Source organism: Eublepharis macularius, chromosome 1 (genome assembly GCF_028583425.1).
Source record: "Eublepharis macularius isolate TG4126 chromosome 1, MPM_Emac_v1.0, whole genome shotgun sequence".
Classification (NCBI taxonomy): Eukaryota; Metazoa; Chordata; class Lepidosauria; order Squamata; family Eublepharidae; genus Eublepharis; species Eublepharis macularius.
The window spans coordinates 132,534,100-132,606,188 of NC_072790.1; the positions used below are offsets into that span (position 1 = coordinate 132,534,100).

At 40.7% G+C, this 72,089-nt stretch overlaps 1 protein-coding gene and 1 non-coding gene across 2 annotated transcripts; one reads left to right on the plus strand and one right to left on the minus strand.

Annotated features, from left to right (window-relative positions):
* Window positions 1-14,682: 14,682 nt before the first annotated feature.
* Window positions 14,683-55,456, minus strand: NOX3 (NADPH oxidase 3). The gene is made up of 13 exons (XM_054989472.1): window positions 55,412-55,456; window positions 54,954-55,049; window positions 52,653-52,763; window positions 50,769-50,853; window positions 42,974-43,119; window positions 41,355-41,536; window positions 40,667-40,796; window positions 37,031-37,123; window positions 33,424-33,677; window positions 30,699-30,861; window positions 23,549-23,695; window positions 18,889-19,013; window positions 14,683-14,809 (listed from the first exon to the last, which is right to left on the minus strand). Exons 1-13 carry the CDS (start codon window positions 55,454-55,456, stop codon window positions 14,683-14,685), a joined length of 1,704 nt encoding a protein of 567 aa, XP_054845447.1.
* Window positions 51,621-51,690, plus strand: TRNAV-GAC (transfer RNA valine (anticodon GAC)). Its single transcript has one exon. It is a non-coding gene; the product is annotated as a tRNA-Val (tRNA).
* Window positions 55,457-72,089: the final 16,633 nt, after the last annotated feature.

Sequence of the window (72,089 nt, forward strand, 5' to 3'; positions counted from 1 at the left end):
ATATGCACCTTCTTTGAACATTTTCGAGCAATGATTGTCAGAGGGGCCCTGCTGGCAAGGGAAGTGATTTTGGCAGGCCATTTGCGCAAGTGTTCAACACAGCAGAGAAAAATGTTCCTCTCTCGGTGGTACTGTATAACTAATGATGGGTTTCAAGGATTTCCTTATGATTTTGCCTGGCTTGATTTTCTTCCTTGCTGTTCACTGTGAGTATAAATGAATGGCAAGACACTGTTTTGTGGTAGCAGAATATATAATAAAAACACATGGATATAGTCTGGAGGATCAAACGAGTATCAGGTAAAGACAGAAATCTAAGCTTCATTGAAACAGTTTCAGCAAGTGATCTCATATTCCATACATTCACAAGTGTGAAATATTGAATGCAGCAACGTTTATTACTTGGATCATTGATAGCAAATTCTCGCTAATAAAACAAGTCAGTGCTACTAATATGTGTGTAAAACTGATAACTAAAGGCTTCAAAAGACTTCAAAAGACTTGAGAACTACAACCATAATGATTAAGGGCTTATAAACATTACAAGGTTCTCTGAAGCACTATATTATTTAATTTCTACCTTGGAAAGAAAACCTAGAATTAAGAAAAGTGAAGAAAAGTACCTTTTAGTTTTCTTAACATAGATAGATTCAGACCCCTTCACTGTGTGCAAAGGGTGAACTTACTGTAATCTTACTATATAATTGAGTACGCATATTTCAGACAACTCACTTTATACCCTGGTGCACCACCAGAGGGCACTGCCCCGAAGGGAAACCTAGGCACCATGTCTCTCCAGAAAATGTGCCATGATGGGAAGCCCAGGCTGGGAGCAGAATGGGAGCAGGTGGCAATGCCCGCCTCCCGCCTTCACCTGGCTGGAATTAGGCAAGTGGCAATGCCCACCACCCAACTTAACCCAGCTGACATTAGGAGTGAGCAGGTGGCAATGCCCATCCCCTGCCTTTACCCTGCTGTTATTAGGAGTGGAGCAGGTGGCAATGCCCACCCCACCTTAACACAGCTGGTATTAGGAGCGGAGCAGGTGGTAATGCCCACCCCCTGCCTTAACCCAGTTGGTATTGGGAGTGGAGCAGGTGGCAATGCTCTCTCCCCGCCTTAACACAGCTGGTATTGGTGAAAGGGAGGTGTCTTGTGTATGCATATAGTGCATTTTATTATGCCACTGAGTGTACGTGTATGTATATATAGGTATTTTAAATGTTAGGATGTTTATATATAATTTTAAACTCTGTAATTGTTAGATGTATTTTAAATGTATGTAAATTGTAATCCGCCTTGAGCCTGCTGGTGTGGGAAAGGTGGAATATAATTCTAATAAATTAAATTAAATTAAATTAAATTATTAGGAGCGGAGCAGGTGGCAATGCCTAACCCCTGCCTTAACCCTGCTGGTATCAGCAGTGGAGCAGGTGGCAATGCCCAGCCCCCTTTGAACCAGTTGAGATCAGGAGTGGAACAGGTGGCAATGCCCTCCCCTGCCTTAACACAGCTGGTATTAGTGGCGGAGCAGGTGGCAATGCCCACCCCCCACCATCACCCATTTGGGATCAGGAGTGGAGCAAGTGGCAATGCCCACCTTGCACCTTCACCTGGCTGGGATCAGGAGCAGAGCAGGAGGCAATGCCCTTCTTCCCTTCACCCAGCCGGGATAAGGAGCAGAGCAGGTGGCAATGCTTGCCCTCTTCAACCTACTGGAATAAGCCACTGAGCAGGCAGCAATGCCTACCCTGTCTTCACCCTGCTGCAGTCAGGAGCCAAGCATGCAGCAATGCCTGCCCCCCCTCAACCTGCCAGAATCATGAACAGAGCAGGTGGCAATGTCTGTAACCCCTTCACCCAGCTGGGATCAGGAGCAGAGCAGGTAGTAAAGCCCGCCACCCACCTTTACCTGTCAGGATCAGGCACGGAGCTGGAGGCAATGCCTGTTCCTCCTTTCACCCAGTGGGAAGTAGGGGGCAATGCCTACCCTCTTTCACCCAGCTGGAATCAGGCTTGGAGAAGGCAGCAATGCCTACCCCCCTTCACCCAGCCATAGTCAGGCGCAGAACAGGAGGTAATGCCCCCCCCCCTTTACCCAACATGTATCAGGCATGGAGTAGGTAGCAAAGCCTACCACCCCTTCACGTGGCCAAGATCAGGCACATCAGGTGTGGAGCAGATGACAATGCCAACCCCCCTCCTCCACCAGCTGGAATCAGTGACAGAGGAGGAACGAATGCCTGCCTGCCTGCCCTCTCCTTTCTAGAGCCTGTTGTATTCCCCCCCCCACACACACAATGGGCTTTGTTGCTAGTTGTGGCATATTGTTACTGTCCTTAAATGCTCCTTACTGTGTTTTGTATTGTTGGTATTGTGATTGTGGGGTGCCTGGAGCTGTTGATGGAACAAGGTACATAAGATTTATACTATATAATGTTACATTATCATAATAATAATAACATTTACAAATAAATGTCCTGAACGTTTAAAGGTGCTAATGCAGATAATTTGTTTCTTGTCCTTTGAGGAAGTTACCCCAACTTGGAAACCTACTATGCCAACTGATGCTGTTCCTATAATGAATAAGTTTCCACTGAAATGTGGATGCTGCTATAGCATTTTCAACGTATTAATAGACATGTATTGTTTTGAACATAAGGTAACATTTATTTCATATTTATTTCAGGTTTCACAGTCTTGGGGAGTTAATATTCTGCAACTTAAACTATTTCAAGAATGAAAACTGATCATATAAACTGCATTCAGAAATGACAATCAAACCACATTTTATCTGTGACATGAATGAGCCTGACATTCTTGGGATTTCATGTTCCCTCATTGTTTACCCTCATGTGCCATCCTGAGGAGGAAATCTTCCAGAATTAAAGAAGTCTTTGCCATAATCTCAGCAGCCATGGTTTTAGAGGTTCTGGTGCCACGAGCAAATGTCCATGATAGGCCCCCCAAATCACTCAACCCACAGGATCCCCTTGCCACCCTGGGCCCAGGTAAGTGGCAACCATTGAGCCAGCTGCCAAGGAGACAGGTGTGCATGTGCTGCTGCCACCAAGCTGGCTGTTGAGGAAACAGGTGTATGCTGCAACTATTAAACAAGCTGCCAAGGGGATGGGCTTCAGCAGTCACTACTGAACCATCTGCTGAGGGGAAGGGTATGTACTGCTGCCACCAAGACAGCTGCCCAAGGCCCAGAGGAGGCAGGCATTCATGATGGGAGGAATTTGCTCTCCTATTCTTTCCCCCTTTGTTGGGGGTGGTTGAGGTGGCATGAGCAATTGAGACCCTGCCTAGCCTGGGTCAGCTGCCCTGGAAGTCCTGTAGCTAAGACCACTCCTCAACTACAGTTTGTTCTGACATTCACATTGGGGCACTTTCAATAACTGAAATTTGCTTCTTGTACACAAACTGAGATTCTAAACAATTCTAAACATGTTCAATGTGCAATTTTCCCACGGTGTGCTCAATTTGGATGAAATTATATGTCTGGAATTTTAAAAACAATTTTAAAATCGATGTATTGTCGAAGGCTTTCACGGCCGGAGAACGATGGTTGTTGGGGGTTTTCCGGGCTGTATTGCCGTGGTCTTGGCATTGTAGTTCCTGACGTTTCGCCAGCAGCTGTGGCTGGCATCTTCAGAGGTGTAGCACCAAAAGACAGAGATCTCTCAGTGTCACAGTGTGGAAAAGATGTAGGTCATTTGTATCTACTCAGGAGGGGTGGGGTTGAGCTGAGTCATTCTGTAAGAGTTTCCCAGGGTGTGGAATGCTAATGGCAGGAGGCTTCACTGTATCCTGAGGAGGTTCTTTTGCATATGGATTGGTGCTTGATGTGCTAATCTTCTCTGCAGGGCTATTGTCGGGTGTGGAGTGTTTTGTTGGCCTGGTGTTTTTCAGAACTGGAGCCCATGCTCTGTTCATTCTTAAGGTTTCTTCTTTCCTGTTGAAGTTTTGCTTATGCTTGTGAATTTCAATGGCTTCCCTGTGCAGTCTGACAAAGTAGTTGGAAGTGTTGTCCAGTATTTTGGTGTCCTGGAATAAGATACTGTGCCCTGTTTGGGTTAGGCTATGTTCAGCCACTGCTGATTTTTCAGGCTGTCCAAGTCTGCAGTGTCTTTCATGTTCTTTTATTCTTGTCTGGATGCTACGCTTTGTGGTCCCGATGTAAACTTGTCCACAGCTGCAGGGTATACGGTATACTCCTGCAGAGGTGAGGGGGTCTCTGCTGTCTTTTGCTGATCGTAGCATCTGTTGTATTTTTCGGGTGGGTCTGAATACTGCTTGAAGGTTATGCTTTTTCATAAGCTTTCCCATCTGATCAGTAATTCCTTTGATATATGGCAAAAACACTTTTCCTGTAGGTGACTGTTTTTCCTTGGTTGTTTGATTCATCCTGGGTTTGCTTGCTCTTCGGATTTCATTTCTGGAGTAGCCATTTGCCTGAAGTGCGTGGTTTAGATGATTAATTTCCTCATTGAGAAAGTGCGGCTCACATATCCGTCTTGCACGATCCACTAATGTTTTCATTATGCCTCTTTTCTGTCGGGGGTGGTGATTGGAGTTTTTGTGTAAGTACCGATCAGTGTGAGTGGGTTTCCTGTAGACCTTGTGACCTAACTGAAAGTTTGCTTTGCGGATGACCAAGGTATCCAGGAATGAGAGTTTTCCCTCACTTTCTTTCTCCATTGTGAATTGTATGTTCAGGTGGATGTTGTTGAGATGATTCAAAAACTCCATCAATTCTTCCTCCCCATGGCTCCAAATGATGAATGTATCATCCACAAACCGGAACCATACACTGGGTTTGTGGGGTGCTGATTCTAGAGCTGTTTTTTCAAAATGTTCCATGTAGAAGTTTGCTATAACTGGGCTGAGTGGGCTCCCCATGGCCACCCCATCCATCTGTTCATAGAATTCGTTGTCCCATTGGAAGTAACTGGTTGTCAGACAATGATGGAATAAGGCTGTTACATCCTCTGGGAAAATCTGATTAATCAGTGCAATAGTGTCTTTTACTGGAACCTTGGTAAACAGGGATACAACATCAAAACTGACAAGTATGTCTTGTGGATTGAGTTTCAGAGAACTGATTTTGTTGATGAAATCTGCTGAATCTTTGATGTAAGACGAGGTTTTCCCGATGTGGTCCTGCAGGAGATCTGCCAGATGTCTAGCTAATTCATATGTCGGTGAACCAATGGCACTCACAATGGGTCGGAGTGGGACTGAATCTTTATGTATTTTGGGGAGTCCATATAGTCTAGGTGGCTGTGCTTCTACATGGAACATTTTGAAAAAACAGCTCTAGAATCAGCACCCCACAAACCCAGTGTATGGTTCCGGTTTGTGGATGATACATTCATCATTTGGAGCCATGGGGAGGAAGAATTGATGGAGTTTTTGAATCATCTCAACAACATCCACCTGAACATACAATTCACAATGGAGAAAGAAAGTGAGGGAAAACTCTCATTCCTGGATACCTTGGTCATCCACAAAGCAAACTTTCAGTTAGGTCACAAGGTCTACAGGAAACCCACTCACACTGATCGGTACTTACACAAAAACTCCAATCACCACCCCCGACAGAAAAGAGGCATAATGAAAACATTAGTGGATCGTGCAAGACGGATATGTGAGCCGCGCTTTCTCAATGAGGAAATTAATCATCTAAACCACGCACTTCAGGCAAATGGCTACTCCAGAAATGAAATCCGAAGAGCAATCAAACCCAGGATGAATCAAACAACCAAGGAAAAACAGTCACCTACAGGAAAAGTGTTTTTGCCATATATCAAAGGAATTACTGATCAGATGGGAAAGCTTATGAAAAAGCATAACCTTCAAGCAGTATTCAGACCCACCCGAAAAATACAACAGATGCTACGATCAGCAAAAGACAGCAGAGACCCCCTCACCTCTGCAGGAGTATACCGTATACCCTGCAGCTGTGGACAAGTTTACATCGGGACCACAAAGCGTAGCATCCAGACAAGAATAAAAGAACATGAAAGACACTGCAGACTTGGACAGCCTGAAAAATCAGCAGTGGCTGAACATAGCCTAACCCAAACAGGGCACAGTATCTTATTCCAGGACACCAAAATACTGGACAACACTTCCAACTACTTTGTCAGACTGCACAGGGAAGCCATTGAAATTCACAAGCATAAGCAAAACTTCAACAGGAAAGAAGAAACCTTAAGAATGAACAGAGCATGGGCTCCAGTTCTGAAAAACACCAGGCCAACAAAACACTCCACACCCGACAATAGCCCTGCAGAGAAGATTAGCACATCAAGCACCAATCCATATGCAAAAGAACCTCCTCAGGATACAGTGAAGCCTCCCGCCATTAGCATTCCACACCCTGGGAAACTCTTACAGAATGACTCAGCTCAACCCCACCCCTCCTGAGTAGATACAAATGACCTACATCTTTTCCACACTGTGACACTGAGAGATCTCTGTCTTTTGGTGCTACACCTCTGAAGATGCCAGCCACAGCTGCTGGCGAAACGTCAGGAACTACAATGCCAAGACCACGGCAATACAGCCCGGAAAACCCCCAACAACCAATTTTAAAATCAATTTTTCCATTTTAATTTTGACTTTTAACACAAATCATTTTTTAAAATTAAAATTATACCTGGGAAGCTATAATAGCCTTGTCCATCATTTATAGTGAGCATATGCACAACCAGTGTACAGCATATGTTAGAGTATTCTTTATATATTTGTAAGTAATTCTCATACTACATATAACACATGTACAGCTGAACATACGTCTGAAACTGGTATGTCTGCCAACCAAAGAGCTCCTGTTCTCTATGTGAGTGTTTCTTATATAAGGCACAGTTCTGTGCCTCCTGCTTTCAGTTCCAGTAGACAGAGGGAGAGGGAGGAGCTGTTGCTGGGATTTGGAGTGAGAGAGAGTAGATTTGGGAGCTTTGGGCTGGATTTGCTGCTTCTTCAAAAGAGACCGAAAAGCCTCTTATTTTCTGCTCTTCTTCTTGCTGGGAAGATTGTTGGGTGAGGATGCCTTTTTTCCTCCATCCCACCCTAACCCAGTTTCAGGGCATTGCCTGGCTCTGGGGCCTAGCTTGACAGAGGCCACCCCCCCAAGCCCGTAGCACCCGGGGGGAAAGAAGGGAGGTGGTCTCTCAGTCAACATATTGCAATCTTCACCAAACTTGGAGGGTGGCTGGAGGAGAGCCTGCTGAAGTCTCCCTGCGAGTTTGACATCTCTAGGTATGAAGGGGGTCATTGTAGGGCCCCGGGATCTGACGAATCATGAACCTAACAAATCATTTCATGAAATGGGACAATTTCATGGAAGTTGAGGTTCGTGGAACGCAATGAACCACGAAACTGAGGGTTCGTTTTTTTTCATGTTTCATGCCCATCTCTAATCCACACTATTGTCTAATCTGACTGGCAGTGGTTTGTGTGGAAGTCTTTCACATCACCTACTATCTGATGCTTTTAACTTTGGCATGTTGTCTATCACTGAGTAATTAAAACATATTAAAGACTACATTTGCAATGTCTGAAAAGTAAATCCATGTTCCTTTATCAAATACCCATGATCTAGCAAGGGAAATTTGTATGCAGTGAGAATACAGTGAGAATGTAGACACACACACACTAGCATCTGCATTGCAGTACTAATCTGAGCTCCATTGAAATGGCTGGTTCTACCTGTTGATGCAGATGAGAATGCACTTTCCCATCCTTGGCTTCTATCGCTATGTGTGACGAGCTGCATTGGAGCTATTGTTATAGAATGCTTTTCTATACAAGAACAAGCAATATAAAAATGGCACACACTTGCCTTATTAAAACACATCGGGACAGTGTGGTGGGAGGACATTTGCCCAGCTCTGTGGCCATTGTCCCTACCCATCCCATGACTGTTTTTTAAGGGGGAGGGGGCTAATAACAAACCTTCAGTATAACACGTAATGTAAAATTTCTGATTTAAATCACTTTGATTTAAGTGACTAGTCTTCCTAAGTGGGTTTGATTGGTTGTGAATAGAGTGGCTGTAGCTCGAAAAGACAAACATCAAAGGGAATGAGATGCTTAGAAGAAAGGCGGGCATATAAATATTTTAACTAAATAAATAAAAGGAGAAGAAATTAGCAGGAATGGTGGGCGGGGGAAACTGAGGAAGAAAGTAGGAAGGGCAATAAGAGAAAGAATAAGCAGCAAAAGAAACAGCAGTGAAACAATCTGAAGTTCTGAGGTAGCAAAAGATTCATGGTCAACTTTAGAAAGGAGGAGGAATGAAGGATAGTTTGTAAAGGAGGACTTTAACAAAACTGTTTAGAACCCTTATTTAAATGTCTTATTTTCTGCATAAGTGGAGTACAATGAAGGGAAAGCTTCTACACTTAAGGAAAGGCATATGAAGATACAGAAATAAAAACAGATTTTTTAAAAAAACATTCAAAATAACCACTAGGTGCCACTCTTGTTCCACACAGTTCAAACTTTTTTTAAAAAAAACCTGTTTAAGTAACTAAAGCACTAGATGGAGAGGCTACCCAAGTATAAATACCTTGTCTAGAAATTGTACTTGAAGGTCAACAAAATAAACCCAGAATAAAGGGAAGTAATAAGGTAATAAAATAAAGGAAATCACATTTAGTGAAATCAGATGCCAGCATGATTAGTAAGAATAGCTTCACACAACCTTCATTGGCAGTAGAAAATGATTACTTGATGAAGCTATGCTTGCAAATGTCTTGAATGGTGTCATCTGCCAAAATATCAGCCTCTTGTAAAGTCTTCACAATGAATATTTTCAGGAGCATTGTCAACTGGCAGCTGAGTTCAAGTTAACTATGTTGAGAAGGTATGGTCCTACGTAAATTAGAAAAGATCATCTGATAGAGAAAAAAGAGTCACACATGGCATAGTTCCTTGTGTATATTAAAAATATAAACATCCCTGAAAGAACATGGGTTTATTATTTTTCAGAGAGTCATTCTTATTTTAAGAGTTCTTCGGTACAATATGAATGATATGAAAAAACAAAACAGCAATAAAAATGCTCCGAGTTTATTTGTTTGAAACTTTTCTGTTCTATTATGACATTCTGCCAACATAGAATCCAAAGTGGCTTACAAACCATTAATAAACCAATGCACTGAAACAAGACATTAAAAATTACCAAAATTAAAACACAAGTAAAGCTTAATATCAGACCAAGAGCAGCACAACAGCCAAATTGCCCTGGAATAAGCAAAAGCAGGAAAGAAAGGGAAAACGTGAACATGAGTCCACAACCTTACATTACAAAATTCTAGGAAAAGATAAACTTTGCTCAACATCTGAAAATCACAAGGGAGGAACCAGGCAAACGTCCCTTAGGAGGGAGCTTCCTAAATGGAGCAGAAACACAGAAAAAGGCTGTTTCTCTTCTTGATAGTGGAAAGTGCTAGCAAGTCATAGCTGAGTTATGGCAACTCCTACTGAGTTTTTTAAGACAAGAGACTAACAGGTGGTTTGTCATTGCATGACTTCTGTTTTGGAGGCCTCCCATTCAATTACTAATCAAGGCCAACCCTGTTTTGCTTCCAAGATCTGGCAAGATTGGATTTTCCTGGGCTATCCAGGTCAGGACATTTTGCTGGTTGGTCTCTGCCTAATCTCAGAAGGGCAGTGACTGTGAAGTTGATCTCAGCAGATCATTAATGCACCCAGGTCCTTTTATTTATAGTTATTTCACATTCTATTGTAATGTATGAAAATGATTAAGGAATTGTTTTCTTGTTAAATCTTTCACCAGATCCTGAGTAGCTAAAATTAGTATGTGTTCCTTGCCACCAAACTCATAAAAACTGTACCAGATGACTGGCCACTGGCTTTGCTTTTAAAATTTATTTAGTAGTTGTTGAGCTTATCTGTTTCTTGCCTTCCAACCTGTTCAAGCATTGAGTAATATGCAACTCCCTCTGATATGACCATTCATGCAGCTGACAAGCCATTTGGAATGGGTTCATGTTTTCAAAACTGGTTTCATCAATTGACTATAGCTGTATTAGATTTTAGCTCAGTACTTTGATAAGAGCAAAGAACTTGAACATTTTTAAAGGAGAAAATGCAGGGAGAGCTGTTTGTAATTACCTTGTAACAAGGCAGTTGTTGATTTCTTAAGAAATATTTCAATTTCCTGCAGTTCTAAATTTAGGGACAAAGTCTATACCAAAGTGCAAGCAAAGGTCCAGAACCCAAATAATCATTATTACAGATCCTTCACCCTTCTCAATGAAATTGTGACAGGGAGCTAAAATGATTATTTTCTTTGTGACAATCCTCCAATTACTTGGCAGATATTATCTTGTCCTGTGTTTTAACACAGAGAAAATAAAAAAAACAAGAACAATTAACCCACTCACAGGCTTGAGCAGCAAACCATCACAATGACAGGAAGATACTCCACATTATTAACGTGTTCTTCTTTTATAACTATACTGTTAGTCAGAACTTGATCTAGTTATTCTACAACTGGTTAATCACATGCTCAATTTTTCCTACATGGATGATTGTTAAATAAAATGATTTAGTACTTCTAAGAGGATACCTTATAAATGTCTTTCACATGCATCTTTCTACCTTGTTAATTTTTTAGTTAATCTATTGGGGAGTACTCAGGAAAAAGTGTTTTTCTCCACACCGAAGCCGTGAAACAGCCACAATGAAGCCTCTGCCTTCTTAAAGCCATTTACTCCAGGCAGCCTCATTGGGTTTAATAGCACTACTTTGCAGGCAATGGATTGTGGCATGCAGCATGAATGAAGCTGAAGTAAAACTATCTTAATTTCAAAAAAATTATTAAAGGCAATTTGGATTGCAGGTGTTCAATATTTCTTTTTAGCAAGCTCCGACATAATTTTTTAAAAATGGGATGTCTTTTCTGAACTGAAGCATCGACTATCTTAAATTCCAGTTTTTTGTGACATCCAAATGTAGGCTGCTCCCCAAATAGTTTGATGGTGGGTTTTCATTTTATACTTGGTATGTTAACTGCAATTAATACTAAATGTGTTTTTTGTTACGTCCTCAGCTTTTCCTTGAAACCTCCTTTTATATCCCAGGAGAGAGAACATGACAAAAAGGTAAGAGAGAAAGGGTGCTGAGGGCTGTACGGCATCTGTTTTCTTTAAGAGTAAAAGGAGTTTAGGGAATAACAACAACAACAACAACATTCAATTTATATACCTCCCTTCAGGACAACTTAATGCCCACTCAGAGTGGTTTACAAAGTATGCCATCATTATCCCCACAACAAACACCCTGTGAGGTGGGTGGGGCTGAGAGAGCTCCAGAGAGCCGTGACTAGCTCAAGGTCACCCAGCTGGCTTCAAGTGGAGGAGTGGGGAATCAAACCCGGCTCTCCAGATTAGAGTCCCACGCTCTTAACCACTACAACAAACTGGGATGCAGTGAAGTGGTTAAGAGAGGGTAATGGGGAGGGTGCTACTGACTTCGCTGAAAGTAACGCAAAGATCTCCAAGACGGTTTGGCTTGCTCTTGACTTTCTTATCTTTTCCCTGCTTATTTATTGCAGTCAACCAATAGCAAGTGGGTTGCATACATAGCAAGGCTTTGCCAACAGCCAAGCCACTTAATGGAACTCAAGAGAACATCTGTGAATTTTGTTTGGTGACAGGGACAAGAGGCAACCATAGTAAACAAGCCAGGGTTGATGTTTGAATAGAACTATTCTGTCCATATGCAATGTTTGCTCATAGGTCTGCTAATGAATGTTTATAATGCTCTGGCATGACCCTCCTAGGGGTTTACTATAGACTGGTGGAATTTTAACTGTCAGAAAGAAACAAGAAAATTGATGGATATTCAAATATTTTGTTAGCTTCCAGAAAGCCTAGCAATGTTCTTTTTAAGTCTCTTCTGAGATATCTTTGCCATATAATTAAAAATCAGATACCAAAGGCAGACCCAAAATGCTTCTTCTGTAGCATATTACAGTGATTTGCAAAAATAGGAATAAATCTAGACAGTCAAGAGAAGCCAACTCAAGAGAGAAGTTAAACATTGCACCTTGTTGCAGGACACTAGCTTCGTATCAATCCCGAGAGTTTCCTCCCCTCCCTTTCCTGGCAGTACAGTACTTTACTGCTTGTTACTTCTCATATAGGCCCCTTAAAACAATCAATCTGGATTTGCCAGACATTAATACCTCTTTCTTTCATAGGGAGGCAGCAGATGTTTGCCCATGTCTGAACAGTTTCATGAACAACCAGTTCAATGTAACATTTGAACATTTGTGTGTATACTCTCTCTCTCTCTCTCTCTCTCTCTCTCTCTCTCAAATCAGCTTTCTCCAAGATTTAGTACATACACTGAGGAAAGGGGATACCTCTAGGCATAGTGGCACAGGCTCATTTATCACTTACTCTATGACTCCACTCTATACCTGACATTAATCATTTCACTGGAGGAAAAACCTCCCTTAAAACTAAGATGCACAACTTTAAATGCAATAATACTATAACTGTATTCTTTATAGAGAAACCCTCCATACAAATTAACTCTCCAAACAGAAGATTATAAACTATACCTGTAGTATGCAGTAACAATTTTTATCCTTATGTGAGTTTGTCTTCCCCTGTATACTGTTATCTTTCCTAGTGTTTTTTCCCTTGTGCATGTGTGTATGTATAATGTTGTCATTTGTCTTGTTCATCTGGTGACACACATGGGATGTTTTGTACAACAGATTTTATTGCGTGGATCAGTAAACACATTATTTGATCCCCTTGATCTGTATTTTACACCTTAGTACAAATATAATATCTCTGTTTTGTTTACTGCTGAACAAATCTACTTGCATGTATTAATTCTTTGATGTTCTCATAGTTTCTTATTCTTTTTAGAAAGAAAAATGTTATCATGGAAGCACATGAGTGTTATGTTCCCTAAACGTATTAGAAATGGTTTATCATTGACCAAAATGAAGAAAAATAGTTGTGCTGTAAAAGGAGGGGGAAATATGGCAAAGTACAGAAAAAGATGGAAATCAGTGCTTTCTGCTGGAAGCTGGACTAAGTTGGAGTGAATGAGTACAGTTTTGAATCCTCCTAAGCAGCATGGAGTTGTGGTGCAGGAAGGCAACTTCCTTACCTCCCCCCCGCCCCATAGCCATCTGTGACTAAAATTGCACTCCTATGAATCAGTGGTATCTCAAGAATATAATGGCAGCAAAGTGGGAGTGTTCAAGCACAATGAAAGAGGAGTAACCCTTAAGAAAAGCAGAAAATGAGGAAGAGTAAAAAATGTGGGTGCATACTCACACTGGAGCTGCAGTTTTTGTCAAGTGAGCTGAAGAACTGTCTTGATGAAAAGAAATGAAGTTATATGACTACTGGGCAAATTAGAAACTAATTGTCAGGGTTCTACTCCCTAGGGTTGGTATCCAGAACTCCTGTGCCCCCAAAGAGTCCTTTCTATCCAGGCCTTTGGGTGCCACAGTTATTAGAAAGGAGGGGAATTCAATATCACCTAAAGCCCTCTCCTCCCTGGCTTCTCTTCCCTAGCAGTGCAGGAGAAGTTTAGCTCTTCCTTTGCTCACCCTTGGCTCACCTTTTAACAGAAGAGCCGGGGGAGGTCAGCCCTGGGTTCTCCCAGAGCCCCTCAGGAGTGGGTGTGGCCTTGATCCACCGGATTGATCCATTAGTGCCCGAAGAAGCCATATCCCTGGCCAGTGCAGGCCGCAAGGGGCTAGGGAAGCAGCCCTTTGTGTTTCTGGGCAGCCTGGCAGGTGTATCTTATTAGCCGTGCCACACCCCCTCACCAACCTGGGTGACTGACATTGACACACGGATTGTCAAACACAGTAAGGTTAACATTTATTTATTTGTTTATAGTCCACCTTTCTCACTGATGTGATTATAAATCAACTTTCCTGTCTGTACATCAATCACTTCTGAAATGTGATACAAATGCATTTAAAAATGGCTTCCTGTCTTTTCACATGTGCACATGTTCACTTAGCATTGCCTTTTCCCACACTTATACAGAAATAGTGGGAGATATGTTGAAAAGCATTTTAAAGTGGCACATATAAATTTGATCTATGTTTTGTACGAGCTCATGGACTGTTGGAACAATTGGAAACTTTCCTTCTGGACATTTTAAAGCATCATTTAATAATAACTGTGCTTATATACCGCTCTTCTAGACAGATCAGTGCCCCACCCAGAGTGGTGAACAAGTTAGTGTTATTATTATCCCCACAATACAGCTGGGGAGCTGCTGGAGCTGAGAGGAATGGTTTACCCAAGGCCACCTACTGAGCTCATGGCAATAGTGGGATTCAAACCAGCTGAGTGCTGATTCGCAACCGAACCACTCACCCACTGTTACAGTAGCTCACTCCAAGCAATGAAACAAATTACAGTATAACTCATACCAAACATCTGATGAAGAGAGCTGTGGTTCTCGAAAGTTTATGCGACAATAAAGTTGGTTAGTCTTAAAGGTGTTACTGGACTCTTTACTATTTTGCACCTATAGACTAATACTGCTAACTCCTCTGAATCTTTATTTAAAATGAAGCACCAAATGCTTTGATGGCATAATGCCAAAATATAGAAGAAAATAACCTAAACTCATAGATTTCAAAAATAAGGACTAGAAACTTTCTTTGTTGTAGTAAAATTGAACGCTTCTTGGATCTGCAGAGGAATACCAGTTGCACTTCTTTTGAAGGATTTTAGAGAGAGTTTTAGGCCCACAAAAGAAAACGCCAATGCTGTCACTGCCAAAAAAATAAAAAAAGTACAGATTTATTCTAAAACCCTTTCCCTTAAAAATACATTGAACATTTTGATTTTACCAAACATTTATCCTTCTAGGAAAATCAGGGGAATTTTATCAGAGATGTTAGAGACGGAGTTTGTTGAAGATATCTGTCAGAGAGATGGGGAATATCCTGCATTAGGAGAGTGGGCTGGTTTAGATTAGGAGTGGCTTACAGTGTTCACTGACTCTCAGCATATCCTACAAAATTAGAAACACAATATGGTATATCTATTGTCCAGGTCCATGTCCAATGAGGAAAAAAAATCTTTGAAGGGAAGGATGTGAGAAAGAGATTGAGAAAGTGATTCCACAGATTGAGATCTATCATTTGGGGCTTATATGTAATGTCTTAGCTGTGCTCACACTCATGGGATCTTTTTCTGTGAAGGCCTCACTAGTATGTAGTGTTGCCACCCTCCATACGGGGCTTGGAGATCTTCTGGAATTACAACTGATCTCCAGATGACAGACACCAGTTCCCCTGGAGGAAATGGCAACTTAGGGAGGCGGACCCTAACAACAACAACATTCGATTTATATACCACCCTTCAGGACAACTTAATGCCCACAGAGCGGTTTACAAAGTGTGTCATTATTATCCCCACAGCAAAACACCCTGTGAGGTGGGTGGGGCTGAGAGAGCTCCAGAGAACTGTGACTAGCCCAAGGTCACCCAGCTGGCTTCAAGTGGAGGAGTAGAGAATTTATTTATTTATTTATTTATTTATTTATTTATTTATTTATTTATTTATTTATTTATTTATTTCAAATTTGTATTCCGCCCTCCCTGTGAGCAGGCTCAGGGCGGATAACAACATATTAAAAATACAATTAAAATACAATTAAAAATTCATGTTCATTAAAAACAACATTTAAAACAGGATGGTAGACAGCCTTCACAGGAAGGGTTTTATACACCCCTTTTTCCCCGGCCGGCAAAGGCCCAGCCTCAGCCATATGCCTGGCAGAACAACTCTGTCTTGCAGGCCCGGCGAAAAGATAGCAGGTCCACCAGGTGGGAGCCAGGACCGAAAAGGCCCTGGCTCTAGTTGAAGCTAGGCAGGCCTCCTTGGGGCCAGGGCCCACCAACAGCTGTTTGTCCCCTGATCGGAGTGTCCTCTGGGGAATATATGGGGAGAGACAGTCCCGTAGATATGCTGGTCCCAGTCCGCACAGGGCCTTATAGGTCAATACCAGAACCTTGAATCTGATCCGGTATTCCACTGGCAACCAATGCAACTTGCATAAGAATGGTGTTATATGTGCCCTATTTGGCACTCTCGTAGTAACATGCGCCACTGAATTTTGTACCAGCTGTAATCTCTGGGTCAGGCTCAAGGGCAGCCCCGCATAGAGCGAGTTACAGTAATCTAGCCTAGAGATGACTGTTGTTTGGATCACTGTAGTTAAGTCACGGGTTGACAGGTAAGGGACAAGTTGCCTGGTTTGCCACAGATGGAAAAAAGAGGACCTGAAAACCGCTGTGACCTGTGCCTCCATTTTCAGAGAGGCATCCAAGATCACCCGCAGGCTCTTAACCCTCGGAACTGGCACTAACGGTGCCCCATCGAGGGCCGGGAGCTGAAGTCCCAAACCTAATCCCCCGTGGCTCAAGTACAGGACCTCCGTCTTTGTCGGGTTCAGTTTCAGCCAACTCTGTTTCAACCAACCAGTCACGGCTGCAAAAGCATGTTCCAGGACATCTGGGGCTGAGCTGGGCTGGCCATCCATCATCAGATACAACTGGGTGTCGTCTGCATATTGATGACACCCAAGTCTGAAACTTTGCACCCACTGGGCAAGGGGGCGCATATAGATGTTAAACAATAAAGGGGAGAGTATTGCTCCCTGTGGGACCCCACACACCAAAGGGTGGCGGGATGACAATTTCTCCCCAAGTGCCACACTCTGTTCCCGACCATGGAGAAAAGAGACAAGTCACTGGAAGGCAGTCCCTCGTATCCCCACATCGGCGAAGCAGTGAGTCAGAAGATAGTAATCAACTGTATCGAACGCTGCCAACAGATCCAATAATATCAGCAGCGCCAAGCCACCTCGATCCAGATGTCTACGAAGATCGTCTGTCTACGAAGATCGTCAGCAATATCTCCGTCCCATGTCCTGGACGGAACCCGGAGTGGGAGGGGTCTAGGGCTGACACATTGTTCAGGAAGCCCTGCAGCTGTTCCACCACCGCCTGCTCAATCACCTTTCCCAGAAACGGGAGGTTTGAAACTGGGCGGTAATTGACCAGGTCAGTGGGGTCCAGCGATGGTTTCTTTAAAAGAGGCCTCACCACAGCTTCCTTTAATGGACAAGGAAAAACCCCGGAGCCTAAGGATAGGTTAACAATGGCCTCCAGTGAGGATCGCAGCCCCTCGGCACTGGCCTTTGCCAGCCATGAAGGGCATGGGTCCAAGGGACATGTGGTGGGCCTAACTGATCACAGGGTCCTGTCAATTTCCTCCCCAGAGAGTGGGCTGAAATGATCAAATATCAGCCCTGAAGACGGCCAAGGGGTCTCTAGCTCATTCACTGAATCAACTGTGGCTGACAATTCATGGTGGAGAGACAAGATTTTATCAGCAAAAAAGCTGCCCAAAGCCTCACAGCTAATATCTGAATTCAAAATTTGATGGCCTCCCTCTGGCAAGGAGACCAGTGACCGAACCACATTAAACAATTTTGCCAGGCGTGAGCTAGCTAACGCGATGGAGGCTGCATAAAACTCTTTCTTCACAGCCTTCGCTGCCACCTCATAGGCTTTCATAAACGTCCTATAAGATGATCTTGCCTCTTTGTCCCGAGATCGTCGCCACATTCGCTCAAGCTGTCTTAGCTCCCACTTCTTCTATCGGAGCTCTTCTGTATACCAGGGAGCCCGTCTTGCATGGGGGCAAAGAGGGCAGCTCTCCAGATTAGAGTCCCGCGCTCTTAACCGCTACACCAAACTGGCTTTCCAGTTATAAGCATTATAAACATTATACCCTTATGAGACCTCTTCTCTCCCCAAACTTTGCCCTCCTCAAGGTCCACCCCCAAATCTCCAGGAATTTCCCAACCTAAGAGTTAGCAACCCTAATAGTATGTAGTATTAATCTGTAGGAGCTGTGTTTTGTAGCAAAACCCCATTTACTTTCTGGACCATTAGTTTTGAGATACTATCAGAATATCAAGCAAGTTTGCAATGAGCTGACTTTTGAAATATTCTGTTTTTCATAGAAAAAGGCAATAGAATTGACAACGTGTCAAGTTCATGAAGAATAACAGTATTTTTAAACAAAAACACTGATGACTTAAAAATACTTTATATAAGGACATTTTGTGTTTATAGTTGATATCCAGTGACGAGAACTGGCTGCCCCTGGATTACACATTCCATTACATAACTTCGTGCTTTAAAATAATATTTAAATATTTTTTCTTGGCATTCATTTTTGTTCAGCAAGTAGGTAAACTACTAAGAAATCACAAAGATTTTTAGTTTTTCTCTTTTATGAATACAAAATAAATTGTGATGATTGCTTCAAAGTCTTTTGGGAACAAGGAAGCTTTTCTTAACAAACTCTCGAGTTCGGCTTAGGCCTTTCTAGCTGAGACGAACTAATAACATAAGAGCATTGCCTTTAGATCCACAGCCAATTATGTCAGGGAACAAACACATCCTTGACATTGTAAGAAAAAAGCCTCACTGTTTATCTCTTTAATAACCATTTTCAAGGGAAATTAATGTTACTTTGTCCTTTGTGCTGAACAATAATTGGATTGTGTCTTTCAATTATAGCTGGACAAATGCCAAGATATTGAAATACTTGGAAATATTAGATTTTCTTGTCCAAAAATTAGATTTTATTGGCATTAGTCTATCCAAAATTTCTTCATTTAAGGCTTTATTATGTGGAAAGTTGCTTTCAGCATAAGAACCTAACAAATTATTTTAAAGGGTAATTTTTAAAAGGGGGTACAAACATCTCTTCCTGTCTTTTACCCTGGGAAAGACTCAGTCTAATGGTGTAATTTGGTTGCTTGCCTTACCTAGGATGATTTTCTGCGATTTGCTTAAATTCAGTATCCCAGTTTGGTCTTCCATAGAAGGTTTTTTGTTTCAACCCAGTAATTACATCCACCTTTTCATCCTTATGTAAGGCAATGTGAGTAGCCTAAATAGGAATGAATAAAAAAAAAACACCCTTGTTTTAAAAGCAACAAGTTGTAATAGTGCATTTGAATCAACAAGGAGAAGTTATACTACTACCATATGAATGGAAATGAATATTAATGCAAAAATGCAATTATCAGGGAACACCCTTTTTAGGGGTGGGGGACTACTGCTCCAAGCCTCACAAATTGAGTGGTGGGTCCCATCAAAATAAATTTATTTTCATTAAGACATTTTTTATTCTTCCTAATAATAAAATCATATAAAAACAATAAAACAGTATCTGTAAAAAACAGAGCAAAGTAAACAAGAACCAGCTAGTCTGTAGCAAAAATTCAACAACAGCAAATACACTCTGGAACAACCATGTTTTTATGGTAAGCAAAGAAGGGAAAAAAAACTGTGCAAGCCATCCCTGACAAGGCATCTCAGAGGCTATGAATATCAAGAGAAAAAGCCCTCTTCTGAGTTCCCATTCACTGTAACTCAGAGGATCAGGTAATGAAGCTGATTCTAATCCAAGCTAATTGTAGTTTCTGAGCATTCTTCAGTCTGATGTAGAGCCCAATCTGGATGTTAATAAGTAGTGCTTAAGAATGGCCAGGTCAGGTTGCAATGGCCATGCAGAAATGGCTAACCAGGATGACAAACAGTACTATGGCTTAATATTTGACATTAACAAATTCTTTTCCTTACGTTGCCTCTACAGAAGACTTGCTGGGGGCAGTTTACAGATTAAACATAATACAAATCCAATAAAGTTGTTGACAATTAAAAGCCCGACATTAGAAGTATAAAAACAGTATAAAACATTAAGCAGCTTAAAATTAGTCTCCAAAAATAGTTTGCAGGCTAAAAGTACGTTATAAAAACGTTTAAAAGATTGAGATAATATGATGGATCTAGCATAACATTTCTGCTTGTGTTAGAACTCTTGCACAAGTAGAAACACAAGAAAAATACCTCAATGGCCACTTGATCTAAGTCAAGCTTGTGGATCACTATTTGCATTTCCACTTGCACATAATCTTGTGCAATCCATTCCTGGGTAGTATAATAAATAGGGTTGGAGCTAGACTAAATTTTCTCCAGACAGAAGACACTTCCATCGAAGAAACGGAACTTTCCTACCTCCCTTCTCCTGTTGCAACTTGCAACCCACTGATCCTCCCAAATTGCTTCTCCAGGGAGGCAGGGAACCCTTAAGAATAGCATGAAGTTTGAGTCCAGCTGGTACCTTAGAGACCAACAAGATTTTCAGCGTATGAGCTTTCTAGAGCCAGAGCTCCCTTCTTCAGTTACTAGATATCAAGAACTCATACCCTGAAAATCTTGTTGGTCTCTAAGGTGCTGGCTGGACTCAAATCCTGTTATTCTACTGCAGACCAACATGGCTACCCATGTTGGTCAGCAGGAGGGTTAAAGTGGAGGTGTTTAACAAGAAAGGGGAACTTGCAGAAATTACACCTGCCCTTCTGTGAGGGGAAAATTTAGTCTGGATGCAACCTATAAAGAGGAAAGGACTACGTGTTGCACTCTTGTGCAAGTGGAACTGCTCTAAGTCCATTTATGTTCCTGTTTGCGTATCACTGGATCCCAGCTAATAAATGGAACCTTAAAATGAGCAGTAACTTCAGTTCTTTGGGTTTGACTTCAGTGTGATTTGGTTTTATTTGACCTGCACATTTAATCATCGTTTAGTTCATGAACTTCATTCTTTTTCTCTCCCAGACAGACCAACAATATTGCTGCAGTAGCCTGGCTGGAGATTGGGTCTACATAAATTACCATCCTAGTCAAGAGCAGCAAGCAGTATTTTCTACCCCAGCTCAAGTTCCTGAAAGGTAGTATGGCTATTTTTTTTTCAGAATTCTACAAACTTGAAGCCCCAAAACCACTCAACAATGATGGAAAGAATCACCAAAAGCACACCACTATTTGATGGTAATTGCATTTTGCCCTGAAAAACATATATCTGAAACTCAGATTGTAGTTTATGGTTGGTGCATCACATCTAGAATTTTGTGTTTTGGAATAGGTTCTAAAACTTCCATGTCTTAGCAACAAAAATATAATCGCTCCTCTCTCTCTCTCTTGTTGCCTTTGTTAGGAGGAGTTGAGCGGCACAGAGTCTGAGAGACAAATGCATGATTAACACTGATATTAGTTGTTTCTGATGGATTCAGTTCCTCCTTGGGTTTTTATTGGCCAGAGTTTAGCCTCTGCACAAGCACTGTTTTCTCAGCCCAGAAATTCCACTGAAAATAGACAAGCCTACTGGCCAATGACAGAAAAAACAGCTTGCTTCTGATGCAACAAAACAGGAATTTTCTCCTCTGAACAGGCTTAAAAACCATTCAAAGTAGTAGGGAAGCCAAATTGGATGTACTGCCAAGGAAAGAGTGGCTCAATGCAACTATTGTCCACTCTTCAATCTGCAGTCAGCAGATGGGGTTGGAAACATAAAGCAATAATTGAAGTGGAACAAGGGTTGCCAGGTCCCCTTACCCTCTTGGTGAGAGGGTAGGAGACCTGGCACTTACCTTTGTAAACCCCTTGGGCACACGTGCAAAGGGTGCTCTTACAGCACGCTTGGTGGTGGGCATGCCCCTGCCCTTCACAGAGGCGAATTTCTTGCCTTCTGGACCCATTCCCCAGGGCCTTTTTCTCCTGTTGGCCAGTGGTGGCAGGGGGTAGAGGCAGGGAGTAGGAGATCCCTCACACCCACCAGGGGATTGGCAGTCCTAGGTGGGACTGGTTGAATAGTGTGGCAGAGCTATTTTTGCACTGGATTGTCTTCTTTTGTGGGTGCCACCTTTGCTCATATTGTAGATGGCAAAGTATTGGTTGTATCCAGACTAAATTTTCTATTGATGGAAAGAGATGTACAATTTCTGCAAATTCCTCTTTCCTGTAGCAGACGCCAAATTTGCCCCCATGCCCTTGCTGAGTTTCCCCTGTCTTCCAGGAGCAGCATTTCAGGGAGATCATTGGGCTGCAGCAGGAAGAGGAGTCAGGCAGGCCTCTCATTTACCCATCCAGGACAGGGAATTATCCACCCCAGTCCCAGTTTCTCACCTCTGAGGAAGTGAGGATCTGGAGAAAAATGGCCTCCACATAAGGACACTAAGAATTTCTCCCTGGTTTCTATGATGAAAACTACAGATAGTAGGGAAGGAAGCCAAGACTATCACCTGGAAGTGACATCATATCTTCCCCAGCACCCCCCCCCCCAAATCTCTGGCATTTGACAAGGATGTGAAAAATAATTAGGAAACACTGAGGGTGCAGTGATAAGGAACAGAAAAGGAAAGGACCTCCAATGACCATTTAGGCCTGGGGCCTCTCAGAGTCTCAAGAAGGCCTGCAAACAATCTTAGGGCACCTTCATACATCATAAGGTGGCTTTGTTCAAGCCCCCCCCCAGCATCCCAGTAAGAATAATACTGACATACTTTATAGACCTGTTGTAAATATTATTAAGATAATTTATATAAATCACTTTGAACATTTTAACTTGCCATATAAATGCTAAGTATTGTTATAACTAGGTATCTCTTACAAGTTTATTCTGTCTTTCTTCCAAAGAGCTCAAAAAGTTTTACATAGGTACCCCCCACCCCTTCCTGCTAGGTTGAGAGAGAAAGAGAGAGAAACCCAAGGAGTCCTGGGGGATTTAAATCCAGGTCTCCCCTTGCTCACTGCTCACTGCTATACCACATTGGCTACTTTTGTTCATATGGCTGCTACATTCTGTCAAATATGAGGAATAGGAATTTTCTAAATTGTTTTATGCAAAACAGTGTGTAAGTGAGGGGAGCTAAACCTTGCCCCTCACCTACCTTAACTCACTGCACTCTTGTTTGAAACATTTTCCCCAGCCTAGCCCTAATATGAGAAGAGAGCTGTCCTATATTTTCAATCAATAAAGCATGGAGGTGGGGGCAGGTTTTGTTCCCCTCTGTTTTATGTAAAAATAGGGGGGGGGGACCCCTGTATTCACACGCTTGCCATTTTATATATGACTGAGGTAGATATCTGAACATGCACAAGGACTTCTTTGTCACATTTCATTTGGCTAATACTTTTCTGAACCTACAAAAATGGCCAGCAGAAGTAGACATAAAGCTGGTGCCAGAAGCAGTGAGGTGACTTAAAGAGAACTTGAAAGGTTCAAACAAGGACAGTGAGCTTGGTTGGTGGCATAAGTTAGCCACATGGAGAACAGGAGATGGAATGAGTAGGAAAAGAGTGTGAGAGAAGGGCTTCGAGGGTGCCCAAGCAATAGATGTTGCAGACCGGGATACTGAGCTGCTGCTGCTGCTGCTGCAGAAGACAGAGGCCTCAGGTGGAGTGTCTGGGCCTCCTTCAGTGTTATACTTTAAAAGGGTACTTTCAAAAGACAAATGTAACTTCTATTCACTTTTAGGAAGTCATGCTTCTTGTGATTAAGCATTCATTTGATTACTGTTCCTTAGGCTGTAGCCCTGGGAAAGTAAGATTCAGTAACTCAGTCCCATCAAATTTCGTTTATACCTGACTTTCATCCCAGCTGGTAAGAAATATGTGATAGCTTAGAAAATGGGCTTTCCCTTTCTCAGCCATTTGTGCTTCCAGCAAGCACAGGAGATCAGCAAACCACTCAAAGGCAGACGGATCTCGGCAAATCCAATAGAAATAAACCTGTCAAGGGAAAGTAAAACAATTCAACAAAGTGCAAGCTTTCATCGGGCATCTATATGGCTCCTAAATTATTTATTTTGAGATAAGTGGCAAATCTTATAGCAGACTACTGTGCTTAGGTGTAAATTTATACTTGATTTTCTATCCAGCATTGGCCGTTCAGAGTTCCCTGACTATTGTTTTTTAAAATTCTCCCGTATTCATTCATTTACCATTTAAACAGATTTAATAAAAAACAAGTATTGTCTCCAAGAGCCAAATCTAGAAGCTTAAACTACTTCCAGTAATAAAACAGCATGAGGGACTTAAGAAGGTGTCCAAATATGTGCTGAATCATAAACTCTCGAGGCGGCCTTAGACAAAGTAATAATAATAGGCATTTCTATCAATCTTCTCAGCATTCAAAAAAGTTGACATCATTTCTCAGTTATCCTTTCAACAATTTTGTCAGGTTATCCTTACAACAATTTTGTTATCCCCACCCCCACCCTCAGTTATCCTTACAACAATTTTGTCAGGGCCTGCAGAGGGATGGAGGTAGATCAATATTATTGTTTCTATTTTGCAGATAAGGAACTATGTTGCAGAAAATTAGGACTGCAGTACAGGTTAGGGGTTCTGCAATCACTTTTATATACTTCTTTTGTATAGAATATAGCCACTGGGATTGGGGGCTTTAAAGCCCAAGATCACACAGGATAATCCACAGGTGGATTGGCAATTTTCAACAGGGAAACGAGGTGAAAGAAAGGGTGAACGTTTAGACATCAGTTTCATAGCATCCCTACTAGAGTTAATGATGCAGGGCCCCCTATTTCCCCCCCTCTTCCCTAATAGTCTGCAATGGCAGATTGGTGAGAGACAAAACTGTATGCCTTCCCTAGGGTTTCAGGAAAAGGGAATTGACCTGGATATAATAACAGAGACATAGTTAGAAGAAAATAATGTGATTCAGTCCCAACTAGAGGTGGGCATGAATCCAATTATGACCCAAAAAAATGCACGAACCAGGCCAGTTCATGTTTCGCGAACCACGGATCGTGGAAGCACCTTTCTATGAACTTCCACGAACTGGTTACTGGTCCGAGTTCGTTTGGGTCATATTGGGAAAGGGACAGTTTAACTTTTTAATTTAAACTTTTCCTGCAGCTTGCAAGTGGCAGGTCCCTTTAAACTATCAGCTGGCAGGCAGTAGGGAGGGATCCCCCCCATTGCCACCTGCCAGCTGATAGTTTAAAGGGACCTGCCACTTGCAAGTGGCAGGGGCCTTTAAATGGCCCACAAACCCCAGTCCCAGCTCCCACCGTCAGGTCCCTTTAAACTATCAGCTGGCAGGTGGCGAGGGGGAGAATTCCCCCGCCACCTGCCAGCTGATAGTTTAAAGGGACCTGATGCTTGCAAGGCAGGAAAGAGCCCTTTAAACTGTTAAATGCCCCTTTCCCTGCTGCTGCTAAGCGGCTGGAAAGGGGTATTTAAACCCCACAAACTGGTTCATAACTGGCCCCAGTTCCATGCCAGTTCGTGGTTTTTGGTTCGTCAAAATCCAAATCCAGACTATGGCCTCCACACTCTTCATAAAAGGAGGACCCATTAAAATGGCCTGCCCTTGGATCCTTCTGGATTCTAAAATGTTCTGTGGGATTTTAGGATTCCAAACACACAGAGGATTCCAGCCTCTATTGAGGCTGCAGTGGAAGCTTGGGACGTGAAGCTCTTTGAAGCCACTGACAAAATTGCTCCTTGTTGACCACGGCCATTTCCAGATGGCTTACCTGAAGCCGCTCCATGCCGCAATGTTGTGGATCGTGCCGGGGAAAACGCGAAATATCGCGTTTTCTCGTGTGAGTTTTGTGCGACGTCACGCAAAACTCGCGCGAGAAAACGCGATATTTCGCATTTTCCCCAGCACGATCCACAACATTGCGGCATGGAGTGGCTTCAGGTAAGCCATCTGGAAACGGCCCACTTCTGCCCATGGGATAGAATCCAGCCCTGTGGTTTATCATGGACCTGGGTGACCTAAAGAGGGCTGGAAGGTATCTAGAAAAGATGCTGGTGGAAAACTCACACTGAATCTGATAGATAGAATCTATAGAGCCCATTGGAAGGCCTATGAAGTAGTGGTGGTAGTGACAAATATGATTTCTCTACCACAATTGTACCAGCTGATTCATGACCATCCCAATTGTTTAAGGTATCTCGACATCTTCTGATTCCTACATTTGAAACTTTACTTGATCAGAAACAGACAATTAGCTGTGACATCTTTGCAAAGATTTTTGCTGATAAACTAGCACAAATACACTCTGACCTGGATGCTGCTGTTACTCAATGGGGAGGTTTCCTTGTGAGTTGGGGGAATTAGCATTCAAGGAGAGGCAATGAGAGGGGGTAACTTCAGGATCTCCACCTGTGTATACTGTCCTGGCTAGAGAACTCTTTCAATGACCAGACAGATGTTTCACTCAAAAGGGGTTTTTAACTGAAATAATAAAGATCAACAGCACTCAGAAACATACACAACACCAACACGGAGCTAACTAGAAAGCAGTGGTGAAAAATGGATAGAGTTTGAGGGATTGGCTGATAGTTACCATCCAGAAGAGGGCAGCAGGGAGAGACAGTGCTGAGCAAACAGCATCCTCCAGAAGTGACAAAGCGATGTGCAGGACAGTGAAGTGAGAAAGGCAGAAGAAGCAGGTTAAAGGGGCTTAGTGGACCTGCCTCAGGAACAATGCAGAAAAACTCAGATGGAGGTCCGAGGCTGGATGCTGTATCCAAAAACATGTGCACAACTATTACAGAGGAGCAGTCCAATTATACTGTGGAACTTCTGCCTCAAAACAGTGATTTAATGGTTGTTCCCGGGGTGGGACAAAGGATTGGGAAGCTGTCTCCGGGACAGGATAATGAACTGAGGAGGTCTGATAAGGTCTTCTTGGGTGGAACTAAAGTTGTCAGTGATGATTGATGACTCATGATGAACTATTGGTGGGTAAGGCTATCAGAGCTCTGAGTCACCTGAGAATAGGAGAATGGATTAGGGAAGATTGGTAGGGTGTGTTGCAATGATTTATTCAGGAATTCTCGGGGGACCCTATCTATTAGGATCCATGCAAAATTCCAAAGTATGGGGATTGAGAGCTGGCCTCGCCTGTCATCTCACATGCTAACAGCGTTCCATCTGCTGGCTGGGATCTGGCTTCCATTTTTCTGCCTGCTTCGGCAGTATTTGTATTTGAAACACATTTAGAGAAGGGGCTTATGGCATAGCTGTATTCGTAAGCCTTCTCAATATTGTGAGGGCAAGTCTGACCACCTGTAATATAGGCAAGACAAAAGAAATGCTTAATATACCTTCTGGTCTGCTCATGGACCATTTTTACTGATAATGACAGGATCCTGTCATCTGTGAATGCCACTACTTGTGCCTTCACAAGTAGTGCACTGAATCCTTGTTCATCTTGACTGCTAAAAACATCTGAGAACACCTAAATTAGTCCTTGATGCCTATCACAAATTAGGTGCTTTTTTCTGACCACTCAAAGAGGTGGCTATCCACTCACTACTTAAAAAAACTCTAGACAAAAATGATGTAGACCCAGGGCCAAGCTACACATGATGAATGACACTTGAATGGCAAGTGTATTTCTCCCTGTTCACTTGCCCTCCACTCAATCCACTTGCCGTTCAAGTGTCATTCGTCATGTGTAGCTTGGCCCCCAGTCTCTAATCAGCCTTTTCTAACAGCAGACAAATACCATGGCTGTTTCCATACTCTCTATAAATAGCGTGAGACTCACGGAAGGCTGCTGGCTTCCTTGCGTGATTTTTAACACCAGCCGTTTCCACATGCTGTTAAAGAGACGGTCTACTTACTGAACGCTAACTTTTTCCCCACAGATTCCAGATGCCTCTGATTTCAAAGCGGAAGCAGGCAGTTTGTCTTGCGTCTGATCAGCGTCTTTTCTGAGACCGGTATTTCCCGCTCTTTCCTGTGCCGGGTCAAGGACGCTGATCAGACGAAAGACAAACTGCCTGCTTCCACTTTGAAATCGGAGGCAATTGGAATCTATGAAAAAAAACCCGCCAGCGTTCAGTAAGTAGCCAGTCTCTTTAACAGCATGTGGAAACAGCTACCATCCGACTACAAAACGCCATAAATCACCGTTTGTGGCGTTTTGTAAACAGATGGCGTCAAAAATTGTGCAAGGAAGCCAGCAGCCTTCAGTGAGTCTTGTGCTACTTATAGACAGTGTGGAAACGGCCCAGGTCTTCTTGGATAAACTGAACTTTTTTCAGGCTCTGAACTTTTTTCAGGCTCGTTTGAGGATGGGCTATGGGACAGAGATGGCTCTGGTGGCTTTAGTTGATGACCTCCCTCTGAATGTAGACAAAGGCCATGCTTCTTTGTTGCTCCTCCTGGATCTATCTGCAGCATTTGGTACAGTGGATCATGCCATCCTGTTAAAATGTTTGGAGGCAGAAATATGTATTGGGATATTCCTTGGGCTGATTTAAACCATTTCTCATGGAACAAACTCGAAGGGTTGCTGTGGGAAGTTTCTGCAATCCTTATCTAATTGTATTGTTTATTAAATGTCCCAGCCATTGATCATGTTGACCTATACTGTGTAACCTTCCTTGAGTCTCAGTAAGAATGCTGGACTATAAATAATGTTAATAAACAAACAAACAGGACCTTTAATAAAATTCCTCCCTGATTTGTTAAGAGATTCAAACATCTTTCCTCAGTTTTGTGGTTGTTATTGAGAAGACGCTGCATTTTCCAAGCATGAAAGCTTAATATGCCATTCTTTCCTGAGCTATTGCCTTTATGTGTGCTTTAGAGAATATGGTAGAACAGATGTTATGTGCCCCCCATGGGCAACAGTTGTAACAATAATGCCATTTGATGAACAACACAATTCCTCAGTGCCCTGTATAGCTATTTTGTTTATTTCATCAATTTTTTAATGCTGCTCTTCCTCTAGGGAACTCAAGGCAGTATACATGGTTCTCTCCTTTTTTATTTTATCCTCACAACAACCCCGTGAGATAGGCCTGAATACATGAATTCATGAAGCTGCCTGCAGGATTTGAGTCCAGTTGGTACCTTAGAAATCAACAAGGTTTTCAGAGCTTTTGAGAGTCAACTTCTGACGTGTCTGAAAAAGGGAGCTCTGACTCTTGAAAGCTAACACTCTGAAAATTTTGTTGGTCTCTAAGGTGCCACTGGACTCAAATACTGCTGTTCTACTGCAGGCCAACACAGCTACCCACTTAAATTATCCTCATGAAGCTGCCTTACACTGACTCAGACCACTGGTCCATCAAGGTCAGACTGGCAACAACTCTCCAAGGTCTTAGGCAAAGGCCTTTCAGATCACCTACTACGTGATCCTTTTAACTGGTGATGCCACATAATAATCTTGGGACCTTCTGCATGCCAAACAGATGCTCTAATATCATGCTTCTCCAAAGGAGAAAGAGAGTAAAGGGTTCAAGGTCATCTCATGAACTCAGGGAACTTTTCCTAGTACATGCCATCATATTAATTGCCATATTGCACTGTTCTGCCTGCTCCCCAGTTTTTGTGGGAAGTAAATAGCTTAATGTTCCAGTCTTATCAGCTACTGCACCACTCAGAGCGGAACTACAAGTGACAAAAGGCACAGGTTGGACACTGGTCAGCTTCCCTCAAGTTTTGATGGGAAATGTAGGCATCCTAGTCTTGCAGCTTGGCTCTCTGACTGCTGTCCAATGGACTTTTCAACTGTCACTTGTCCAGCATTCCGCCAAGCTGCCTACATTGCCCATCAAAACTTGAAGGAAGCTGACAAGTGTCTAACCTGTGCCTTTTGTCATTTGTAGTTCTGCTCTCATACATATGGATTAAGATTTAGCTCAAATCCTTACACTGGCAGAGTATAAAACTTCAGCACTGTTGCTGATAACAATGATCCAGTGATCACCTACAATGGTCCTCAAATAACAGAGAGGTGGCAGGCTGTTTTAGAAATAGACATTTTTTAAAATCAGGATTTGGAGACAGAGACTATTTCACCACTTACCTTCTACAAGTAAGTACTCTACTCTGTTCTGATTAGAACTCACTTGGAGTACTGTGTTCAGTTTTAGGCACCACAGTTTAAGAAGGATGTTGACAAGCTGGAACATGTCCAGAGGAGGGCAAAAAAGTTGGTGAGGGGACTGGAGATCAAGTCATATGAGGAAAGGTTGAAGGAGCTGGGTGTGTGTAGCCTGGAGAAGAGATGACTAAGAGGTGATATGATTACCATCTTCAAGTATGAGAATGGCTGTCTCCTAAAGGATGGAGCGGAATTGTTTTCTGTTGTCCCAGAGGGACAGACCAGAACCAACAGGTTATATTAAATCAAAAGAATTTTTGGAGTTAGGAAGAATTCCTGACAGAGTAGTTCCTCAGTGGAACAGGCTTCCTTGGGAGCTAATGGGCTCTTTTTCTTTGGAGGTTTTTAAGAAGAGGCTAGATGGCCATCTGACAGCAATGTTGATTCTGTGATTCAGTATGAATTTAGCCAGATCAGGAGCGAATGAAGAGATTAGCCAGAGCTAGGCTCTCATACCCTTTCTTATATGCCCAGGATAATGCCGATCGCCACTTTGTGGTCAGGAAGGAATTATCCTCCAAGATAGATTAGCCATGGATCCTGGAGGGGTTTTTATCTTCCTCTGGGCATAGAGCAGTTGTCCGTGGGGGAGTGAGGGGGGAGATAGCTGTGAATGTCCTGCATTGTGAAGGGGTTGGACTAGATAACCCTTGGGATTCCTTCCACTCTTTGTTTCTATGAAGTGCTGGTAGGAGTGCTTGCCTTGTAGATCTATCTCTTGTTGTATACCGGATGTCACAGAATCAGTATATTAGCTCACTATTATAAAGATGGTCAATACTTATTAAGAATCTTGCAGAAAGTATAAAGGTATTTTTACAAATGAAATTAATAACTAAGGTATTACCTACCTTTTCTAGACTCAGTTCTGTATTTAGAGTATAACACTTATACCAGATGGATTTCAGGATGGAAGCAAAGGGAGTAACTCCAATTCCTGCTGCAATGCATACGCTGATTTGATATTGAAAGACATCTGTTGCTGCAGCTCCAAAAGGTCCGTCCACAGCTAGTCTGCAATAACATTTAGACTAATCTTACACGTCTGTAACATCTGCATTTGATTGTGTTAAAATACAAAATAAATAGGCATGTATTTTCTAAAACATTAACTCAGTCTCCTTTGCTACAAGGAAAAGGACCCAGTTTTATTTATTTATATTTATTTATTACTTTTATCTATAGCATTTTTTTTGCTGAGACTCAAGGTGGTTCACACACTGTAAAACAATGTAATCAGACAACATAAGACATTCAATCAACAATGCAATAGGGCTAGGATTACAAAAGCTGTGCAAATGAAAAAAGAAGATATCAGACATAATATAGCATTTCATTTCATATTGTTCATTTGTATCATATAATTTCAGTCAGTGGCATTTTGATTCAAAGAAACTATTTACTATAGTGAGAGGGAAGGTGGCATGGTGCAGTCAGATCTCAGAAGCTAAGTAGGGTTGGTACTTAGGTGGGAAACTACCAAGGAAAAGACTAAAAAGCAAGGTAATAGCAAACCACATTTGCTTCTCACTTGACTTAAAAGCTCCTTGCTGGGGTCACCATAAGTTGGTTACAACTTGACAGCACTTTACACATACATTATCTCAGTACAAGAGAACAGGAAGACCATGTGGGTTAGGGACCTGGCCATTTATCTAAGCATGCCATTGCAATTTTAAGGATTTTAGAAATCTGATTACTCATTTAATTGCATGTCCACATTTAGTGGAGGTATTTGCATATTTAATTATGACTTACTGAAAAGCATCCTGGTTATAAAGTCTTATTTTCTATACTGTGCAAATTACAGCACAGAGGAACTGATTTAATTTGGAAATGTTTCTAATCAGTATGAGGATATCTTGCTACATAGGGAAGGAATAAAAATGAGAGGAAAGGGGTTGGAATGATATATTAGCATTTAATCTATAAATGTATTGAAATGTCTTGAGTAAAAATAAAATTTCAGAGCTGAGCAAATGTGCCCCAGTCCAGAAAAGGAGACTTACTTATCCAAGCAGATGGATGTGAATACAGATCTCCACCTCGTTATAAATAAGAATAATAAATAAAAGTAATAAACAAACAAAATTGTCCATTGTCTTAGCTGGATGCATCTGTTGTTGGAGACAAGAATTCCCATCCTCATCGGTGATTGCTAGTTGTTGCACTTGATTAATTGTCTGTAGCTAGCACAAGGTTGTAGCTTCTTAAAAGCCCTTTTCAAATAATGACATCTATTTTTTAACACAATATTTTGACAACCTAATCCCTGATTCACTGGATTGAAAGTGATTAACAGTGAAATCCTAAGTAGAGTTACTCCAGTCTATGCCCAATGAAGTCAGTTGGAGAAACTCTGCTTAGTATTGCAGAAACATAAAATTCACATGGCTATTAAAATGCAGAATTTTAATTTAATACATTTTATTCCTATTTGGGCAGCCAAAAAAAAAAAGTATACATGTATACTTAGCCTGCTTATTGCAGTAGGCCCTTTGCCTTGTATTATAGCTTAGTTCAATACTGTTAATAGATTGGCGGGTATCTGAAAAGTGGTCACTGCTGTTGTGTCAAGCTGCAATATGTGAAAGCAAATGTACAAAAACACACATTTGATTGCTCATGTGATAGTCTTCCTCAAAACTTAGGGCCAAACTAGACGTGATGGTGCCCACCCCTTCCCTTCCCCCACTAGGGGAGGAACAAGAATGCCTCGGTCCACCATGCTGTGGCATTTTTAAACCCCTTTAAAATGGTGGAGGCATCCACAGATCATACCTGTGGATGCTGTCATGTCTAGTTTGGCCCTCATTGTCAGCATCCAGCACCTCCAGACAAGGGTTGGTTCTGCTGTTATCTGATTGGCACCATTTTATAACTTCTGGGAAAGATAAAATTTTTTCATAGCCCAGTCACTAAAAGAAATACATATATACAAATTAGCAAAGGAGAGGTTGCCACAGCACTGAGCAAAAGTTCTGCATTTCACATTGGCAATTTTATTTGTATTTTTTAACCTGACTTATTTAATGACATACTTGTATAAAAATACATTTCTGATTTTTAACTAAAACTTTCCTTAACCAACGCAACACCAAATTAAGCATGTTTGCTCAGACAAATTAGTTTATTAGAAGTAAAGTTTATAATAATATTATTATAAAAATAATATAATATTATTATTAATATTATATTAATAATAATTAAGTAATAATATATTAATAATTAATATTATTTCTGTGACCCTTATAATAAATTTATTCTCTAGTAAGAGTTAGCTTAATGTTCCTGTTGGAAAAAATGGGATTTAAAAGAGCTTATCTTTGACGGTATTGTGTCCATAGGAAAAAAGTTATTATTGTTTTATATGTGACATAATTTAAGTAGCTTTCCTGAAGTAAAACATTAAAGAGGATGTTTGATTTTTTTGCCAGCAAGATTCTGATAAAACTCTATTTTGCTACATCTATAATTATAATGTATGTTACATTTTGATATGTAAAAGAGTTTCACAAATCTTCAGCTAATGAACAAAAGAACGACAATTTGCAATACTATAATTAGTTATCAAACCTTGGCAGTTTCCAGGTCTCCTGAAAGACTTTTTCCTCTGCTCCAAAGGCATTGAAAAGGGCTTTGGTCCAATCCCCAACTGATCTTATATGTACACTGAAAAATTCCTCTCCAGGGGCTGAAGTGAGTGTGAAAGGGTGCCACTCCAGCTGTGAGATAGAAGGGCACTGAAGAAAGATATACTGACCGGCTGCCATCTTAAAACCACGTTTCTTCATATGAAGCTCCAGAACTCCAGAGGAATGAGACACTACCTAAGCCAGATTTAAAATATACTCAACACAATATATTAGTCCTGCTCATCAAAAGGTAATACAAAGTTAATATAGGAAAAATTACACTAATCTGAAAGTGTTATTTTGGTGCAAGAAACAGTAAAAACAACAACAACATGTACCCATCTATAAGGGAATAGAAAGGATTCTGTGAGTTTTTTCTGTGAATGTCTCAGCCTTGGGAAACTATACACTGTCCACCCACTTCTTAGAATAGAGGCCTGATGCAGGATCTTTTTCACCTGAGCTGAATCAAATTGGGCTCAGGAAAGGGAGTTCAGCATTGCACCACATCCGCAGGCTCATCCTGCTAGTAAATAGACATCAAACTAGAATACTTGCTACTTGATCTCGAGTTTCATAGATCTTTTGCTCTAATAAGAAATGGCTTTGGGATGCAAGATTTATTATCGCTCACATCTGATGTTAAAGTTAATTTGTTTGACCCTTGGTTTAGGGTTACCCTCAGGTTCTTCCGTTTGCAGCAAATATCTCTATTTTTCTTACTGTTACTTCTTACAACTTTATTATTCTTTGGCTAGATTCATTTGCTTTGCTAATTGCAGAACCATTTGGAAGATTTTCCTATGCCCCGTGTGATCAAAGGTTTTATCCTTGTGACTCTCAGCCTTCTTAACCCATACTACCTTTTTCATCTCTTGTATGCTGTATGAGCTGAGAGCATCTTTGCTCTTTTAATATCCTTCTCCAGTCATTGTAGAGACTACCATCTATTTCATCTTCTAATGACAGAGATGTCACCCTCATAGTTACCAGAAACCTTTCTGTGACCCTAAGGCTTTAAGATAGTTATTTGAACCAGACCAATTATTACTCTGGATTGGAACCCGAGCCTTCTATTTCACTTGAAAATAGTGAGCCTTCTATTTCACTTGAAAATAGTGAGCCTTCTATTTCACTTGAAAATTTCAGCTTCATTGCTATAAAACAACAGCAGCATCAGCAACTAACCCCCAGGGCCAAGGGGTCCCAGTTTAAGGGCTGTTCTCTTGTGAAGATCTACCACTGCTTCCCCTCCTTCTTATTGCTCTGAATCTTTAGGTTCTCCACTGAAAAGAAACAATGCAATTTCAAATACAAAAGTCTTACAGGGCATTTATGAGGTTAGCTTCAGAATGAGCTGTTGAACTGTACACTTCGGCCACACACTTTTCAGAGATGGTTAAAGATAGATCCTTCACAAGGTGAGAGAATGAAAGTGTAATTTTAAGTTTAGCAGTATAAGTTATTTCATGAATCTTATCAGTTGAGGACAATTGGGGATTGGGTGGTGTTTTGTCTAAACAGAAGCTAGGAGTGAATTTAATCTGATTCTAATAAATTTGTTGCCTTTATGAGACCTTCTATAGCATAGTGGTTAAATGATTGAGCTTTGAATCAGCGCTCAGCTGGTTTGAACCCCAGCAGCAGGTGACCTTGGGTAAGCCACTCCTCTCAGCCCCAGCTCCCCAGCTGTATTGTGGGGATCATAACAACACTGTTCACTGCTCTGAATGGGGCACTAATCTGTCTAGGAGAGTGGTATATAAATGCATGTGAATTTGTTAAAATATTAGTCTTTCAGTGCTATGATGCTTCATGTCTCCTTGTTTTTTTGTATGTCTATCTATCTAGTGGAGAGCTGGTGCCAGCATACAAAACACAGTTCTATCTCATAAGCAGAATTTTCTGGAGATAAAGAGGATTTGCTGAGGCCTTCTGCATGGGAATGGTATTTTTTCTTTGTTGATCCCCCCCCCCGCCCTTGGTATAGGTCGAATCCACATTTACCCATTACCCGCATGTTTATCGGATATCTTCCGTTTGCCTCCAATCCGCAATTTTTTCCTCTTCGTTCACATTCCTGCTTCCAATCCGTCTTTCTCGCGCGTCCCTCCAGTCACACGGCCGCTCAAAAACTGCTTTTTTGGGCAGGACCTTTTCCCCCCACCCATTTATTTTTTATTTTTTTGAGCGCACTTTTCCGTTATTTCGATCTTGCCTTATAAAGAAACATCATTGAAGATAATGATGCCTCTCTTTCCCCCACTGACAGCACTGATGGCTCTCTCCCATTTCTTTTTTGGAAATTTGGAAGTATGTGGGAAGCTTTCGTGGGCATTTCCTATGCAGGACAGTTCAGTGCCTGAATTTTACTGAAGTTTCACTTCCTTGGAGTGTCATTATTTCAATATTTCATAATTTTGATATTACAGTAATATAAAATAAAAAAAATAAAAAAACAGTTAAAAAGGAAGTTTCGCGAGTCCGTTCTGAGGATGGATTCACCCCAAAATGATTTTTCAAACTACCAGATTTGATTCAGAAACAGCATAATCAATAAATCCAATGCTATGAAGTCAAAAACAGTCTTTTGCAGACTACGGAGCACTTGCAAGTTGAATAAGCCAATAGGAACTCTCGGAACAGCCGGAGAGACAGAAAGGGGAGTGTTTTTAAAAAAAAACGCGTAAATTGCGCATTGGCCCGTTCACGGCCACCGTGAAACTCCCGTTGAAAACCTGTGACCACATATTCGGGAGAAATGAGAATGAAATGCGTCTGTTTAATGAGGTAATGTGACCGGCACTCGGGATTGCGTGGGGAATGCGGGGAACATGTGACTTAGAATGAGTAATGTGGATTTGACCATAGTCGAATTTTATTCCGGTCCTTTTTGCTAAAATACAACTTTTGTAATTCAAGACTGTGTCTGAAGTGTCCCAAACCCGATCTTGGCCATCATTTGAATGGACACCCACATTTCAAGGAAATATTTCATGGGTAGAGTGCTGCTACTGATCTGCAGATGCAGCTGTAAGAATAATGCAATCTGGAAATGTTTAAAAAGTGGTCTTATTCCAGCCATTGTCCTCAAATAATAGCAGTGGTATAAAATATAGCAGCCAATCTGGACATTGTCATTGTTACTTTTTGAACACTAATATCAATTGATACAATGAACAACAGCCAATTAGAAAAACCAGTCGGTTGCTCTGAACAGGTGTGATTCATTTGTCTTTAAATGTTCAAATATTAGCTACAATTTGCTCCAGGAAGCATAACTATTTACAGTTCATACATCCCCTCTATATTTTTAATCTGCTTATTTTGCATATCTTGTAGTTCAATTTCAGACTGTTGTAGGAAAATTGAATTTTTTAAAAAGTAATATTATGATCCCAGTACTAAAGAATCATGAATATGATCATGCAAATGTACAGATTAACTGTCAGCAACAAAGAAAGGACAGAGAATTTACTTCTGATGAAGCAAGGTAACTATACATTTTGATTTTAACACAGATAATAATGCTTAGACTATATACACACCTTTGTAATGACAACTTCTTGCTGAAACCTCCAGAGCCTAATCATTCTTTCACAGATGTATAATATCACAGGACTTAAGACCCATTTCCAAGCCTGTTGTGAATTATATAAGCAGAATTTTATAGAGGAGTACACATTTAAACTTCTTGAGCACTACAGTCCATCTCCACCTTGCCATTGCTAAGAGAATGCTAAGACATCACCCCCAAAATTCTCAGCTATGATCAGGGCAGTTGTTATCCCACATTCTGAGAAATGCTCTTGCATTATACCAGATTGCATGCATTGGCCTTTGCTTTGGGATCTGGTAATGGTTTAGTGGCGTTTTCCATTACTGGGAAATAAGAAAAGATCAGATGACCAACTAAAACTATTATGCCTTGACAGCTTTGAAGTAATTACAAGCATTCCTCTCTGCTAGGCTTTTTAGTTGATCCTGATAACAGAACACAACAAGCTGATATGGTTGTTCATCCCAATCCAGGCTTTCTATTTCTAGGACTCCTTGTTGGTCATTGGCTGTTTTTTGCTTACTTGTCACTGTATGGTCAACAAATAGAAGCCTATATCCCACTGCTGCAGTGCACAGATGTGACTACAATGTGTTTAACATGCATTCAGCCTTGAAACAGTTTATTAGCCTGCATTCTAGCCATATTGTTGACATGTGCTAAAGCCTACATGCAAATCTTATCCAGCAAAGGCATCTCAGTACAATATAGCCTTAGTTGCTATATTTTAAACTCTTCTCATGGGGCGACCAGAGCACTTTCTAAATCCTTTGAAGTCAATTGAGTTAAAATAAGTTAATGTGGTTAGGAGGATTGTACTGTCAGTATCTTTTTGAACTCTGTCTGGACCCCTATCCAGCAGGAGGATCCACACTAAGTATCCCTTTTGTGGCTCACAGCTGCTGATTCAGGAGACATATATTTATTCTCAATAAAACTTTAACTCTTATTTATGTCAGTGACAGAATATGGAAGACTGGAATTTCCAGCATTTCAGATGGTTTCCTTTCTATGCTTCCACTTCTAGTGTACTGAATTGGCCAGAAATTGACCCAAAAAGTTGAGTTATGCTGAAATTACCTATTCTAATTTAATTGATTAGGCTGTTTTTATTGTCAGTAATTATACTTAACAGATCTATGACATTAAGTTGCTTAGATCTTGAGATAGTATAGCTGATAATGGCACTTCCTGGTCATATATACTGATCACCCTATTGATCAAAACTACTTAGCTAGCCATTTATATTAACTAGTAATTCTGTTTGGCTGAACTGCAACAGCTTTAGATAATTAGATATAATGGAAGATGGAAGATGTTTAAAAAGTGTAAGCATTCATTTTCACATCTTAGTTGTAGTATATAAAACTTACAGTGGCTTATTTTTACCAGCAAAGGTATGGAAAACTGTTGTTTTTAATTACCCTGTAACTCTGTTTAGCTCAAGTGCTTGGATTGAAACTGATTTTTAGAATCAATTATCTATACATTTATCAGAAAGCTGCTCTGCAGCACCATTAATTGTTATTGTTGGATGATGCTTCCTTCAAGCCACTTTGCTATTTAGCCATGATACTTGAGGAGACAGAATATGGACAGGGAAGCTGATGGGTCGTTTGGGATTCCTAGCATCACTGCATGTAATAGTGACATAGGCCCTGTGTGCATGTTGCTATGAATGCACATATACCCTGCATGTATGTGTGTGCATCAGTGTGTAAGAAAAAGCCAACATGCATTCACTTTAAAAAATAAAAAAGGACTAGGACCTGGATGAATGTGGAGTTTTAATACATGTTCAGTTGTACATGTGCTGAATGTAACATGATAATTACTCAATGCATATATAAAGAAAAATCAAGTGTACACTGTACAATGTGATCAGAAGAGTGTCATCTAATAGAAGTGGCACCATTAAAATGTGATTCCCCTTTAAAGGACTATACTGCCTTGAATCCACATTCTGCTACATGGCAAAATTGTTGATCATTGAGCTAAAAATGAAAAGAAAGCATGTGTTTTAATGGGCTAGAGCCCATTTTTGTTAGATGCATAAACCTACATGTTACCTGTGGAAACATTCACTTAGGCTTATGAAGCCATGGTGGTGCTTCGTGTAAAATGTCAGTGATGAAAAGTAGATCATTGGCCTAATTACTTGCTAAAGAAAAGGAAACGCAAAGGACTTTCTTTTTTCTGTTTGTATTAGACAGACATGAAAACCCTGGTGAGGAATTTTTAAACTATTTGATATCCTCTCTGAGAATTCAGTGGAGGCTTTCAAATATGCTCCTTTGATCCTTTCGCAAGCAGCTGTATAAAGTGTTATCTTTAAAGTGTCCTTTTGTTGGAAATGAATAGCCTTTGATGGCCTGTTGAGTGACCAAGTTTCTTTCCTTGTATTCAGGATGCTTGCCTTTTGCCAAGGTGATGAAATCATTAATATTGAAATTAAATGCTCTTGAATGGGTTGAAGATGGGGACTGGGGATTCAGGCTTTTGTACAATAACGGCAGATTAGCATCATTAGTAGGGAAGCCTCGTAAAATCTGTGATGCTCTTCCCTATATGTGAAGACAGCATTGTACACTCAGTAACCATTTCAGAACAAAACAAAACTCTGTAAATCTTGTAAAGAGGTGCTTAACTCAGTTCCTTGGCTAGCTTGCTGATTTTCCATTTGATTACCAGAAAGAAAAAAAGAAAAGGGAAGGGGAAAAAAAAAGAAAGAATAATAAAAAGTTTAAAAGCTAGGCACTTTAAAAAGGAACATGGATCAACTCAACCATGAACTTTAATGAGTTACCTTGGCCTTGGTATTCACACTCAGGCTAACTACTTCACAGAGCTGTTGTGAGGATAGCTAAGAGGGAGAGAAGAACCATGTACACTGTCTTGAATGGGAAAGGGTAAGATAAAACGTGATGGATATTTTGAAAGAAATATTTTATCTGTCTTGCTTTCCCTTTTTGGTGCTTTTTAGATTACACCATTGTCAGTTGTTTTGATTTACATTATGGTCTCACATCTACACAGTATGTGAAATTGATTCTTTATCAGGGTCACAGATGGTCACATAATTAAATGACATGAGAGTGAATGAGCCATAAGACTATGTGAAAATGACCATGCAGTAAGTAACCTAGCAGAGCCTGAAATGGAGACTAAATGGTAAGACAATACTAATAAAGTGTTTATTTGTAAACTCTGACTGACTGATGACTTGCTCACATTTATACAGTTGGCTGCCCAGTGGCATCCAGTGAAACAGATCTGTGTGTGGGGGGGGGGGGGCTAGAACTCTCATCATGCTGTGTGAGAATGTACATATGTGAAACACTACTGACTGCATTGTACTTAACTGTAGTGTTTGAATATGTGAAAAGTAACCTAACAGACTCAGACTGCTGATGAACAAACAAAACAATTAACAAAAACTTGGCTCCCTATTCGTAACTGGAGAACATAACACAAACTAAACTGATGTGTGTTCAGTAATCACTAATTAATGACAAAGGAAGAATAACACCTGCAGTGGCCCATGATCTTGGCTTAATTTAGAGCCTCACAATGCACAGTAACCATTTTAATAATGAAATATGCATGATGCAAGTGTCATTCTTACCACAGGGTCATTTCCAGAAAACTGTGGCACAGGGCACTGAGCTGTTGTCTCCCACTCCAAATAGTGATCTTTACAATAAGTGACATTGTGCAGCAACAGACTCTGAGGAGTCTGACCACGGATAAACCGTCTAAACAGGAAAAAAAAAAACAAATACAATGCATAAACCTAGATCTGAGTCAAAAAAGCTGTTTCTGTTTTGTTTTTATTATTGTTAAAAATCACCTCCAAGAATCATGGAAATTTGGTTCTAGTCAGTATCAAAGCCTTAGCATTTTTACAAATAGTACCACACAGATGCCCTGACCTGGATGGCCCAGACTAGCCCAATCTTGTCAGATCTTGCTTACTAAGCAGGGTTGGCCCTGGTTAGTACTTGGATGGGAGGCCACCAAGGAAGCCCAGGGTCCCTTAGGTAGAGGCAGACAATGTCAAACCTCTTCTGTTAGCCACTTGCTTAGGAGGGTTACCATGTCAGCTGTAATTTAATAATGGTACTTTCCATAAGCATTATACAGACAGAAGCTTAAGAAACTTTATTAGGTTTCAGGAGAACACAGATGAGATAGCAACTGTCTTGCCTCCTTGTAGGGCTTTTTTCTATGCCACCCTTTGATCAAGGGTACCCCTCATAATAATATTAATGATGGATATAAAATCATGCCATATAACACATATCTATACTCACCCCATACCATGGAGAACCAAACCAATATAGAAAACAACGAATAAGTGGTGTGTGTACCAAAACACTTCATAGAATGATCGGGTAATGATATCTCTGGATGAGGTCATGATCAGAATGAAAGAAACAGTGATCAGGAGTCCAGTCATTCCAGCAGTTGTTGTTAGTATTTCAGTTATTGCATTCTAAAAAGGAGAATAAAGTGTTTTACAGGAAGACTAAATTAATATTGTGATTTCATCATAAAAGGAATGTGTGAAACAAAAATTAAAAATGAGATACTCTGAGGAATTAATTTTAAAAACACTACTATTTTCACCTAGGTTTGTGCCTGAAATTTGTGAAAATATTAGCTGCAATTTATTTGCTTCTATGAAATGAAAAGAGGAAATTATACAATCTCAGCACTGCCTATTTTGCTACATGAGAGTGTTCCTAAAGAGAAGAAATTATTACAGCAAGGGTTGATGAAGCAGAAAGCTAATGATCAAAACAGCAATGAATAATCTAACTGTGCAAACAGATCTGCAAATGGATCTCGGAGCGTTTTTTCTTGACAGGCGCCCCATATTTGAATCAAGACTATAATGTACGTTTATGTGGGAGAGGGTAGCTTAAAATCCTGCCCAAACCATTTCCCAAGTCAAATACCACCCAAGAGATTTTTGCTTTCTTTTTGCTGTGGATCTGATCTGAATGGCGGAGAGGGGCTGCCACAGTGCTAATTATCATTTTTTTTAAAAAGTGGAGATCCATTCCGTTTTCACACTACATACCTGCTTCCAGAACATTGCGAAACGTAGCACAAAAAATGCAGAAGATAGCGTCTTCTCGCGAGAGTTTTGTGCGATGTTGCGCAAAACTCTCGCGAGAAGACGCTATCTTCCGCATTTTTTGCGCTACGTTTTGCGATATTCTGGAAGCAGGTATGTAGTGTGAAAACTACATTCCTAGCATTCCATCTCATCTGGACATTTTGAGAAAGAGAAATGAGTGTGCTGCTAAGGAACATGTTCACAATGCCATATTACTCTTCTTTCAGAATAAGACATGGTGTATCACTAAGGGCTTTCTTTTCTGGCTCTCTCACATCTTTTCCTTTTCATTGCTTTATCTGAGACCTCCCTGTTCCTATTTTTTCTCTCATGTTCTTCTGGAAGAAAATATTTGCTTCAGAGTTGTTGGGTAGGTCTTGCTGACCTCTTTAGCCCTCATCTCACACATTTCTGCTTAGAACTTACTGCAGAGCTCATTTTAGAGTTTAACAATCACTGTCAAAGATTGAACTTTAAGATCTGCTCTTCCTTATACTTGTCCATGTGTTCCATACTACAGGCTTTTAAATAAATCATGGAATTTCAATAGCGAAGATGCATGCATGTGCATGCACGGTAGTGTAATAGGGAAAAGTGGAAAGCTCTGATAGGTACATATTTCCCACTGGATTACTACAGTTATGTACAATGAGACACCTGTGTGGCCCTACTGGGCAAAAATGCCAAGTTTTTAACTAAACTTTTGTATTAGCTGCACCTCTCTTGACCTTTCTGACACAGGATGTGTGTGGAGTGGGTGGAGATCTGATGAGAAACACCAACCGACCAACATAAATGCCAGCTTACTGTGTCATAATTCCTGATAGGATTCAAGTAACTTTCATTGGGGTTCTTGCCAATGCTGGACAGTTTGTTGTTTAATTCTCCTGCTTGTTTTGAATGGCTAAGGTGATATCGCTCTATGTTGATCAAATGTGCAATGATATGAATGGCTGTAAAGACATAGTTGTACAAAATAAAAATTATGACATGAGGATACTGGAAATAAACAGAACTTTGCTTTTCTTGACCCCCTCCCCCTTGCTCGCTTGCCTTTGGCTTCCCTGTGTCTTGCTGTTGCTGCTTCCCCTGATCTTCCTTTCCTTCATGTGCCAGGTCTTTACCTTTTTTCAGCCCATCAACTCTTCCTGCCCAACCTTCCTTCCTCCTTTGAATGCCTGTTGCTATTTTTATGTTTCTATATGTGTATTTTAGCTTTCATTTTAGTTGTTTTAATAAGGTGTTTTTTGGTTTGATTTTAATGGTTTTTAAGACATATTTTATTATGTATGTTTTTAATCTGATAGCCTCCTGGGTGGACCTGATGAAGGCAGAAAAGCAGGGTATAAATTTTGCACATAAACAAACAAACAACCACAAACAAACAAATGACTACCCTTATCCCCACCCTCCTATTGGTTTGCCTGCTTTACTCCACTGCTCTTTCCTTTGGTAGTTTCCCCTTGTTTGCAGAAACCTTTACCTTAGTCCTAGGTGGTCCATTGCAAATATTTTAATCCACACAGTTGGGGAACCCTGGGCTATTAGATATATGATTACATTTGCATGCGGCAATATGAAACTTCTCCATTTGTAATATGTAACTCAGGATGATATTCCTCATTTAATTTCTTTTTTATATTCACTTATAATTTTTAGTTTCCCATTTTTCACTGTAGTTTTGGTATGTTTACTTTATGTACATATGTGTGATTTTAATATGCATTTTATGGAATATATAGAATTATACATCATTTATGCTGTTTTATTTCTATCTATTTACAAACCATGCCATAAAAGATACAATCAATAGAGCCACAAAGTGGAGCTAGGGACAGTCAGGGTATTTTGCTACACATCTGAAGGAAGTCTCATAGTTGGAGAAAATCTGAAAGCTAACAAAAAATCCTCAGGGGATTAAAACTACTAAAATAACAGAAATTCTTGTAGCTTTCAGAAAAGAATACCCTCTGAATTCTTTTTGGCTCTTGGGGTTTGCTAGGCAACAATATTGCCAAGCCTTCAAAATCTTGGTTTCTGTAAAGCAAAGCTGTGGGAGGGATCAGGAGTGGACAGGGAGATCAAGAAATAAAAACTGGAAAACTTACCTACATACATACATATAAACATACTTGTGTGTGTGTTATGTGCTATTGAGTTGCTTCTGAGTTATGGTGACTTTATGAATGAGAGACCTCCAAAATGTCCTATTGTGAACAGCCTTGTTCAGATCTTGCAAACGGGAGGATGTGGCTTTCTTTATTGAGTCAAGCTATCTCATTTTGGATCTTCCTCTTTTCCTACTACTTTTCATCTTTCCTCACTGTCTTGACTTTTCCAGAGGAGTTAGCCGTGTTAGTCTGTAGTAGCAAAATCAAAAAGAGTCCAGTAGCACCTTTAAGACTAACCAATTTTATTGTAGCATAAGCTTTCGAGAACCACGTTCTCTTCGTCAGATGCATGGAGGGCAGAAGGAAACTGGCCAAATATAGAGGAGGAGAGGGGGGGAAGGGGGGGAGGAGGAGAGGGGGGATGTAAACAACTCCTTTGGTATGGAGATGCAAACAGCTCCTTTTGGTGTTGGGATCAGTTTGCTTGTGTAAAGTTTCAAAGGAGTTTGCTGTGTTAGTCTGTAGTAGCAAAATCAAAAAGAGTTCAGCAGCACTGCAGCACAAGCCCTCGATAACCACAGTCCTCCCCGCCAGATGCATCTGACAAAGAGAACCGTGGTCCTCGAAAGCCCACGCCAGGTGCCACTGGACTCCCCCTGACCCCGCCTCTGTAAAGGAAATGAGTTACCTGTGATAATGATGAATTCATATGCAAATTTGACTCTGTCAAGCTGGGACTGAATAGGGACTATGAATGGTTATCTCATTATCACAGGTAACTGATTTCCTTTACAGAGGCGGGGTCAGGGGGAGTCTAGTGGCACCTGGCGTGGACTTTCGAGGACCACGGTTCTCTTTGTCAGATGCATCTGGCGGGGAGGACTGTGGTTATCGAGGGCTTGTGCTGCAGTGCTGCTGAACTCTTTTTGATTTTGCTACTACAGACTAACACGGCAAACTCCTTTGAAACTTTACACAAGCAAACTGATCCCCACACCAAAAGGAGCTGTCCACATCTCCATATCAAAGGAGTTGTTTACATCCCCCCTCTCCTCCTCCTCCCCTCTCCTCCTCTATATTTGACCAGTTTCCTTCTGCCCTCCATGCATCTGACAAAGAGAACTGTGGTTCTCGAAAGCTTATGCTACAATAAAATTGGTTAATCTTAAAGGTGCTACTGGACTCTTTTTGATTTTGACTTTTCCAGTGAGTCTTGTCTTCTCATGAGTCATGACATGACCAAAATTTTGTCATTTTAGCTTCTAGGGAGAATTGAGGCTTGATTTGATTTAGAACCCACTTATTTTTTTTTGGTGGTGGTGGGGGGGGGGAGGTTTGGCCATCCATGGTATCTGTAAAATTCTCCTCCTCTCAAATGAATCAATTTTCTTCCTGTCAGCTTTCCTCACTGTCCAACTCTCACCTCCATCAGTAGTAATGGGGAGTATCATGGCATGCATTATTTTGGTCTTGATCCCCAGCAACACATCCTTATCTTTAAGCATCTTTTCTAGTTCCTTCATGGCTGCCCTGCCAAGTCTGATTTCTTGGTTGTATTCAGGGCCAGTGCCACAGTTTCTGGCACCTGAGGTCAGGGGTAGCTTCAGGGCTGTTGCCGCCCCCGCACGCCCATGTGCGCACACACCCAGACTGCTCAGTTTCCCTGCACCACCCCGGCCATCTGCCATGCCTGGCCCGCAGCTGTGTGCTAGCAGCGGCAGCACAAGGCAACATAGTGCCAGACCAAATGAGACAAGGGTTGCACAAGTTTTCTTGGGAAATGTAGGAGACGCCTTCCCCTCTCTGCTGCTGCTCACTGCCCTCTCTGAACGTGTATGTTTGTGTGTGGGGATGGACCCCCAAAGCATTCCCCCCCTATCTCTTGCCTGTCACCTCACAAACTGGAAAGGAGCGGAGGAAAAGTGATAAGTTTCTTTTGGGGGACTGGGGGGGGGATGGGACAGAATAATGACAGAAGAAAGCAAAGGGGAAGGGAAAGGAGAAAGCAGGAAGGACCTAGAGAAATAGCTGCGCCTCAGGGTATGCACTTTGAATGAACTGCTGAAGATGCAAATCCTTCTTCCAGGCACAAGCACCTCTCCCCACCCCCTGCCACAAGGGCACTCTGGGAGAGAGCAGAAGCAGCCCACCCCAGAATGGTCTTTGGGTGCCCTCGTGTCCAGCAGGCTTGTGCCTGGAAGAAGGATTTGCGTCTTCAGCAGCTCATTCAAAATGCACACCCTGAGGCACAGCTGTTTCTCTAGATCCTTCCTGCTTTCTCCTTTCCCTTCCCCTTTATTATCTTCTGTCATTATTCCATCCCATCCCCACCAGGTCCCCCAAAAGAAACTTATCACTTTTCCTCCACTTCTTTACAGTTTGTGAGGCGACAGGCAGGAGATAGGGGGGAATACTTGGCATGTGTGCGTCCTCCCAGCCCTCCCACTCAGTTGCTCTGCAGTGTGTGCACCCACCCATGGCTCCCTTCTGGCGCCTCTGCACCCGAGGCAATTGCCACACTTGCCTCCATAGATGCACTGGCCCTGGTTGCACTCTTCCTTTTGGTTGATGATTGAGCCAAGGAATAGAAAATCTTTAACAATTTCAATTTCTTCACTGCCAACCTTAAAATTATTGATGGCATTCACTGACACTCAAACCTTCTCACCACGTTAAGGTGTGTATCCAAGAGAGGGATACGCACATATACATACATGTGGTCGAGAGTGCTGTCAAGTCATAGCTGACTTATGGCAACTCCTTGTAAGGTTTTCATGGCAAGTGACTAACAGAGGTGGTTTGCCACTGCCTGCCTCTGAAACTCTGGTCTTTGTTGGAGGTTACCCATTCAACTACTAACTAAGGCTGATCTTGCATAGCTTCTGAGATCTGATAAGATTGGCCATGCCTGGGTTATCCAGCTCAGGGTAGATCCATCCGTCCATGTGTGCCTGTGTATGAATGCTAACTCTGGTATAATGAAACAGAAAACTGAATGGAGGTAAAAAACCAAATGTTTAATTCATAGAAATGAAAAGTAAAATTGAAACATTAATTTTGGGATTGAAACTGGAGGGATAAGAATTTCACAATCATTCTATACATAACATTCAAGGAATTATGAAGGAATCATTCTATTTTTCACTGTATTATTCTCTTCTTTTTTCACTGACTCCCTTCCAAAATGCAGAGATGTGCATGCGCATAAGGGACATGGTTTCCTCAGTGTTAAGGTAAATATAAATTTATTTCAGTGCTACTTACTTAGAATCTGAACCATCATCCTAGACCCAGTGTATGCCTAGTGCTCTTTCCAATCCCTCTCCTTTACTTCAATGGGATGTAAAGGAATGTGCACACAGAACTGCCCCTTCTGTAACTGTGAATGAAGCAGGCTTTGAAGTTGATAAGTGATGTGCATGTTAGCTATAGCATTCCTTGCACTCAAAATCTGCCTGTATATTTTGAGTTATGGAAAAGAAAGATTTTGATGCCAGGTACATGATTATGTGTAAGTTTACATCTGTTACTTTGTTGCATGCTGGCCTTTAATTTGCATCTAGCTCATCACTGGGTTCTTTTACTGGGTAGGAGAGAGGGGACATAGAAATGAGCTGTAATTACATATTATTACCTACCTATACAGTGAGCAAATAAAGAAGCAAAAACAGAAAAGTTAAACCAGCTACATTTGATTAATCTGTTTTCATTCAGAGAATCATATACAGCTCTTATTGAATTAGTACACATAGTAATTCATGAGAAGAAAAAAACCCTTTCGGTCTTTCTGCATGTGTCTTTGGGTTAATAGTTGTGTTGAAGTTTTAGTTGCCTTCTAATTAACTACTTTTAGTATTCCCATTACAATCAATCAATGTATAGGCATGTATATTGCTGACTCAAGTACCAATGTCTAACAAAAACAATTCAATAGCAAATGAAGCTAATTGTGCTAGATCCAAAGTTTGTGTTCTACCAGCATAAGACACTTTTGCCAGTGGAAACAAACTTTCCCACCTCCCCACTCCTGCTGCAGCCCACTGAGCTCCCAGAAATGTTATTCATGAGGGAAAAGGAAATTTCAGGAACAGAAAGGGGTTTGAACTTGAAGTGAGGAACTGCATTGGGAAGGAGAATTGTCAAAAATCACCCACCCTTTCTGTGACAGTAGAAACCTCTGTTCCCTTGGATCCAACCCACTGTCTTTTGCATACACTACTGGAATAGGTTCATACCCTGGATTAGGGCTAATGGTTAATGCCTGAGCATACAAGGTGAATCATGGTTCAGAGCCACAATGAGAGAAAGGGGGATTTGTACGAGAAAATGGAGAAGTGAAGACATCGAGGAAGTTGTGATCCTTTGGATTATTCTTGGTTCTTTAACAATAGTTCTAGGATAGCTAGCATTGCATCTGTACCAACCCAAGATAAAACATACACCTGCTTTTCCTTGGTATACCCTCCTACTCCCATCCAACATGCCACAAATGGATTTCTACTGATTAATTTTAGATATATCTACTGTTTCACCAGGTATCGTATTTAGTGTTTCAGTGTGAGCTTGCAAGGGATTTCACAAATTGAATCCTCAGCTGTATTTAAGTGAAATTATTACTTCAATCCTAAGCACACGCACCTTAGAGTAAGCCCCAGTGAACACAATGGGACTTACTTCCAAGTAAACAGGCATATAAGATTTCATCAGTGAAGATTTCCATCAGTTTTTTTTTTAAATGAAAAGATCTATACTGTGATGCACATTGAGTTGGTCCATGAGAAAACTAAAACAAGTAGAATTAATGGATTTATATTCCTGGAATAACTTGTGAATTAAGAGGAAAATGTGCACATTCTTCAGAAATCCATTCTTAAGATGAAAATAAACTGATAAATTGCTGAATATGATAGATAAATATATCATCCAAGAGCACTGTAAAATGTTCAGCATTCCATACGTGTCTGAGGTTTTTACTAATACAAAGAACAAAAATTCAGCTGACTGATCCTAATGGGAATAATGCCATGTTGGAGTTGTTCCATATATCCTGCTGAGGGCAAGAATATGAACAGCTGTTATACAGCATTCTTGAGCCATCCATCTTAAAATGGAGATATTTCTTGAGCATTCAAACTCACATGTACAACTGGAAATACAATGTAAAATGTGGGACAATTTATTGCTTTTCTATCTCCCTCCCTCAAAAATCTTAGATACGTTGTAAATTGGAATAAAGCATTTAGAGCTACCAAAGGGTCTTTGGGAATGGTTATGGATACATGTATATCAAACACTTATTTCAGCTGTCACCCTATAGCTTCTCTCATGTATTCCCTAGATACCAGGATATATGTTGGAGATCTCACTCATGCCAGACAAAGTTATTACATGTTCTTTGTAGTTGTTCTAAAATAGAACCTTTTTGGCTGGAGCTTGTTAACTGTTGCAAGACAATGTGTAACATTTTGTATAGCTCTTCTATTGCCCCCATACGAACGACTGGATTATGAAAACCTTGAAAATTGCTCTCATGTCTAAAATAATACGTAAGTGTAGAAGTATAAATCAAGAATATTTAAGAGCTGATAAAGATGGCTTTTATTTATAATGTTATTGGATGACAAGGTTAACACTGGTTTTTCTCCTTTTGTATTTTTTTCTTAAACTTTGTAATGATTTTCTTTTTGTATTTTCCTCCTCCTTTCTTTTCTTTTCCTTGCTAACAATAAATTTTTTTAAAAAGGGAAGAAGGAAAAAAATTACTTCTTTATATTCCATGACTCTATGGAGTTGCAACCAATTCAATCTTCTGAGTAGAGATTCTGAATCTCCTCTTTCCAGAAGAAGGAGCAATTTTCAGTTGAGTCATGTGTGTGTGTGCGTGGAGGGGGGTGGGGGGGAGTAACCCCCCCAACCTAAATGTGTCTCTGGGACTTATCTACAGGATAGGAAGTGCCTTAGGGCAAAATTGTCAAATACTTTATATCTCAATTTCATCATTTTAATTGAAAACAAAAGCAGAAGTGGCAGTATTTCCATGTTGTTATTAGAATGCTGACTTTATGGGTTTGCATTTAAACAAGTGTGCTTAACTTTCTTTAGATTAAAGGTACCAGTTGGAGTTCATTCGATGCAATCTTATTCTGTTAGGTTAATATTGTTTGTTTTTGTTATCTACTCTGAAGCTTTGGGATGGGGTGTGCTAAAAATCTGAAGAAACAACAAAACAAGCTACTCAATAGCAGTGCTCAAGTCAGCAATACTGTACATTTCCCCAGAAGGGTTTTCTTAAGGAAAGCAATTAGGGGAGTAATAAACATTTTGCAGCATGCTTATGTATTATTAGGAATGTCCAGTTGCTGCAGAATAACCAATCTATGCAAGCTTAGGATGTGCTTTATAATGGAACACTGGAGGGAACAGGTACCTTAACAGGAATGCAAGCTAAGCACTCTCAGCTAGTGCTGCAGAAGGCAAACTTAAAAACTTACTTGCATTTACAGCTACTCCGTAAGCCACAGTCTTGTGAAATGTGATATTTTTGTCAAGCTGTCTTCTCAATATTCCTCTGTAACACTTGAGAAAAATAAAAATCTATTTAAAAATCATGCTCATGTTTATGGCAGTACTGGTTTGTGGACAATTTTACTGTAAAATATGTTCAATTGGGTGAAGATTTGTCAAAAATTCAGCAATCTCCTAATCAACACATAGCATATTCTGAACAGTGGGCACATCTACATTACAACTTTAAACTAGTTTGACAACATTGGTTCTTCAAAGAAAGAAGAGTTTTGAGAGGATGGTGCTAAGAACAACATGTTACAGACTGCTGCTCTCCCCGTTTCTGGGTTCCTTTATTCCAAGTCATATCGGATAAAAAGGACTGAAAAGATGTTTAAAGATGTTGTAAGTGACCCAACAAGAACCTAAAGAAGGCATCATGGCTGTAATCTATCAGCTGACAGATGCCAATCAAGACTCAATTAAGCTTTTAGGTCTCACACTTGTGAACGTAGATAAAGCTATCATGATATTATAATGCAGGTCCTGATAAAGTTACAGCTGGATGAATTTGCCCTGATTCTTTTGTGTGGTGAATATATATTTTGTGAATGTTCTGTCCTATTGAAAAATAACAACAATACTGCTTGATCATATGAAACAACCACCTAGTGTGGCATTCAGTTTCCCACTGGGACCAAACAGTGGGAAAGGGCAGAGTGAGGCAAGGAAGTCCTCTATTGCTGCCTCTACTAACTGGTATGCAGTGATAGACTGCATCTGAAAATGAGTTTCCTTTTGCCATCATGGTTAAAATATAATATTGATATTATAGGGAGGGCTGTGGCTCAGTGGCAGAGCCTCTGCTTGACATGCAGAAGGTCCCAGGTTCAATCCCTGGTATTGCCAGCTGAAAAGGATCAGGTAGTGGATGATGTGAAAGACCTGAGCCTGAGACCTGGGAGAGTCTGAGTAAATAATACTGACCATGTTTGATTAATCGTCTGTTTCAGTATAATAGCTCACGAAAGCTCATAGGTGCTACTGGACTCTTGCTCTTTTCTACTGCTACAGACAGACTAACATGGCTACCCATCTTGATCTATCTTTTAAATCTGTCTAAGTTAGCGGCTGAGCTTCCATAAATTAATTATATTTTGTGTGAAGAAATACTAACCTTTGCCTGTTGTGAATTTATTGCCGCTCAGATTCATTAAGTGAACCCAAGTTCCTTTATATTTTCCCCTGTCAAGTTGCAGCAAACTTAATGCGACCCCATTGGGTTTTCAAGGCAAGAAAGGTTCAGAGGTGGTTTGCCATTGCCTGCCTTTGTATAGCAATCCTAGACTAAAAAATTCTATCTATTCATTTTTGTCACATGATGCGACAAAACATCCCTATCATATCTCCCTTCAGCCATCTTTTTTTCTAATTTAAAAACTCCAAATGCCTGTCTTCATAGAGGTAGTGCTTCAGCCCTTGATAGCTTTAGTTGCCCTTATGTTTACCATATCCAATGATTCCATCAAAGTTACTCCTTAGCTATCCTCTTTGCCTTTTCCTGCTAGTTGACAATAATGATTGACCTCACTTTCTAGCTTTGCTTTAACAAAATACTATGCTCCATACTGATTCTTGTCTGAATACTATGCTTTAGAAATACTATGATAATATTTGCTACATTGTAATGAGCCTATGACATATTGACCCCCCCCCCCCAAGTATAGCAGCCTGCTGGACATTAAATGCTATAGTTTCTTTCAGATTATTGAATGTGTGTTTCTAGCACTCTTGTCTAAAATCTGGTCTAATATGAACAACATCACTGATATTTAAAATGTAATAGTTGCACATCAAAAAGAAGTACTTACGAAGCTTGTTCCTCTCAGGAATGAAATAAGGTTCCTACTGACTGGTAACAGGATTAGCAAGAAGTTAAAGTTGAGGCATGTGGCAGAAGCTCTTGCCCAAGCAAGTGTGGACTATACAGAGAATGGTAATATCGTTACACGTTTGAAAAGACACTCCTCACATATGTATATTTTAGTACTCTGCATATACACACATAACATCACAGCCTTGTCCTGATCCTAAGGCTTGCACCAGCACCAGCAAATGTGAAGATGTATCAAATAGAATATTAGCTCAGTGCCAGAAATTGGTGGCAAGAATAGGGTTCCCAGGTGCTCCCTGGTGTCGGCGGGCAAAATCCCAGGGATTTGCCCCCTCATCCGCTGATTGTCCAGCGATCGGTGGGAGGGGGCAAGCTCCTGGAGCTTGACTGCCACCAGCAGGCACCTCAGGAGTGCACACTGGGTACACGCTCCCAACCCATGCAGCGACATCACTTCGGGAAGTGTTGTTGTCATGCTGCCCATGGGAGCATTCCCGTGCTTCATTGGGGGCCAATTTGGGCTCCAAATGGGCTGAATTGGCCCCGTGCAGAGCGTTGGAGTGCTCGCACAGCCAGCATGGTGACATCACTCCTGTAAGTGACATCATCACACTGGCTATGGGGTGCATGCACGCACAAGAAAACCTCATGCTTGGCACAAAATAATTGCCAGGGACTCCACCCTCCCAATGGGAAATGAGGAGTACCTGCCAACCCTTGGTAGGAAGGTTATAGTAAGAAATCTGTATAACAAATGATTACAGTTGGGTGAGAAGTATTTTACTTAAGACACTTTGGAAATTTTTTTTCAATGCACAATATTTTTTTAAAAACCAAACACAAACAGCACCTGAAAGTAAGTTCTCAGTTTGTAAGCCTGTACTGAAAAAACAGTTTGGGGCCTCGGACCTAGGTCTGATTAATAGACTGCAGACACTTAGATAGACCAGACTAGCAGACCAGACTAGCAGATAACTGATGTGTACCTAGGTCTGTATTAATTTGCATGTTTAGCAAAGGTTCATAGGGCATGTGTTGGAAAAGGACTAGGAGAGATGGTATAATGCAGGACTAGGTTAGCTGAAAAGACTGGAAGAGGAAGAGGAGTGCTAAAGCTAGTGTTTTTTGGAAGGCAAAGCTTGTTTCCAAGCTTTGGATCTAAGAGCCAATCTACAAGTGACGAATGACACAGGTTGGACACTTGTCAGCTTCCCTCAAGTTTTGATGGGAAATGTAGGCAGCTTGGCGGAATGTTGGACAAGTGACAGTTGAAAAATCCATTGGACAGCAGTCAGAGAGTCAAGCTGCAAGACCAGGATGCCTACATTTCCCATCAAAACTTGAGGGAAGCTGACAAGTGTCCAACCTGTGTCATTTGTCACTTGTAGTTTGGCCCTTAAAGAAGGTCACAGAGCTGAAACTGCTAGCTGAGAAAACTTGTTCCCTGGGAGAACAGCAGTAGCTGGGAAGAGCTGAAGAAGCAAGGAAGAGCAAAGAGCAGGAATTGCTGACAGCTGAATTGACTGCCTGAGACCAACACCCTAGTACAGAGCTGCCCAACTTCGTCTTGCCAGGAGAAAAGAGGAACTTCTCCTAGTGCAACAAGCAAGCTCTAGGATTCATACAGCATTTTCACAAAAAGAGTCCGTCTGTTGCAAGGCCGTCTAGACATTTGGGATTCTCTTCCAGGCGTAGCCTCGGGCAGAGCCGGTGCCAGGTGTTCTGGCACCTGAGGCCAGATACCTGCACCTGGGGGCAGCTTCAGGGTGTTGCTGCCCCCACGTGCATGCATGCAAAGCATGCGCACCCAGACTGTGTGATGGCGGCACTGCACGTGACTCTGCATTGACTCTGCACTGGGGTCACTGGTTAGTGAACCAGTATTGATAACTTTGGGAACATTTAAATTGGATTTACATTTTGAATTTGTAAACATATCTTTAGAAATTGAACCTGGCCCTCAGAACTCTGGGAGTTACACATTTCTCTTTGATAACCCCCAAATTGAACTGGATAGGACTGTAGTATGCTTTAATGACACAAAAACAAGACTCATTATGAGAAAATAATTTCTGAGCAAACACACAGGCAAAGCTAGTTTAATGAGTTGCAGTTTGCAATGGAATGCAAAAAACAGAGTAGCATGAACCTATTCATGTTTGTTTATACAAATGTTCAGTGGGACTTACTCCCAAATAATACCTAGGATTTCAATTGAATCAAGGACTGCAGGCTAAAAGTAGCTTGCAAAAGAGCCATTGAACCACCTTTTACTTACACCCAGCATAACCCGTGTATAGAGGTAAGCATCATCATCTTCATACCAGTTGAATGTGTCAATAAACAGGTATAAATTTATTCCCAGCCACAGTAACTAGAACAGAAAAGATTCAGTGACAATTTCAGTAATTCCTTTCAATTTTTGTCCTTTTTTTTCTTTCAGGAAAAGAAGTTCATTACTAGCATTCTAAAAAACAGATAAAGGAGATTGCAGAAAGGATCTAGCAAGCTAGTGCCATCCTTTCTGAAAATACAAGATAGTATTAACAAAGATTGCTGCCACACTATATTTGCCACTAAGAATCTGATTATGTAATATAAATCTGAAATTAAGGTTTATTATGCATGGATTGCACAGAAAGTGTGAAACTGCAAGCCTTGCAGCAAAAGCTGAGATTTCCTAAAAAATCAGAAAATAAATTAGAATCGCTAGTTTGTTGCAAAATAGATACTTACAAATAAAATAACGGATGGACTTTCATTCAATATCCAGTACGTCATCTTGATTTGGTCTTTCCTGTACCAGTTACAATTTACAAACTGAGGTCTCTGGATCTTCCACTTGCTTCATAAGCAACTCTAAGGAGCAGCAGCCCAAGAAGAGTCTAATTAAGAACTTCCTATCAGATGTTAGTGCTCAGGGGTGGGGTGGGGGATAGTTTATGATGTGAGAAATTAAAAGCCAGTTTCTTTCCAAATTATTTTTGGACAAAATGAAAGGTTATTCTAAAAAATAAATCTCATTGTTCCTTCCCTTCTAAATTATCTATACAATTTCAACAAAAGCTTAAAGTATTCCACGTTTCCCCCTATACAAGTAAAGTTCTAAGCAAGTATGTGTATAACAGGTTGGGTAATATCTAGTGAAATAGCTAGAGCTTCTATCAGCATGCTATAGCCATGGTTTTTGAGGCTCTTTTACCCTGCACTTTCTTGTACAGTCTTTTAAAAAGTCACTCAAGGAACTTAGGAGATCTTCCAAAACAGCTTCTGATGCAGCACAAAGATCTGTAGCTACAGGGGAAAAGCCAGAGTGCCCTGGGGCATGTGCAGAAGCCTTTTTGAGTATATTCACTGGGTTCTTCAGATCCAGTGTTTATTCAGAACTATTTGCATGAGTGGAGCATAGTGATACTTTTTATTGAATAATCCTGATCTCAAAGGAACATAAAATAAAATTGTGCTATATGTGTGTTAGAAAGGTCACTATTTACACATTAAAATGTTTATAATACCACTTTCTGACAGATACTCAAAATGTTTTCCAGACATACAGATAAAACCATATATGAATGATTCTTTATTACAGCACTTAGCCAGTACATTTACCATAGAAATTTAAGTGCACATTTTACAACCATTTGAACATGGAACATATGAATATATACAGTTTAAAAACATAAATTCTTAATATCTATCAAAATTTGTAAAAACCAGGAAGTCGGCATAGTTCTAAGCAAGCAACCAAAATGGTGGTCTACACTCTAATGAGCTTTAACAACCAGAACACAAAATTTCGCTGTCTGGTGTAGTGCAGTAAAATCTGAATTTGACAACAGTTTCTCTAATTTGTTCTTTTCCGAATGTTCTGAGATACCTTCCAAAAAGGGAATAATAAATCTCGTACGTGCTGCCTTATAGAGAGGGCAACTCAGGAACACATGTTCCTGGGTTTCAACCTCCCCAAGTATACAAGGGCATAACCTCTCATTCCAAGGAATCTTCTTAAATCTGCCATCCAGAACAGCAGAGGGTAAGGCAGAACATCTGGCCAAAGTAAGCGCTCTCCTGAGTTTGTTTACCTCCAGAATGGATAAGTAGGGAGCAGGTGCAGAAATATATCTGTTACTAGGAGGAGCTATAAAAGCTGGAGTGCCCTGTAAGTCAGATTGTCATTCAATATAATCGATCCTTTGCCTGACCAATTGCCTTGCTTGATCGCTTCCCATCATGAGAAGCACTTGAGGGGAAAATCCTATTGCCATAATTTTCTGTCTAGTGGCAATCATCCACTTAGACTGGAAATCATCGGTTAAGATTAGGGGTAATAAACCACAAGGGATCGAATTTATCCTTATCCATAGGAAAATGGAATGCAGGGTGATCTTTGCTTCAACTTTCTGCGTGCCAGTCTCAAGGCGAACCATTGCATTAGAAACACACTTCGGAACTTGAAGGACCGCTCTCAAAAATTTCGATTGAACTAACTCTAGAGGTGCAAAACAAGAAGTTGGTGGTCCAAGAAGTGACCCGTATAGCATCTGAGTTAGTGATTTGGCCCTAAACAATTTTATGGCCGCCGGCACAAAATATCCCCCTGAAGTGCGGAAGAACTTCAGTATACCTTGAGCAGATCTATCTCCCACACATGCTGATGCATGACTATGCGTGACCGATAAAACCATATACATTAAAACTAGCAACAATAGATTTATCTCTATCTTGATTCTGTTTCAGGTTTTCACTATTTTCCATGCAATCACAACAACTGTTCACTGGTTCAGGACAAATACAGCTGCTCTTGGGCGCTGAAAGCTCACTGATATAAAAAATCCCCAAACTATAGATTATCTTACTCATATGAAGGTCAATAGAATTGCTTACAACACTAACAGTGCAATTCTAAGAAGAATTACTCCAATCTAAGCCCATTGAAAACTCTTCTGGAGTAACTCTTTTCAGGATTGCACTTTAAGTTCCTTGAAACGTCATACGGCAATTCCCACAGAATCAAGCCAGCATTGGCAATGGCTGTACTCTGGGTGTGGGCAGACAGAAAAGAGCGGAATCTGTGGAAAGTCAGCCTCAGCACTCTGTTTGGGATTTATTTTTTTATTTACATTATTTATAGTCCCCCCTTTTTCACTGAGAATCAAGGCAGATTACACAGTGTGAGTTAGTACAGTCAATTCCAAAGATATTTCAATAAACAATGGAATAAGGTATATAAATGCAAATTTCCCAAGATTTAAAACCAGAAGAAATCCAATACAGAGCCAAAGAAATGCTGAAACAGAGCATTAACATTTTTAAGCCTGACATATTAAACAACAGAGAAACTCTTGCAGCAATAGACAGTACACAGAAGTAAAGTCTACAATTCCCATCCCCTTACCAATGCAAGTGAATGGTGTGGTTCACAGTATCAAAGCTAATCAGAGGTCTAATATGATCAGCAGAATGACATTTCTTTTGACAGTCTCTAGATGTAGATCCTTTGTCAGAGATACTAAATTTCATTTCATCTCATAACCAGACTATAAACTTGATTGAAAGGGGGTGAGGGGAATATGTTTCTTCAAGAAATGACTGGAATTGATGTGACATAGTAGGTACCATTTTATTTTCACTCACTCTCCCTTTCCTGAGTTTATCTGCCTTCCCTCACTCTCAGTTTATATCCTGTTTCAGGTGTGTGTGCAACATGTCAAAGTATCTATGTGTGTGTGTGATTCCTACTGCACTCTGTTAGCATCTAGTGCTCTCTTACTATTTGGCACCTGTGATGCTAAGCTTTCCTTTTCACCGTCCATCACCAAATCTGGAACATTACTAGCAAGAATAGTGGAGAAAGACTTTCCAATTGCTGTCTCTTTGGGACTGGTTGTATGGTCTTATTTCGCACTCACATTTACACATCAAGGAAAAATCACAGCAGAAGTTCCTAATATTAACCCAGTTTCATTTGTTCAGTATATGGTGGAAACCTAGTTTATGGAATGTGTGCAGGTAAATAATACTATCTTAAGTTATATTTTTTATTTTGTGAGTTTATTTATTTAGAAAATAGCTGTACTTTCTCTCCTGAGACCTGCTCAAGGCCACTCAGTACAGTCTCAGTACAGTAGCTGTACAGTCCTCATAGCTGTACTTTCTCTCCTGAGACCTGGGCCGATTCCAGACGGCCCTCCCCATCCCGAAACGTCGTGCGTCGTCGTGTGGAAAATGCGAAATATCGCGTTTTCTCGCGCAAGTTTTGCGCGACATCGCGCAAAACTCTCGCAAGAAAACGCGATATTTCACGTTTTCCGTGCGACGATGTGCGACGTTTCGGGATGGGGAGGGCCGTCTGGAATTGGCCCTGCTCAAGGCCGCTCATAAAATAAAAATGAGACAATAAAATCATGAAAACAACAAACAACATAATTATCAATATTAAAAACAACCAATTGAAATCAAAAAGAAGCACACAATTGGCAGCCTAATATGATTTCCACAAAACAGTCCTCATTGCTAAAAGCAGATCATACAAACAACTAAAAAGATAGATCCTCAAAGCCTGGGTAAAAAGAAATATTTTGGCCTTCTACCTAAATGACATTAAGGGAAGTGCCAGACAAACCTAAAGAGAGAGGACACCTTGTTTGAGGAGGTTACATTTTCATCATGCTATTTCTATTAATCTTTGCCTTGGTATCCATTCCCTTGATGTTATATGTTATTTTAACCAAGCCTCATGTTAGATCTTAAAGGTTGTGAGTAGCATTTATATCCACCTGGTGAATGGGAAATTGTTTTGTAGGCTGGTATTGTTGAGCTGTGTTTGTTGTACTGTGGTTTTGTGTCATTGCCTTCATTATTATTCCTGTATATGTTTAGCTTGTTAGTAAATGTTTTTATACCAGAAGCTCATGAGTTGTCAAAGTGTTTTTTTAATAGTTACTCAGATGATGTTAATTCCCCAATCCAAAATTGTAACTCAGGAGAGCTATGAGATCTTTCTCTCCTTTGTAAGTGGAGTATTTGCCCCCAAGAATCAGGGGCAGCCCTTCCAGTGGTATACACAGGAAGCATCTTACTATAAAAGTTCACCCCATGGTGTTGTGTTGGTTTGCAATTTGGATGTGTTCAGAAGGATGCCTCTAGGCCAGGGGACAGACTTGAGTAGCTATTTGGGTAACAATTGATCCACTAGGGAAGGCCACAACTCAATGGTAGAGCAACCTGCTTAGCCCCAATTCAGTCTCTGAGATCTCCAGTTAAAGGATCTGGCAGTAGGCAATGTGAGAACCTGGAGAGCCCCTGCCAGCCTGAATAGACAATACTGACTTTGAAGGGCCAAGGGTCTGATTCAGACAAAGGCAACTCATGATCACTACTACATGCTCAATACATTTCACCAAAAAGTTGATATTAAATATAGGACACTCTGCCCCTTTTATAGTAGGAAGAACTTCCATTCATCTACTGAGGGCCAAGCTACACATGACGAAAGACACTTGCCTGGCAAGTGGATTGAGTGGAGGCAGTGAACAGGGAGAAATACACTTGCCGTTGAAGTGGTCATTCGTCATGTGTAGCTTGGCCTGAGACTTTTATAATCCTAACCAGAGTTCACTAAATTCACTGTGTCTCGAGTGGATTAACAAATATTGTCCTCAAGGGACCAAATTAAACTGATCCAAGAAACTGCAGCAAGTGATTGTCACATCTTGGAATAAACTCTAAACAGCAGCTTGTAAGTTAGACAGTATCTGAGATACCCTCAGCCAAACCTATGCATGTCTATTCAGAAGTCCCATCCAGAAGTCCCATTATAGTTCTGTCTATTCAGAAGTCCCATTATGTGCAGCGAAGGAGACTCCAAGGCAAATATATGTAAGATTACAGCCTTACTCAGCAAAGAATTGCACAAAATGCTCACAGCAAGCAAAAGCAGCATCACTTTTCAGATCGTATTTGGGGCATGGAAAACCACATACTAATTAGAGAAATAGTAGAGTCCAGTAGCACCTTTAAGACTAACCAACTTACTGTAGCATAAACTTTCGAGAAACACAGTTCTCTTCATCAGATGCATGGAGGGTAAGAAGAAACTGGCCACACACACACACGCGCACACACACACACACACACACAGAGAGAGAGAGAGAGAGAGAGAGAGGTGGTGAGGGAAGGGGGGAGTAGATGCAAATCAGTTTACTTCTGATAATGAGATCAGTTTGCTTCTGTTAAAGAAATCAATTACTTCTGGTAATGAGATAACCATTCATAGTCTCTATTCAATCCAAGTCTGACTGAGTCAAATTTACATTTGAATTCCAATTTAGCAGCTTCCCCTTGGATTTTGTTTTTGAAAGGTTTCTGTTGAATTACGGTGACCTTTAAGTCCTTGATAGAACGTCCTGGTAGACTGAAGTGTTCTCCCACTCATTTCGGGATGTTGGCATTTTAATGTCAGATTTGTGTCCATTTATTCAGAGGATGGCTGGTTTGTCCAATGTACAGAGGAGATGGACATCACTGGCACATGAGGGCATATATCACGTTGGAGGAACAGCAGCTGTAAGTCTGCCATGAACATGTTAGCATATTGTGGTGCCATGCGTGTGCCCATGGCTGTGCCATTAACCTGTAGATATAAGCTGTCACCAAATTTGAAGTAATTGTGAGTAAGTACAAAGTGGCAAAGTTCAGTGGCGAGGTGTTCTGTGGTTTTGTCCGGGATAGTATGCCTGATGGCTTGTAGTCCATCCAATATCACCAATATCTCACGTATTCATGGCATACTTGGAGCAACACTTCCATCCACTGAAACCACTCCTGTACTTAAGGTTCTTGGATGACATCTTCATCATTTGGACCCATGGGAAGGAAGCCCTTGAGAGATTTTATCAGGACTTCAACAACTTTCACCCCTACTATTAACCTGAGCCTGGACCACTCTACACAACAGGTACACTTCCTGGACACCACTGTGCAACTACAAAATGGACAGATAAATACCGCCTTATACCGGAAAACCCACTGACCGATACTCATATCTACATGCCTCCAGCTACCACCCTAAATATACCACTCGGTCAATTGTCTACAGCCAAGCCTTATGTTACAATCGTATCTGCTCTTGACTGGAACTCCCACTTAAGAGATTTACAATAAGCATTTTGGGGGCTACAGTACCCCCCAAATGAGGTGAGGAAACAAATCGACAGGGCCAGACTAGTATTCAGAAACAGCCTGCTCCAGGACAAACCTAAAGGAACTAACAACAGAAAACCACTGGTTGTTACCTATAGTTCCCAGCTCAAACCCATTCAACGTATCATCAGTGATCTACAACCCATCGTGGAAAATGATGCCCCTCTCTCACAAGCCCTGAGTGGAAGACCTCTCCTTGCCTACAGACAGCCCCCCAATCTTAAACAACTTCTCACTAACAACCATGAATTGGCTGGCAGAGTCACCAGCACAGGTACCAGACCCTGCAAACAGACCCAGATGCCAACTCTGCCCTCATATCTACCCAGGAAATAAGATTACAGGATCCAATGGCGTCAACTACACTATCTCTGGCTCTTCCAGCTTCTCTTCCTCCAATGTGATATATGCCCTCATATGCCAACAATGTCCATCTGCTCTGTACATTGGACAAACCAGGCAACCTCTGTGCAAAAGAATAAATGGACACAAATCTGACATTAAAAATGGCAACATCCATAAACCAGTGGGAGAACACTTCAATCTACCAGGACATTCCATCAAGGACTTAAAGGTCACCATAGTTCGACAGAAACCTTTCAAAAACAAAATCCAACCGGGAGCTGCTGAATTGGAATTCATATGTAAATTTGACTCAGTCAGACTTGGATTAAATAGAGACTATGAATCTCATTATAAGAAGTAACTAATTTCATTAACAGAAGCAAAATGATCTCATTATGAGAAGTAAACTGATTTGCATCTACTCCCCCCCCTCCCCTTCCCCACCTATAGATATCTGGCCAGTTTTTTCTTATCCTCCATGCATCTGATGAAGAGAACTGTGGTTCTCAAAAGCTTACGCTACAGTAAGTTGGTTAGTCTTAAAGGTGCTACTGGACTCTTAACTAGTTTGCTACTGCAGACTAACACTGCTAACTCCTCTGGATCTATACTAATTAGAAGTGCTCATCTGGATGCAGTGGTTGCAGAGAAGAAAGATTTCTTCACTAAAGTTATTGATAATGTCAAGTGGGTTACTCTGAGAAAGAGTGTAACTAGCCCAGAGTCTGACTGGTTTAACAAGGATTTGAACACGTCTCTCCACCACTCCAACCACCATATTATATTGGCTCTCTGACAGTCACTCAATTCACCCAGTTCTTCACAAATACATTCATGGTAATTCCCTAAAAATCTCCCCTGATTTGCACTCATTGGCATTTACCTCAAAGGACCAATCCAGATTAAGCTAAGAAAAAATAGGCCAGGTATGATGTGCTTCATTAGAGTTCTCTCTCTCGGCAAGATCCCAACCTATCCTGCTGACATGGTAGGTCTAGAGCCACATGTCTACTCAGTAGAAAAAAAGTTCTCATGCATTAATCACCTTGAATACTGCTAAAGAATTCATTTTTATTATTTCCCTGTTTGCTGTTCATCTGAGATAAAAAAGGGCAGATAAAGCAGAAGAAAGAAGAGTGGGAAAACCTCAAAACAACACTGTCTGGGTTGTTGAGGGACAAGAACCATTTTAATTGTTTCTTTGAAAGCAGAACCCTTCCATGAAATTCAACATAGTGAATGAGCTTTATTAGATTAACTGGAGGAGAAAAGGTCTTCAACTTATAAAAGTGTTCTGCTCCTCAAACCTAAAGGCAGTACTTTTGGGATGAGGGCAAAACAGTCCTTGCAGTTTTCTTAACTACATATTCTCCATATCTTTCAGAGAAATCAAGAGAAACGTTTTTAAAAGCCTACTCAATGGGTGAAGAAAAGTGATCTGCCAACAACAACAACAACAACAACAACAACAACAACAACAACAACAACAACAACAACAACAACAACAACAACAACAAAACTATTAAAAGTGATAACAGACTTGGGGAGCAAGGAAAGGATGTTTCAATTACTCTCAGTAATGTTTTTTGACTGAGTATTGTCTGCAACTATCACCAAACTAAATGGAGCAAGTGAGCTTTGTCCGTTCCCTGAGAAAAGACAAAAGGGCTGCAAGTGCCACTACAGCTTGGCTCTTTCTAGGAAGTTGAGGGAGCTCATATCGATCCAGGAGGTCTTGAAACAGAGCAGTTGTTGGCAACCAGTTAACATCTTTTATGATTTCTCCACTGGAATGGAAATATATACAGTAGTAAGTTAAAGACAGTAGAAATATAGCTATTTCAGACTGACAAACAACTGGGCAATATTAGCTTTACTCTCCTTGGAAGAATTGGTGGTTCAGGCCATGACATCCTACATGTTACACCTTCATTTGTCTATTGAAAGAGCTGCAGCTGCTTCCTTAATATTTTTTCCCATCTTAGAAGCAGTAGGGGAGGAGTGTGTAATGGAACTGTTGCAATTATTACAGGGTGGCAGAGGCTACAAAACTTTCTCATACATGTCTGAAGGGAAAAGGAAAATGAGATAGCAGCAAAGAAGAATGGCTTGAGTATGACTAGGGTCAGATGCCAATCCTGATTCCTGACTACTTTTTAAAGAAAGCCAGCATCTGAATTAGCCTGACTTCAAAGCCAAAAAAATGCAAGGCATTCTTCTTTGAAGTGCAGCTGATCCAGACACCAATTTTCTAAAATGAGTAAAAGAGAGAGGCGGGGGGGGGGGGGGGGGTGAGGGGACATCTGCCTGGGATTTTTCCAAGCAGACCAGATTCAGAAGCTGCTTTGGGTTCCCAAACTTGCCTGCACTTGTAGCTGTACTTCAAAGAAGAACAGCTCTTTGTATCATTCGACTTTGAAGTACATCTGATCCAGATGCTCAACTTCTTTAAAGCAGCCAATAGCTGCACATGAACCAGCAGCCCTTCTCTACTGTATTATTTCATATTCAGAGTGCACTCTCTTATATGGAGTGAATTAGTATACATTGTGTAAAGAATTAATAAGTGATGGTTATGTAATAACCTTTTTGTTGCCATTGGTGAGAAGTACTTAAAGTGCTTAAAGTAAGATCCATGTAAGGTTGTTAAGAGAAATTCTCTTAATTCCCAGTTTCTCCCTGAAATTCAATAATCCTTGTGTTTTCCTCTTTTTTTAGGAATTTGGAGTCAGTTTCTAATCAATTCCTTTTTGATCAAAGAGAATTTTGAAGAGAGGAGGGGCAGTGAGGGAAGTTCTGAAAAAAATTCAGAATTCACTCTGTAGATGCTCAGAGGCAGACAATGTCTTCCCGAGCCTTTCTATCTTCCTGCTAGAGCACCACCTGTGGTGTGTAAACTAAAACAACGGCAATGGCTGAAGTTATAAAAGTGCATCTTGATTTCTCTCAGAAGAGAGATGAAAGAGGAATCAACGGCTCTATCTAAAAAAGTAAATTTTGGAAAAAGAAATTCACCACCCCATAACAATCCTAGATCTATGTCGAGGGCAGTGTGCAATATATACGTAAACTGAGGTATCCAAAAAGATAAAAGCATAGGGTGGGAGGGGCAACTGGGGAAAAGAACATGGTGATGGTTAAGTTGTCACTGATACACTTCTCTATCAAGCCTAATCGTATTTTCTTGAAAGCAAGAGCCAATCAACACAGGGGGAAAACACAATACAGCTTTCCCTAGAGGGAAATCACTTCATATGATCATACTGTACCTACCTTACAGGGATGTGGATAGATATTTCATTTGCATTAATTTTGGTTTGCTTTGTTCTTTAATATTTTTATTCATTTATTGGATCCCCCCTTTGTTTCTACAGGTTTAAGTGAGAACTGCATTTCCACTTGTAATTTTTTAAAAACTTAATAGGAATGACATTTTCAAGCATGATATACCTTTTGTATGGAACCCCACCTGACATATTACAGGCAGGAAAAATTGTTCTCTGCTGCCACTGTCCGTTTGAGTAGACAATGTTGACCTTGCTGGATCAATGATTTGATTCAATTTAAGGCTGTTTTGTGTGTTCATGTGTTCAAAACATGCAATCTTCTGCCTGCAATATAAATAGTCTATTCCAGGTGCTGTAAGATCACCTTAAATCCCCTCTGATTTACATCAGAGTAAATAAAAATGTGATAATAAGACTGCAGCCTTACTGTTTCTTACTTTCTTTTTCCTAAAAGAGGAATAAAACAGATAATTCTTTGAGTTCTTCTCTACTCCTTCTCCAAAGCAATAAGCTTGAAACTAGCCTGGAACTTTTCATGCTTTAAGAAAAAAAATACATTTGGAGGCATTTACAATGTTGCAGTACAACAGGTAGATGCAAAATATTTCTCATTCTATTCAGGACAAGTACTTCTATTACTGAAAGAATGAAAGCAACTATTAAAACACATAGGGAGTTTTAATATTTCCTATGGATTAAAAAGAGGGAAACCAAGTGAATTAATTGTTCTTGGTAAAGAATTATTCATTTCCTGTATTTCAGTTTTATTTTAGTTACATGACAAATGGTTCAAGGAGTGCCAAGGTAGGTGGAAGGATGCCTGAGAGTCTCTCTACATATCCCTAAGTACCTAGGGATACTCAAGTGCAGGACTGTATGTGTAGTCCTCAATTCTTGTGCAGGCTGTTCTTGCTCGGGGCATGTGAATGCCGCTTTCATGGGAGTTCCCTTTGTGTGCAAGTGATTCCAGAGGGCAAAGCTGTTTTTGCTGTGAGGATCTGTAGGATCCTCTGATTTGCCAATTTGCATTTCTTTAAGGTGTGAGAAAGTGTCAAGATCTGTATTTCAATGAATGAATGGGATACTTTTAGCAGTTGAGGAGGAACTGATATAGAATGTGTGAATGTATTCACAGGGAGGATATTGAAGTGTGACTGTGTGAGCAAGAGCATGGAAAGTTGGAAGGGGGACACCTGGAATGAGGTTCACTTGAATGTCTCTGGGTACTTGGTAATGTATAGAGAGACTGTGAATTTTAGGGTAAGAGAACAGGTTCAGGCTCATCTTCAGGGTTTAAGGGGATTTTGTTAAAAGGTGCTTAGTTAAGGGTGGATACAAACAACCAGTTTGTTCCAACAAACTGATTGAATGTTTGTGTGTGTGTGTGTGTGTGTGTGTGAGAGAGAGAGAGAGAGAGAGAGAGAGAGTGCTTTGCTCAGCTGCCTGACAGATGAAGGCAGAGAGGGAAAGGGGAGGGCAGCTCACACACTTCTGTTTCTCTCATACATAATACATGTATGCTCATAGATTTTTCTGGCTTCAAAAGGAGCCAGGTTCAAAAGAATTTCTTTTGTAGGTGGCAGTTCGTACCAAAAAGAGATTCCAAATGGGAGAAAGGGCCAATCTCCATGTTATGGAGTACAGTGGTTGAATCTGGTGTCCCCATTCTGTGTAATAATTTTCAGTAGTGACCCTCAAATAATCCTTATTAAATTATATTTTCTCTTCTTTTGCAGATAGGTGGAACCATGATGATGTCATTGGTCCCCCGAAGGGGTCCCCCCGCCCTATAAGAGGCCAGCAAAATCGGCTTGTTTCGTGTTCTATCCACTTCCTCAGATGTTACTCCACCAAAGAAACACTTTTCAAAGAATCACCAACAACAATCTCTCGTGCATTCTTATTCAGCGCACATCAGGATGGTCAGTACCTTTGAATGTTGGTTCCATCTGGTCAGTGGAGGACAGTTCTGGACAAATTGTTACCATTCCTGGATACAGAGGGTCAATTCCGGAACTGGTTATTTGTCAATATCTTCAGCGTCTGAGAGCGGGACCACAAGTGATGCCTGACACAGGTTGGACACTTGTCAGCTTCCCTCAAGTTTTGATGGGAAACTTAGGCAGCTTGGCGGAATGTTGGACAAGTGACAGTTGAAAAGTCCATTGGACAGCAGTCAGAGAGTCAAGCTGCAAGACCAGGATGCCTACATTTCCCATCAAAACTTGAGGGAAGCTGACTAGTGTCCAACCTGTGTCAGGCGTCACTTGCGGTCCCGCTCTAAGTGAAACTGATACAGAACTTAGAGACTCTACCCTGGAGGACGCTGTAGATTGAACTGTTCATTTCTTGTACATGGTGTATTGAGCACTAATTTCATTTGTATTTATTCATCTATATTTATGTGAAAACACTGATAAAATTTTTTTGTATTTGTACATATGGTATTTTTAGGTAATTGACTTGTTCTTCCCCGTGTATATTTCGTGTACACAGATTGTAGGGGTGGCTACGGTCGCAAACTTTCCTCAGCTCTCAGCATCCAAATTCCTATGAAGGCTTCCACTCCAACTTGGCTGAGATCCAAGGGGCCTATTGTTTAAAACTTCCTTTTAAATCCCTCTGAGGAAACAAGGAACTCCTTCCTCCCATTTGGAATCTCTTCTAGGTACAAACTGCCACCTGCTAAAGAAATTCTTTTGAACCTGGCTCCTTTTGAAGCCAGAAAAATCTATGAGTGTGCATGTATCATGTGTGAGAGAAATAGAAGTATGTGAGCTGCCCTCCCCCTTTCCCTCTCTGCTGTCATCTTTCAGGCAACTGAGCAAAGCAGCCTATGGTATAACTTTGGTGAGATTCTTTCTGAGCAGTTTCTAGCAAGCCACAACCACACAGATGATGGGTGAAATAATACTTTAATAACTAAACATAAATCCTAAAAATCTCAGCTACTTGGAAGCAATCACTAGACAGAACACTTAGAAAGGAATCAAAAGGTAAAAATGCTTATTAACCCTATACTTAACCCTATAACCTGTGCTTTGTAGTAGAGGGCAAAGTGGAACAAGTAATTATCTGGTGGGCCATAGCCAACCTTTCCCCTTCCATCTTAGAGGAGGATCAAGATGGGTAGCCGTGTAAGTCTGTCTGTAGCGGCAGAAGAGAGCAAGAGTCCACCCTAGAGCAAACATGCAAATGCCCTTTCTCTGCACTTTTCCAGACTTATTATTTGAACGGTTAATCCCCCTTCCCATGCATACGAGCCATTGCAAGTGCTCCAGTGCAAGTGCTGAGCTCTTCTAGGGAAAGACCAGACATAGAATGCTGCATATTCTCCCTCTTCTTCCAAGTACACTTACTGATGTGTTAAAACATAGCTGAAAGCTAGTAGAATATGCATGTTAGGCCAATCATCTCTTACTGTCTGTTACTGAGAAAAGGTTTATAGAAATTCAAAACTTGAATCACTGCACTGTCAGCCAATCAAAGTTGAACCTTAGCCTCTGCTTGTTCAGAATCATCTGAAAATGGCTCTGCAACCCAATCCTTGTGCATATTTTCCTCCTTTGAGAGTCTGAATGGTTGATCAAATGAATTCCAAAGCTTCTTGATCCATTCAGCACAGAGACAAATGTCACTCACTTACTTCTTTGGGAAATTGGAAAATGAAGCATCATAAAAGAACAGTATTTTACATCCTTTTCAAAAGCTGCATATATAATAAAAGGCATAATGTGCTGCTGATAGTCTGTGCAAATTTTTCTTTGAAAATTAAGATTATGGAAAAAACATATGGATACAGCATACTTTACACAGTTTCAGATGACTGTTCACATAGGCAAGTGTGTGTACATAATAAAATTGCAGTTATCTAAGTACATATATATTGTAAGATATACGCTGGCTATATGTCAGCACTGGCTTGTAACTTTTACTTCACTAAAGAAGTACGACCCCTATAAATAACTTCTACCTCAATTCCATGGCTAGCACTACAGGATAAACCAGTTTAGCAAATATTTAGTGGCTACAATATCTACCATGGAGATGGGATTCATCATTGAAAATGTGCAGCTGGGGTTGCCACATGGATAGTTTGAACTTTGGCCCAAACATAAGGTTATGTGACGCTAAGCCAGCCACTGCTATGTAGCCTGCTCAAGATAAAAAAAAAATGGGAAGAATCCCAGGGGATCATATGAAAGATCTCTCTAGTCCATGTCCAATTTCTCCCTGTGGGAGACAACCAGGTGTATTTGGGGAGTCCACAAGCTGTCCCCAGCAACTGGTATTTAACAATATACTGCTTCAGAACATAAAAGTTCCATTTAGTCACCATGTCTAATACCTATTTGTGATAGATGTGTCTAATCTCCTGCTGAAACCATTTAAGGTGATAGTGTTCATGGAAGAATAAATTTGCTATTAAATTAACACAGGCTTATCTGTGGGAATGGGACAATTAAATCCTAAATTACATCCCAGGAAAGGGGAGACAGGTTTAAAGTGATCAGTTAAGATGGGAAAGGAAACTTAGTCTCAATAACCACTATTTGGCTAAGCTTTCAACAGGGGACATGATATCTGTATTGGTTCTTTCTTGGCACCTTAAAACTCCTTTCATCCAAATTTTTGAAGTAGCTTGGGAAGGGAAAATTGAGCCTGTGCTCCTAAATTATGATTGGGATAGAAAGGGAACTCCTATGTAAATTCAATTCGCTATGTAAAAGCAATTAAAATTATCATTTGCAGTGCGGACACAGAGAAGCATGACAACCATGGCATGTGAGTGAGAACAAATGTTAAATATTTGTCTTGGTCTGTGGAATCTTGGCCAAACATTCCTGAAAATAACTTTCTTGTATGAAGCATTTTAAAATCCTTCTAAATACATATTGTTCTGTCCCATCTAGTCTGCATATTTAGTTTTTAGATGAAAATGATAGGTTTCTAATTTCTTATTGGGCAGACCCTGTGGGTCCCCTTGAATTATTCCTCATAAAAACAATCTAATGCAGTTAAATAGATCATAACACTGCATGAGATAACAGCAAATTGTCATGGAATATATTTTTCATCAGCTAAAGGCAAACATCTTTCCTTGTATAAAACCAAGTAAATTGTTCAGTTCCTACACTGGGATAACACTCAGCCTATGTTTATTTTATTAAAGTCCAAGGGATTATGTAGCATTGATATTTTAACCTCCCTAGACAAACACTTAATTTTTCAAAATTAATTTTGCTTTGTTTGTTTAAGACATAGATTATTGGATTAAGATGAGCTCACTTCTGGCTCCTATTCAAACAGTTTCAAGGATGATGACATGCTTTTGAGTGCATTGGGTACAGTATTTGCAGAAGAATATTTAGTGTTCTTTGATGACTAGTCAAGTTTCACATTGTCTTTTCCTGAACATGATAGTAAGAATAGGAGGCAGGCACTACTAATAAATGGTCATATCATAAGCCTGTTTAATTACTGGTTTAACTGCAATCAGTGGTCACAGAGAGATTATCTAAAATGTGTTGCGTTGCCTGGCTACAGATTACTTGTTGTCTGGCAAATTTCCTGAGTCCAGTGTTGGCCAGGAGACCACAGGCAAAACAAGTTTCATGCAGGAGTGGCCTTCCTTTATGTACAATGTGGTTGGACAGGTGCAAAACAGCTGCAGAACTTCAAATCACTCCAAGTCCGACAGCTTGCAGCATCAAAACAACGCAATGGGCTTAGATTTGACTGGACTTCAGTGGATGGATGTAATTATGTTTAGGATTTAAGTGTACATATACTGGACCAGGCCTGAAGACCAAGCTAGGGTCTACCTTCCCAAGATAAGTTCTCCTTTAAAGAGTTTGCAATTACACTCAGTCTTGCACTCTGGAAGCTCTCGGTAACCTTCGGTGGGTCCTTGCATCTCCAAAAAATGGAGTTGGGTGGGTGGATATGGCCTCAGGTGCAGCTAGTAGAAAACTTCACGAGTCTTCAGTTGACTACTTTGGAAGACCTAGGTTGCAGTCTTTGGGATCTGAGTCTGCAGGTGCTGGTTGTTCCCAGACTGTTTGTCCCAGAACATGGTTCTCTGTAGAGGCAACATAAACATTTTTGAAATAAATAAATAGTTACCAGGTTAGCCAGGCTGTAACAGGGTCTGTATTGAGGACTGGACATGATATCTTTTCCTCATCAGAATCTGTATCTGACTTGCTGACTGGGGCCATGAAAATAGGCTAAAATCCTAAAGCAACAAGAAGCTGATTGTGGGTTTTATTCTGAATATTTTCTTGGTTGTTGATTTTATATTGCTTAAAAGTTTTTTTTAACTAGGGTTTGTGATTGTGACACTTTTATTGAAAACAATTCATGCCTTGAATCTAATCCCGATAGCATTATTAGATGCCACGTTTAAACTTAGCCATGAACTTGTGCTGAAGCTGGATAACATTTCTCAATAAAATGTTGTTTTACATTAATCAGATTTAATGTTGTCAGAGATAGTTGATTGGTGATATATTCCACAACTCTGTATATCTGTTAATGGTGATCTTGACAGGGTTTCTCTCTGTACATTATACTGCTCA

Excerpts from the sequence above, each read along its gene's own strand:
- NOX3 (XM_054989472.1), bottom strand. The coding sequence starts at position 55,456 with ATGACGTACTGGATATTGAATGAAAGTCCATCCGTTATTTTATTT. Across the intron at positions 43,120-50,768 it reads CGGAGTAGCTGTAAATGCAA|CCATTCATATCATTGCACAT; the intron begins GTAAGTTTTTAA and ends ATGTCTTTACAG. Across the intron at positions 30,862-33,423 it reads GAGACCTGGAAACTGCCAAG|ACTAGCTGTGGACGGACCTT; the intron begins GTTTGATAACTA and ends ATGTTATTGCAG.